Source organism: Scardinius erythrophthalmus (assembly GCF_964197995.2).
Source record: "Scardinius erythrophthalmus genome assembly, chromosome: 19".
NCBI lineage: Eukaryota > Metazoa > Chordata > Actinopteri > Cypriniformes > Leuciscidae > Scardinius > Scardinius erythrophthalmus.
The window spans coordinates 19651884-19705731 of NC_138239.1; the positions used below are offsets into that span (position 1 = coordinate 19651884).

The following is a 53848-nucleotide window of genomic DNA, read 5'->3' on the forward strand; positions in this document are numbered from 1 at the left end:
TGAAAACGCTGTGGGAAAACTCCTTTTCTCGAGAATATTGAAGCCTTTATTTTAAAACGCATTGCTGCAGCACATGCGAGAGCTAGAAGCTCGCGTGAGCGTGCTGATTGGCTTGTGCAAAGCAACTGCACGAACCAATGGCGGATCAGCAGAGGAGCGCGGACCAATCGGGGCGCTTGGCACTCTGCCAGAGTCAAGCGCGCGAAACTGCACGTGACAGAAGAGTATAAATACACAGAGAATCCGCCATTTGACAGGTTTAAATCGACTGAAGCGAAAAGACACCTGCCATAAGAGACAATAGCACGGCAAGGCAACGCAGTACTCGTTCCCTTATCTCTAAGGGAACCGAGGTTACGTAAGTAACCAAGTACGTTCCCTTACGAGAACTAGTCTGGATCCATAGAGCCAGGGCCTAGCTAGAGAGAATTCGTACCTGCGGAGCAGGGACTTTTGGGTTGTAACGTTTCACAGATGTGGACGAAACAGACTAGCCGGTCATCGCACAAATGTGCCAGAAGGAATGTCAAAACTAGCCTGGGTCCGCAGAGCCAGAGCTTAGATAGAGAGAACTCGTGCCTGCAGAGCAGGAACTTCCAGGTTGTAAAATCTCACAAATGTGGACGGGACGGACCATCCGGCCGCCGCACAAATGTCCTCGATAGGAACACCACTTGACCAGGCCCACGAGGAGGCGACGATTAGAGTGAGCTCTAACACCTATGGGACATGTAAGGCCCAGTGAGGTGTAGGCCAGAGCAATGGCATCCACTATCCACCTGGACAGCGTGAGCTTCGTGACGGGAAGACCTTTGGTTCGGCCCCCGAAGCAAACAAAAAGCTGTTCAGACTGTCTGAAAGAGGCTGAACGCTCTAAATAAATCCTCAAAGCTCTGACAGGGCAGAGTGTGAGAACATCACTAAACTCTTCTGAAGTGGGAAGAGCTGACAGAGAAATAACCTGGGCTCTGAACGGAGTTGAGAGCACCTTAGGAATATATCCATGTCTTGGCCTAAGGATGACCTTAGAGTCATTGGGGCCGAATTCCAGACAGGAAGCGCTAGTAGAGAGCGCCTGTAAGTCACTTACTCTCTTGACTGACGCCAGTGCCAACAGCAGGGCGGTTTTCAGGGAGAGAGGTTTTAGGTCGGCTGACTGAAGTGGTTCAAAGGGAGGTCCCTTAAGAGCCCGCAGAACCAAAGAAAGGTCCCATGCTGGGACGGATGGCGGCCGAGGCGGGTTAAGCCTTCTGGCGCCCTTAAGGAAGCGAACTATAAGGTCGCATTTTCCTAAGGAGGCTCCGGCTTCCAATACATGCTGTGCAGCAATGGCTGCTACGTATACCTTGAGAGTGGAGGGGGAGCGACCCGCATCCAGCATCTCCTGGAGAAAGGATAGCACTCTTGGAACTTCACAAGTGTGTGGGTCGAGGTTTCGAGCTAAACACCAGCTGGAAAACACTGACCATTTATGGTGGTAGAGGCGTCTGGTAGACGGAGCTCTAGCCTCCCTGATCGTGTTCAGGACGCCCTCTGGGAGGTCCTGGGGTACCCGTTGAGTGGCCAAGCGTGTAGGGCCCACAAATCGGGACGGGGATGCCATATAGTCCTGCTGGCCTGAGCCAGGAGGTCGCGCCTCACTGGGATTGGCCAAGCTCCTGCAGGTTTGTTCACAAAGCTGATATTTGTGGTTTTAGGCTAAAATAGCAATGCTACAAAACATCAAATATCTGCCAGCTAAAGTATTACCTTTGGCATTGTTGTCATCTCAGCAAGCCAACAGTGAAGTCTCGAAGGCAAAAGATCAAATGAACATCTCACTTGTCAAAGTGAGACATGCAGTAACACCATACAGAATAACCTGAGGAACTTAATTGTCTCCCGCCCTTCGCACCCTGATAAAATATTTGATTGTGTCTTGTGTTTAAAATACTGAGGGTGGGTTACAAAAACTACACCTCAAACTAATTATTTCAACCCACATTTGGGAAAAATATGGACAAACTCAACTATTGGGTCTAAAATGCAATTTAAAAATTTGGTCACACTAGTTAGGGTCCAATTGTTACTATTTACTAACTATTATGACTTTTGCCTCAGTAAACTCTAAATTACTGCTTATTAATAGTCAGTGTCACACTCACAGAAGGGAACAGACAGAGGGTAAGGTGAAAACAGTGTTTATTGAGCAGAGTAATGGGACAACAGCGGCAACCAGACGATGGTGACTTGACGAATATTGAAGGAGACTTAGCTGGTGATGATTGAAGTGGATTCTCTGTGCAGGTGAAGGATGAACACGAGGGCAGGAGGAGATGGACCCAGGAGGAGATGGACAGGAGGAGACGGACAATCTCAGGTGAGTGTTCAGGTAAGAAGTCTGACTGTTTACGTAGCAGTTACACTCATAGTAACGTTGACGAGACCAGACACTGATGTGAGGGTGATGCAGGTTGATATAGGCTGTGTTGATGAGGGAGTGCGATTAAGTGAGTGGGATTAAGGGATGTAGAATATGGTCTGTGGTTTGATTATTATGTGTTTATAATGGGCCTCTTTAAGAGAGAAGGGCTGGGCGGAGTCAAGGAATGACAGGGGAGGCCGGAGGGGAGAAAGTTCAGTCAATAAAAGAATGGCAAGTGAGTTAACACTTTCAATGAGCCAGATCTCTTTTGTTTAATAACGTACTTGGTTACTTACGTAACCTCGGTTCCCTTAGAGATAAGGGAACGAGTACTGCGTTGAAAACGCTGTGGGAAAACTCCTTTTCTCGAGAATATTGAAGCCTTTATTTTAAAACGCATTGCTGCAGCACATGCGAGAGCTAGAAGCTCGCGTGAGCGTGCTGATTGGCTTGTGCAAAGCAACTGCACGAACCAATGGCGGATCAGCAGAGGAGCGCGGACCAATCGGGGCGCTTGGCACTCTGCCAGAGTCAAGCGCGCGAAATCGCACGTGACAGAAGAGTATAAATACACAGAGAATCCGCCATTTGACAGGTTTAAATCGACTGAAGCGAAAAGACACCTGCCATAAGAGACAATAACACGGCAAGGCAACGCAGTACTCGTTCCCTTATCTCTAAGGGAACCGAGGATACGTAAGTAACCAAGTACGTTCCCTTACGAGAACGTTCTCTCGTACTGCGTTGAAAACTCTGTGGGAACACTATTTAAAACGCCGTGCTTGTCGTCTTTGGCCAATCTGACTCACCGAGAGCTCCAGGAAGTATAGAATAGCCTAGGATAAAGAGACTGAATCTTCGGGCCCTTAGATATCCAAACAGATAAAGCTGGGCCAAGGGCCAGTCTTAAGAATCCCACAACTCGAGATGACAACCAGTGTCTGAGTCAAAAAACTAGTCTGGGTCCACAGAGCCAGCGTTAGGTAGAGACTACTCATGCCTATAAGGCAGGTACCATAGAGGTTTAAGATGCGGACGGAACAGACCAGCCGGCCGCCGCATAACGTCCTACATAGGCATTTTCATAACTAGTCTGGATCCATGGCCAGGGCCTAGCTAGAGAGAATTCGTACCTGCGGAGCAGGGACTTTTGGGTTGTAACGTTTCACAGATGTGGACGAAACAGACTAGCCGGTCATCGCACAAATGTGCCAGAAGGAATGTCAAAACTAGCCTGGGTCCGCAGAGCCAGAGCTTAGATAGAGAGAACTCGTGCCTGTAGAGCAGGAACTTCCAGGTTGTAAAATCTCATAAATGTGGACGGGACGGACCATCCGGCCTCCGCACAAATGTCCTCGATAGGAACACCACTTGACCAGGCCCACGAGGAGGCGACGCCTCTCGTGGAGTGAGCTCTAACACCTATGGGACATGTAAGGCCCAGTGAGGTGTAGGCCAGAGCAATGGCATCCACTATCCACCTGGACAGCGTGAGCTTCGTGACGGGAAGACCTTTGGTTCGGCCCCCGAAGCAAACAAAAAGCTGTTCAGACTGTCTGAAAGAGGCTGAACGCTCTAAATAAATCCTCAAAGCTCTGACAGGGCAGAGTGTGAGAACATCACTAAACTCTTCTGAAGTGGGAAGAGCTGACAGAGAAATAATTTGGGCTCTGAACGGAGTTGAGAGCACCTTAGGAATATATCCATGTCTTGGCCTAAGGATGACCTTAGAGTCATTGGGGCCGAATTCCAGACAGGAAGCGCTAGTAGAGAGCGCCTGTAAGTCACTTACTCTCTTGACTGACGCCAGTGCCAACAGCAGGGCGGTTTTCAGGGAGAGAGGTTTTAGGTCGGCTGACTGAAGTGGTTCAAAGGGAGGTCCCTTAAGAGCCCGCAGAACCAAAGAAAGGTCCCATGCTGGGACGGATGGCGGCCGAGGCGGGTTAAGCCTTCTGGCGCCCTTAAGGAAGCGAACTATAAGGTCGCATTTTCCTAAGGAGGCTCCGGCTTCCAATACATGCTGTGCAGCAATGGCTGCTACGTATACCTTGAGAGTGGAGGGGGAGCGACCCGCATCCAGCATCTCCTGGAGAAAGGATAGCACTCTTGGAACTTCACAAGTGTGTGGGTCGAGGTTTCGAGCTAAACACCAGCTGGAAAACACTGACCATTTATGGTGGTAGAGGCGTCTGGTAGACGGAGCTCTAGCCTCCCTGATCGTGTTCAGGACGCCCTCTGGGAGGTCCTGGGGTACCCGTTGAGTGGCCAAGCGTGTAGGGCCCACAAATCGGGACGGGGATGCCATATAGTCCTGCTGGCCTGAGCCAGGAGGTCGCGCCTCACTGGGATTGGCCAAGGGTCTGTCACAGACAGCCGTATAAGCTCCGGGAACCAAGACTGGGTTCGCCATAGAGGAGCTATCAGGAGCACTGCGCATTTCATGTCTCTGATCCGTTCGATGACCTGAGGGAGCATCGAGACCGGAGGAAAAGCATAGAGGGGAAGGCTGGGCCAGTCGTGGGCCAACGCATCCCTGCTCTTGGAAAAGAAGATTGGGCAGTGACGATTGTCTTCTGAGGCGAAGAGATCTACTTCTGCCTTCCCGAAGACCTCCCAAAGTAGGAGAATCGTCTGAGGGTGGAGAGACCATTCCTCTGGGGGAACCCTGCCCCGAGAGAGCATGTCTGCTCCTGTGTTCAACGCGCCCGGCACGTGAGCTGCCCTGAGCGAGCGCAGATTGGTGTGAGCCCATAACAGTACCTGGGTGGCTATGGCAAGCAGGTTGCGGGACCTGAGGCCGCCCTGGCGATTTATGTAAGATACCACTGACATGTTGTCCGTCCGGACCAATACGTGGTGTCCAGCCAGGTATGGGAGGAAGGTTTTCAGGGCCAGAAAAACTGCCCTCATTTCGAGGCAGTTGATGTGTAGGCGTTTCTCCGAGCTCGACCAGAGGCCGGAGGCAGGCCTGCCCTCGTACAGGGCTCCCCAACCTAAGTTGGAAGCGTCTGTTGAAATCACCCTCCTCTTGGAGACCACCCCCATACTCACGCCCTGCTGAAACCAGCTGGCGTTCGTCCAAGGGGCCAGGGCTTGAACACAGCGCTGATCCACCTTGATAATCAATCGGCCTGAGTGCCAGGCGTGGGGTGGCACCCGAGGTGCTAGCCATAGCTGAAGTGGACGCATGCGCAGTAGGCCTAGTTGGAGTACTGATGATGCTGAGGCCATAAGGCCAAGGATCCTCTGAAACGTTCTGAGGGGTGCATGAGACCCCTCCGTGAATGATGCGGCGAGCCGCTGAATCGATAGAGCACGGGTCGGGGAGGGCCATGCTCTCATAAGAACGGAGTCGAAAACTGTCCCCAGGAACATGATACGTTGGCTGGGTGACAGAATACTCTTTGAAAAATTCACCCTGAGCCCTAGACATTCTAGATGGCTGAGGAGCCAGGCTTTGTGAGTATGTGACTCCGCCTCTGACTGAGTCAGAATGAGCCAGTCGTCGAGGTAGTTTAGAATGCGCATTCCCCGCTGTCTCAGGGGGGAGAGAGCTGCATCCATGCACTTCGTGAATGTACGAGGTGCCAGTGCCAGTCCAAACGGTAGAACCGTGTACTGGTATGTCTGCCCCTCGAAGGCGAATCTCAAGAATGGCCTGTGGTGGGGATTCACTTGAATGTGAAAGTAAGCGTCTTTCAGATCTACTGAGAAAAACCAGTCGCCCGGGCGAATTTGCGCCAGTATATGTCTGGTCGTGAGCATCCTGAACGGCCGTGACATGAGAGCCTTGTTCAGATGTCTGAGATCTAAAATGGGCCTCAGGCCGCCGTCTTTCTTCGGAACGAGAAAGTAACAGCTGTAAAAGCCTGACTCGCTTAGAGAAGGGGGAACCCTCTCGAAAGCCCCTTTTGCTAGCAGACTTAATACCTCGGTGCGGAGGACATGACACAGTGTGCTGCTGACCGAGGTTTGAACCACAGCGCGAAAGCGCGGGGGTCTGCGTGCAAACTGAAGCGAGTAGCCGTGCTTTATGATGTTTATCACCCATTCTGAAACTCCTGGGATAGCCTGCCAGGCTAGAGCCCGAAGAGCCAGAGACATCATCATATCTGGAACGCCCAGAGACGGGGGCTCGAACTGATATGAAGTCAGGGGAGAAATTTTGCTCGTTTTGTGCTCTGTGTGGGTCGCTGTTAAAACAGCGTTTGGGTGCAGGGGTGCGTAACACATGACGGGCCCATTGTCTGCATACACAACTACTCCAGCCGCCTGAACTGAAGAGGGAGCTGTGAGAAGCACTCGAGCGATCTTCGGGGCTGGTCCGGCCGTGGCGGGACATAGACCCCTTTTCCTGCCGGTTAGGACGGCTTCTTGGGCTCATGGTCGAGCGTCAGCTTCGGTCGAGGGCCCTGGCGCCTGGGAAATGGGAATCGTTTTGCAGGCTTCAGGCGTCGAGTGGTGTCAGCCGCGGGGAGGGGCTGGAGAACCTGAGACGCGGGCTTTTCCGGTCACGGCGTGCTCTTGGGGCGCCGTTGGACCGAGCTAGAGCGCTTGGGCAGGAAGTGCCTCATAGCACTTGAAGCTTTCTGAGCCTCCGTGAAGCGATCAGCGAAGCCATTTACAGAAGGGCCGAAGAGACCGGATGGAGAGACTGGAGAGTCGAGGAAGGCGGTTTTGTCAGCGTCCCTGATCTCCGTTAAAGTAAGCCACAGGTGGCGCTCTAAGACAACCAGGCTTGACATGTTGCGGCCCAGTGCTTGCACAGTGGTCTTTGTGGCCCTCAGCGCCAAATCTGTAGCACTCCTGAGGTCTTTGAAGGTGTCTGGGTCCGGGCCAGACTCGTCCATAGTGCGGAGGAGCTTAGCTTAAAACACCTGCAGGGTCGCCATAGCGTGGAGTGCAGAGGCGGCTTGGCCGGCGGCAGCATAAGCACGGCTGGCGAGAGCCGAAGTGGTCCTGCACGGCTTAGAGGGGTGCACGGTTTTAGCCCTCCAACTCCCAGCAGTGGGAGGGCATAAGTGTGCAGCGACCGCTTCCTCTAATGGAGGGAGAGAAACATACCCCTTCTCTTCAGCGCCGTCGACAGAGGAGATCGTTGAAGAAGCTGAAGAGCGCGTTCGCGCTGAAAAGGGCGCGCGCCAGCTTTTAGTGAGCTCATCATGAACCTCGGGCATGAAGGGGGCGGCACGTTGACGAGGGGCCTGTTGGCGCCCCGGCAGGTACCATTCGTTGAGGCGGCTTTTGGTAGGCTCAGCTGGGGAAAGCCAGTCGAGTCCCAGTTCTTCGACAGCGCGAGACATGACACGGAAGAGTTCGGCGTCGATACTCGCTCGAGTGTCAGTGGGATCCAGCTGAGAGAGGGGGGCGGGGTCCGCGGAGCCCGACCATTCCTCACTTTCAGATGCCGCCATAGAAACAGCGTCGTCCAGTTCTTCTGCTGACAAACCGAAAGAGACGAGACCTGCCGCTTCAGAAGAGGGGCGTTGGTCGCTCTGGGAGAACAGGACTGGAGATGAAGGCGCGGGCGAAGCGTGCGGGGAGAGACCCGGCGTGCATTCGTCCAGATGAGCGCGTTCAGGAGGCCTCTGTTCGCGCCGCTTCTTCCTACAGGGCTCACGGGGCGCCGAAGATGGAAGGTGGGCGGGAACACTCAGCGAGGCGGCGGAAGATCTGGCACGGAGCGTGGCAACAGGCATTCCGTCACAGTGGAGGCAGCCGCTTTTAGTGAGCGCTGCCTCGGCGTGCTCAGGGCCGAGGCAGGCAACACACCGAGAGTGTGTGTCAGAGAGAGACCCCGCATGAGTCACACACGGTGAGCGGCATTTGAAACAACGCCGCGCGCTGTGAAAACAGCGATTTGCTCTCTTAGAATGCTCTTTTTGAGTTAGAAAAAAAGGATACTCGTCGGATGCCACAGGGAAACGCTCAGCTTGGCAGACGCCGAGATGCGAAGCAGTTCCGCTGGAAGGCTGTTCGACGACGAGCGGCTTCACTCTGGAGAGAATCAGCGACGAGGTGAGTCGAAAGCTGAAGGAGATAAAATCTGTCAAATGGCGGATTCTCTGTGTATTTATACTCTTCTGTCACGTGCGATTTCGCGCGCTTGACTCTGGCAGAGTGCCAAGCGCCCCGATTGGTCCGCGCTCCTCTGCTGATCCGCCATTGGTTCGTGCAGTTGCTTTGCACAAGCCAATCAGCACGCTCACGCGAGCTTCTAGCTCTCGCATGTGCTGCAGCAATGCGTTTTAAAATAAAGGCTTCAATATTCTCGAGAAAAGGAGTTTTCCCACAGCGTTTTCAACGCAGTACGAGAGAACTTTCTCGTAAGGGAACACGACATGGTCATGCAGAATAAGCCATTAATATGTGCTTTATAAATACTAATAAACAGCCTGTAATATGCATGCTAGTAAGCAACTACTTAATAGTGAGAACTGGACCCTGAACTAAAGTGTTACCAAAAATGTAAACCAACAGTTGGGTTTGTCCATATTTGGCCCAAACATGTTTTGAAACAACCTAGCATTTAGAACTAAAAAAAAAAAAAAAAAACAGGCTGCATGCCAACTTTACACACCTTATTTAGCATGGACTGTCTTTAATTATGAAGGTTATATATCATGATGGAGAGTTATTTCGGTTATATTATAAAGACGTTGCGTATGGAAGAAAACCCTCCCATGCCCATGAATACCAGCCTAGCCCTCTTTCATTCCAATGCACAGAGATCATCGCACTCCTTATTAAAGGTCTAATCTGAGAAAATTGAGCCATTATAAACATAACACTGCATTGTTTCCTTGTAAAAGCTAATGCAGTACGTTTTTGTTTAGCCTATCATAAGATTATGTGTATGCAATGCAGAAAAAAGTTCTAAAATAAAATGTTCTCGATGACAGAACGATTATCCAATAATATGTTTATGTTGGCAGTAAATATCTATCATTTTAGTGCTATAAAAATATAGAAAGCAGCCTGCTGGTGTGATTTGTATTTGCCGATTTGTTTCATTTTCTCAATGGCGGTCAATTCTAAGCACAAGAAAAGCTAAAATCGGGTTAGACAGAAAATGCTTTTTCCACAATATGAAAACTTTATTTCATTTAATGTGAAAATTAAATTATATCTCAGTATGGGGATCCTCACAATTCAAGCCAAATACATGACAAGCCTGAGCTTTGACAATTCCTTATTAAAAAACTAACTATCGAGATTTTAAATAACTACAGATGGAACTTTTTGTACACCACGTACAAACCACTGAAATTGGTTGATAAATAGAAACGTTATTTTTGTTTTTATCCAGAAAAAACGCAGCTCACCCATTTACTTGAATTTTTTTTACAGTGCAGTCTTGCCCCCAGCAATATGGCGGACGCGTTGATGTATCGCAGCAACGTTCCAAAGCGGCCTCTATGTATTCATAGATATACATAATCGTGTATATATCTATGTCTATGTATTAAGTCCATGATCGAAGCTGCTAAGAATGAGCTGTTTTAGCTCCATCCTCTGTGCAGGGAGCAGCAGCTTATTTGCATTTAAAAGGACAGACACAAAAACGGTGCGTTTTTGCTCACCCTCAAAAAGTGACAACTTTAACATGCTATATAAAAGAATATGTGTGGTATTTTGAGCTAAAACTTCACACACTCTGGGAACATCAGAGATGTATTTTACATCTTGTGAAAAGGGCATTATACCACCCCTTTAAAATAGCTTGACTGTAACTCTAACGTTTCACCCTTGCTTCATTTATACATGCTAATTAGCTCCGCCTCCACTCACTCACGCCAGCTCATAGATGTTGGGCACATAACGGTAATTAATATGATTAGCCTTTTGCTTGGATATGTTAACAAACAGCTAATAATGTGTTTCTAATGTTAAACTATGTTCCCATTCTCCATCTCAAACAAACGGCTGCCTTCTAACAATCAGTATCCTTAGAAACGCTTTGAACAACTTAGAACGTCAGTGGTGAAAGGCATATAGTTCATCATAATATACATCATAAACCCACTATATTGGTAAATCTACCCGATTTTTCATATCAGCTGAAAAAAATACTGGGATAACCTGGCTTCCGGGAACTCTTCAGAGCCAAGGAGAACAGAGGCTGAGAGATGGTATTGATTTGTTAAATCTTAAAGAGAGGCTTTACTCTAGGTAACATGATGGAAGAGAAAGAGAAGAAAACCTTGACCACATGCTCTCCAGAACAATTATCTGAAAATCACTTGTTTGAAAACAGTCAGGTCGTTTTTCTAATCCTTGCGAATATAAAAAAAAAACTTGTAAGAATATGTGACCTGCCTGAATACCAGACTTCAAATAATTATTTAGTTGATTGTCAGGCACTATAGCCTATTTTATGTTATTTTTGTAGCATATATACTATTCTGTTGAGGTGAGCTAGATATTGTATGCTGTTTAATATAATTTATATAAAAATTTACAATTTTATATATAATTAATCAATTAATACTGGTGAATTAAATGTGAGTGAATGTTAATTTTAATAAGTATTACCCCTGCTCTTCTGATTATGCTGCATGCACTAACAAACACCTCTATTCATTTAATTTATTCTAATTCGCTTTCAATGCATTCTGTCTTTTTGCGGAAAAGAAAATTTCCTTTTTTATGTGTTAATAAATCATGCAGCAATGAGGTATTATGACGGCGTGGATTTATTAGACTTTGCGTTATACCTCTTGGTGTTGAGTTTAAGAGCAGGCCGTGTTCGCATGTCATGTGAGGGTTGAAACTCCAGGGGCCTCATTTATAAACGTTGCGTACGCACAAAAGAAGGCGTACGCCACTCTATGCAATAATTGGTATTTATAAAAAGCAAACTTGACGGAAAAATATGCGGTCCTTCACGCAAGCTCTGACCCAGGCGTACGCACAAAAACGGGTGAAATGAGAAAATGCGACACCGTCGGCAGATGGAAGAAACACGTGAAAGTGTGTGAAACTGTAGATCGTTGTGTAAAAGAAATTGCAATAGGCCTACTGCCTCTCATAAATAACATGACGACTTCACAAATCAAGTCTTACAATTAACAGCCTACACAAACACCCGTTTGATCGATCTGCAGTGTAAAACAAACAAAATCAAATGAAGATTACAACAGAAATGAAAATTAACACATGTTCTGCAATAATATTAGCATGTTATGCAATTCATCCTCATAACACATCTGTAGCTTGTCAGATATGGGGCGCCGTTTGTAAAGCGGCTCACGCTGAAAATAACAGCAACATTTTGTCACATTTAGCTTCAAACTATGTTTAAAAAACTGGTATGAATTTTTGACGGTCACTTTTTAGCACATTTACAACAATATTTGTCAACGTAGAGATATTTTAAATAGTTAAATCTTAATATTAAATGTTACACCTAAATGTTAAATCTAAATCTAAATGTTAAATCTAAATATAAATGTTAAATATAAATGTTAAATCTAAATATTAAATCTAAATCTAAATATTAAATCTAAATGTTAAATCTAAATGTTAAATCTAAATCTAAATGTTAAATCTAAATGTTAAATCTAAATCTAAATGTTAAATCTAAATATTAAATCTAAATCTAAATGTTAAATCTAAATGTTAAATCTAAATCTAAATCTAAATGTTAAATCTAAATGTTAAATCTAAATGTTAAATCTAAATGTTAAATCTAAATCTAAATCTAAATGTTAAATCTAAATGTTAAATCTAAATGTTAAATCTAAATCTAAATGTTAAATCTAAATGTTAAATCTAAATCTAAATCTAAATGTTGAATCTAAATCCGATTACCGCCATTTTGAATTTGCATATTTGTTAAATATTTAGTTTCACCTGAAACATTTAGATTCAACATTTAGATTTAGATTTAGATTTAACATTTAGATTTAGATTTAACATTTAGATTTAGTTTTAACATTTAGATTTTAGATTTAGATTTAACATTTAGATTTAGTTTTAACATGTAGATTTAACATTTAGATTTAACATTTAGATTTAATATTTAGATTTAACATTAAGATTTAGATTTAGATTTAACATTTAGATTTAGATTTAATATTTAGATTTAACATTTAGATTTAGATTTAATATTTAGATTTAACATTTAGATTTAATATTTAGATTTAACATTTAGATTAAGATTTAGATTTAATATTTAGATTTAACATTAAGATTTAGATTTAACATTTAGATTTAACATTTAGATTTAGATTTAACATTTAGATTTAGATTTAGCATTTAGATTTAACATTTAACATTTAGGTGTAACATTTAATATTTAGATTTAACTATTTAAAATATTTCTAAGTTGACAAATATTGTTGTAAATGTGGTAAAAAGTGACCGTCAAAAATTTGTAAACATTGTTTGAAGCTAAATGTGACAAAATGTTGCTGTTATTGTCAGTGTGAGACGCTTTACAAACGGCGCCCCATATCCACCCTGTCATTATGGGGTAAACGCCCCTTTAAGAAACCAACTGATGTACTCAGTGACATCCCCTCCCCCATTTGGTATTTCTTCAGTGGAGGTTAAAACATCTGCAACACACACAGTAAGAATCTACACTTATATTTCCTAATTTTCATCATATTGTGTTTGTAGTTGCGTGTTGTCAAGCTTAACATGTCCACCCTGTCATTGTGAAATATTAGTTAATATAAAAACTTTTCATAAATTCTAAATATACATTTTAAACAGTGCACAGTCAGCTTCAACAGTGAATCACTTTGCTAACTGCTGTACACCATGTGCTCATTAAATACTAACTTTAGCCAAAAAATGTCCACCCTGTCACATGACAGGGTGGACATGGTTCATGACAGTTTGCCATTTGGACATTTGCAACTCCTGAAAATCAGTCTGAGCCAGGCCCCTCCTTCTTCTATATTGGTTAAGGGTTTCTTGAAGGTCCTGTTGTTTTTAAAATGTTCCCCCGTTCTATTTCACTCATTAAAGCATTTTATGTCCACCCTGTCACGCCAAGTTCCACCCTGTCACTTTGTTGTCCACCCTGTCATTTTCAACTTTTATGATGAAAAATATCTAATTATTTTAACAAGTTAACAAAACCTTGTGTGTGGTTTCTTAATAAACAAATGAGGGCAGGTTAGTATTGTTTTAAAGTTTGACTAAATATCTTTGTTGTTAGATTTTATTTAGAATAGAATGTGCAACTATCACATATTTTATTGGGCAATACATATAATAAGCAGTAACTTTATTATTATCAAAATACTTTTAATATTAACTAAAATGTTTTTTTGGGAAAGGGACACACTATCTTTCCACAGATCTACATTTTATAATCACTATGCAATGAAAATTTATTTATTCTACAATGAATTTGTCCATGACAGGGTGGACATATTTTATGGTTTGCTCTTATATTGTCAGCTTGCAGTTAATTTATAAAAAGTGCTGGAGCTTGACCAATATGCATTTCTAACAGCCTAATGTCTCCTTAATACAACACATATAAAGTTAAATGGAAATTCTCAGATTTTTTGGGGGAAATTGTGAAGTCTCAAAGGCACTTTATGGTGATTTTGACCCCTGTGCGTACGCACATCCTGTGTTTCATCCGTACGCCACTTCTGACGCAAATCCTACGCAAAGTTTTATAAATGAGGCCCCTGAACTTTCTTACTTAGACTAGACAGAAGCTGCTGCCTATTTCACCCCCCCCCCCCCCCCCCCAACACAAACAACAATCCACCTTTGTGCAAGAGGATGAGCTTTTCAAAATATAATTTCAGATCCCCTCTCTGATAGCGTGATATGTTTTGAAACCCTTCCCAGGTTTTGGCTCTACTTGCCTCCATGCACATTTGACATGTTGTAGATGCCAGAAAGAGGTACGGGCAGGGCCGGCCCGAGGCATAAGCGAACTAAGCGGCTGCTTGGGGGCCCCTCGCCACCAGGGGGCCCCCCAAGCGAGTTTTTTTTTTTTTTTTTTACATATTAATTAACTTAAACAAAAGACATAAATGAATGAATGGATTAATAATTCAAGACAAGAAAATTCTGATTTCATGATCAGTACTGCCTACAACTGGTGCAGTGACTGCCAGTGTTTGAGTCATGCGCATAACCTTGCGTGCACAGACAATTCGTGCGAAAAGTCACGGTAATGTTAAGCCATGTCACAAAAATTTGATTTGATCAATGATTTATCCTTTAAGTTTAATGATATTCAGAACAGAACAAGGATAAAAAATAACTATAAACAAGCCAAAACGAATTAATTTAAAGCGAAAGTGAAAGCGGCGTTGGGCTCACGTATCTCTCTCATTAGAATCAAAATGTTTAAACATTCGCGATGGATTTGGATGGCAAAATATTCTTTATTATAGGCTTCTTTGTACTTCACCCACGTTCCAATATCGAAGAAAAAAATAATTCTCTTCACATGCGCAAAAATGTGCTTGAAATCCAATCGAGGGAAAAAATCATTCTCTTCACATGCGCAAAAATGTGCTTGGAAACATCACAGTGGAGCGGTGCTTAGGCTGCGCAGCGTTGAATGGTACGAATTAGGCTACTACTGACTATTTAAACAGAGCAGTGTAATTTTTATATGTTAGGTTGACTATTTTTTTTATTATATTTTATTACGGCTATAACGAACAGGATGCGATATCATTGCAATGCTATGTTGTGTGTCTGTGTGTGTGTGTGTGTGTGTGTGTGTGTGTGAGGCGCGGACGCGATCGAACAGTGGAAACATGAAAACATATTCCGTCATGTTCATACAAGTCATCATTTAAACTGCAAAGTGTTGCAAAGCGTTGGAGGATATTTTGCAAATTATAATTTTTTATATGTTTTGTTTTCAGAAGTTTCAAAGAGTTAGTAAAAGAGTAAAGAAAAAGTTAAAACATTTTTATTTAAGTATATCTATTTTTTATTAAGTATTTATTTTGTATTGATACATAACCTCATTGTATTAATTTATAATGTAACATTATAGAGTGACATTGTGTCAATAATCGTCAAGCACAGCACAGGTGACTCCGCGTGTTGGGAGGGGGCCCCCAAATCAAATTCTGCTTAGGGCCCCCAAAAGGCTCGGGCCGGCACTGGGTACGGGGAACATTAGCAGAATAAAGGTGCTAGCGATACAGAAGAGAGCCTGCTTAGCTCTACTAATGAGCTATTAAGAGCAAGATAGGGCTCAAGTCTCTCCCCCCTCAGCCTCTTTTACAGCCAAAACACACTTTGTCTAGTAATGGGTGTATCAGCAGAGTAAGAACACACTGGCGTTAGGAAGTGGCAGGTGGAATCTGTGATTGATGTATGTTTTACCCTATTGCAGTAATATATTTAAAGGTTTATTCATTGCTGAAACAGGGGAATACATTTAGTTTATTATGAATAGTACCTAGACTTTTGTGCCTTTATTTTTATATTAGCACATGTATTTAACAGGAGCAAGTACACTGACCAGCCACAGATTTGTTATGTAGTTTTACAAACTAATTAGTAATTAGAGAAGCATATTGGCCAATATTAGAGATTTTTTTCATTTTATTGATATTGATATTTAGTTGTGCATGCTTATTTTAATGCTCTCTTAAAGTAAAAAAAAAACCTATATTAAATTATGATGCCTAAATTCACTTGCAGCATTTTAAAAAATGTATGTTTTTTTTAAATAATTCAGAAATTTTATGAATGTTGAATTATAGGAGTCTGAATAGTTCCAGATATTCATAACGTCACCCACAGAGACATTTTATGAAACAGGTATTCTATATTTAAAATGAAAGTAGTGATCATAGTTCTGGCTTTTTGCCATCCTTCTTATGCATGCCTGTTTTGTTTCTCCATAATCCACAGGAGGAGGTTTGTAAAATCTTGAAGATCTGATTGCTGTGTAACCCAAATGCTGCATTGCCTAGACTCAAAGGACCTGCTCAAAATGAGTTGTCCCATCTTCAGGTATTGTCATGTCATGCCTTGTTTCTTATTTGTCTATTGATATGTCTCACCATCTGTCTTTTTGTCTCTATCTATGTGTTTTTCCGCCCATCTCCCCTTTGTCCCTCTTCTCTTTCGACGCTGAAGTGTTTTGTTGTCTCTAAATAAATGAGGTGGGTGAGTTTTGCCATTCTGACACTGTGGGCTTTACTTACCATCTGATGGGAGGCTTTACCAGCAGTGACACAATAGAGAGAAACAGAGGAAGAGGAAAAGGCACTCGTATTGTAGGATCCTCACAGCTACTTCATTAAGGAAATATCTGAATAACCTTCACACAGAAATGTAAAATAAAAAATAAAAACATGATGAAAGCTCAAAAATGTCATATCGAAAATATTAGCATTTCACAATGTTATGACTGCTTTTGTTAATGACAGAAATGTCTAAACTGAAGGTCAGTACTTTAATTTCCAACACAAATCATTGAATTGTGAGGCTTTAGACAGTGCAATAGTCAATGTAGTTTGACTTCAGATAATGCTTCCCTTCACATACTTTAAATACTTAATTTATGACTATCAAAAGGATTTTTAGTAATTTGCATGACTATGGGGTCAAACATTTTCTGACATGTTGCTAGGTGCAGTGGACTGTGCACATGCTCAGGACATGTAAGAACTGATGGCTGTCTACTAGGTTTGAGTCCGATCCCATTCTCCTTCTCAGCAGTACACTCTACTTTGCTATAAGCCTTTGTCATATATTGTCTGCCCAGCATCTAGTTATTGGACCAGTATAGAAGTTATGTTGTTCAGCCATGTCGGAAACTTGTATATGAGGGATTCTTGGTTAAGCAAGTTGAAAAGCCTGCACTGTCAAAAAAATGTGTTAGATACCTTTAGCTTGTCAATGGGGCAGTGCCCTCAAAGGTACACCTTTGTGCATTATCTACCCCTAACGTATACATACTAGTACTTTAAAGGTTTGTTCACCCAAAAATTCTGTCATTAATTACTCACCGTTCATCTTCAAAACACAAATGAAGATCTTTTTAAGGAAATCTGAGAGATTTCTGTCTCTCCATTGACAGTCTACGCAACTACCACTTTGACGATTCAAAAAGTTCATAAAGAGATCGTAAAACTAATTCAGGTTAATTGAGTGGTTAAGAAATCAAAAATAGTGCCGGGTTCAGTTACTTTGCTTTGGACAACAGTCAAGATTATAGAAAATATCTGACCGCTAAATTCCACGATTGACCAATCGGAGTCAAATATTCCAGAGAGCTGTGTAATGAAATGACTGAATATTGAGTGGTAATTATTCTTTATTTTTAAGGCTGTCCTTATATATATATATATATATATATATATATATATATATATATATATATATATATATATATATATATATATATATATATATATATATATATATATATATATATTAAAAATATGTATTTTGACAGATGAGAGACAAACACCAAAGAAAATGAAAAAATGTGGTCATAAAGGTAACCTTGTGCCATCCTCTCTTCATAGAGCCTGGTGGAGTGTGCTAGAGCTGAGAATAAATGTACAGCTGGGATGGAATAGTTCAGTCGTATTCCATAAAATGTTCCAGTGTGCTGTCACTATGAGAGAGTAAAGACAAGGTATGGGATTTACTGGGATTGCCGAGTTCACGCGCATAGGTTTAGTTACCTATGATCACGCGCGTGAACTCGGCAATCGACTACTTTGGACTTCAACCGAAAAACAGGATGTAAACAGGTATTTGCGCTGGCTTAAATAACATCATTTTTATACATATCTTTCACATCTACTGCAGTCAGATTCACCCGTGTTCACTCTGAAGGAATCACTCACATTTTCTGTGCACTTGTAATTACACATCAAGGATGTTAAGAGCCTAAAAGCAGGTTTAGTACTTGCCCCATTGAAGTCAACAGGGTGCAAATTTTTAAAATAGAATAACTCGGTGTAGGCAAAATGAGCTCAATGTTAAAATTGACCGGAGTTCTCCTTTATTCAGTGTCACATGATCTTTCAGAAATCATTCTAATATGTTGATTTGAAACCTTGATAAAAGAAAAAGATTCTTAGATGAATAAAAAAGTACAAAAGAACAGCATCTTTTATGACATTATAAATGACCATTTTGATTAATTTAATACATCCTTGCTGAATAAAAGTACTAACTTAAACATTTCGCTAACAAGGTAAGAAAAATAAACAATTAAAGATATAGTCTCTGAAAACAAGTTATAATGTCTCAAAACTCACAACAAAATGACAAAACTCAGATGATGCTCCATCTTAAATTCAAATTCATTGAATGCTGCACTGGTTCTGATTTGGATCATCTAGTGAAAGGTTGTTTGTTTTTCCATCATCACAAATTGCTGTTGGGAAAATAGTTTGCCATTTCCTTTTAATCTAAACATGAAACAAACTTGGACATACGATATTCAAGATCTTTTCAATCAAAGCTTGTTTGATCTTAATTTTCTCTCTCTCACACACACACACACACACACACACACACACACACACACACACACACACACACACACACACACACACACACACACACACACACACATCTTAGGGCTTCCACATTTTTAGGGTTTTTTTATCCTCTTCTGTTTGTTGAAACAAACGTCTTTATCTTCTTTTGTTTTTCTTTAACTTCATCTTTTAAGCATAAAAAAAATAAAATTTTACTAAGCTTACAGTCACATAACTCATTTAGATTACAGCGTTAGTGTTTGTTAATGTGTAATATTAAACATACAAAAACTTGTGTGATATTTGTGTTGCAAAACTTCCCAGACTTCTGTGGTGGATTTCTTCTTTCTATCTCATCTAAAAATAGTTCAGCTTGGTGAATACTCTCAAAAGTTAGAGTTACTCTCAAAAAAAAAAAAAAAAAAGGATCATGATCACGATGAACTGTCATATTTACACCCAGCATCGTCAGTCTGACTTTACAGGAGGTCAGAATTAGTAGTAGTTCCAGTTCCTCCTTGGCCTTGGATTACGAGAATGAATCTCTCAGCACAACTCAGAATATGAGTAATGGAAAACAAATGACTCAACAGCTTTTAGTCAGTGTCCATATTTCATTTAGCAATGTGAAGAATTGTTATACTGCTGTATTCATTTAAATTAAATATGTATTCATTTAAATTAAATCAATTTAATGTCTACATTTTAGACTGAGGAAACAACTTTTACAACTTCACTGATAAAAAAAAAAAAAAAAAAAAAAAAAAACATTCAAGAGCTTGTGTCACCCACAGCAAATCAATCAAATCTGCACAAACAGGAGCTGCTTTGCTCCAGCTTTTCCCCTTGGTGATAAATAAAATATGACTTTTTTTGTCTGGTAACACATTCAAACAAATACTAGCCCCAGGGTATTTTGGACATAGTGCATCAATGTCACTCCTGTTGAGCAAATCATGACAGGCAACGGCAGCGTCCTGAGAGACTCCCATAATTCCGTGCAAACAGTCAGAAACAAAATAGAGGGGTGCTAAACTCAAGAAAAACAGCAACAGCACAACACTAATATACATTGGAGAAAGTGCTGCTCTCAAAGGAATTGATGACAGCCAGGCCTGAGACCTAAGTAAGCACGTCCATCTAGTGGTCAAAAGTGTAACTGAAAATTGCATGAATCTTAGACCAATGATACACTAGTTACATAAAAATTTGGGGTCAGTAAGATTTAAAAAAAAAAAATATAGAAATTAATACTGTCATGCAGAAAGTTTAAAATAAAGTTCAGCTTTGCCACCACAGGTATAAATTGCATCTGAAAATATATTACAGTAGAAAGTTTTTTTATATTGTATTTTTGATATTTCACAATATTTTCCTATCATTTTTTACTGTATTTTTGATCCAGTAAATGCAGCCATGGTGAGCAAAATACTTTTTTTAAAAACATCTTTGAACAGTAGTATACATTTCACTAAGCTTTTTCACCCACATCTCATTTAGATTACAGCTTTAATGTTCATTTATAATGAAAACACAATGATTTCCCAGACCCCTGTGGTGGATTTTCATTCTTTTTCATCTAAAAATAGCTCAGCTCTATTAGTGAAATCATCTGAGTTACAAAAAAATGGATCATGATTATGACGAAGTCTGTCTGATGAGGTCAGAGTTAGTTCCTCCTTTGGCCTCTTTTCCCAAATAACACCAACATTATGAAGCTGCAGACTCGGAGCCTGCAGCTACAGTCCCGCACCCAGAGTCCCGCATTCTCAGACCCCTCGTTTTTCGAGACAGCGCCTCCTGCTGTCCGAAAGATCGTATAACACCCTTATCCAAATGCCATTGAAAACAATAGGATGCAATATTACGGTCTCGTTTTATTTAAAGTTATCCAAATAAATATTTGCTTAATGCATGTTTAATGCATGTGCCAAAAAAAAACGTGTTCTCAGTAGTTATTTTTTTAGCATGGGTGTAATATTATGTGATATTATATTGCTACAATGTTTTTTATTTATTTATTCAAATTTCAATTTTTCTTTCAGTTCAACCTAATGGTCTAATTAACATTATACCATGCTAACATTACAAAACTATATTTTGAATGCGAAGCAAAACTCAAATAAGAACAGACAAAACACCAATAATAAACAATTCTGTACTTTATTTAACGATCACCTAAACATCATCTTGCTGTAAACAGGACAAAGCAAAGAAAAAAGGAAGAAAGAATTGTGTTAGTGACTTCACTTTGTCTTCAATTGCATTAAAAGAACTCCTCATAAGTCGCTTTGGATAAAAGCGTCTGCTAAATGAATAAATGTAAAATGTAATGTAAATGCATAAGGTAAAATAATTACTTTCTGGTAGGCGAATATGTTCCTTCTTTTTTCATTATTTTTGCAATCGCTGTCAAATTCCTCGACGTCACTAAAATAAAAGATGAATGCCGATCATGCAGATGAATGAAAGTAATTTTAATACTTACGTTTTATAAGAACTAATTTAAATAGTCTACATAAATTAGCCTATATAAAGTAAAATAATTACTGGATTAATGGTTGGACTATTCATATGTTGGTGTATCGATGAGCTATAAAGTAGTTTGATTAAAAATGAAATCGAATGAGTATGATTCGCTAAATTAAATTAAATTTGATAGGAGGAGCTGTCTCGAAAAACGAGGGGTCTGAGAATGCGGGACTCTGGGTGCGGGACTGTAGCTGCAGGCTCCATGTCTGCAGCTTCATACTACTCAAATAACATGCTGTAACAGTCATGCTCAGAGTCCGAGAATGAATCTCTCAGCATAACTCAGAATATGTGTAATGAGGGTGGACTGGGTGTTTCTGGAACAGACTCTAAATGGGGTTTCATGACACTTTTGTTAAGTGGGTAAAGATTTTTTACAAAAATCCTAAATCAAGAGTTCGAGTAAATGGTCACTGCTCAGATTTTTTTAATTTAGGTATAGGGGAACTCGTCAGGGAGATGCACTGTCTCCAGTTTTATTTGCTCTTAGTATTGAGCCACTAGCGGAGTTAATAAGGAGCAACCCCAGAATACAAGGGATAACAGATAAAGGAGGGAAGTGTCATAAAATATCGTTATATGCCGATGACGTATTATTATTCATTGAAAACCCTGTTTCATCTATCCCAGCCCTTTTAGAGTGCCTTAGAGACTATGGCTTAGTTTCTGGATATAAGATAAATGCTGAGAAATCAGAAGCAATGATGATTTCAGGACATTGGCCCACTCAGTTAGATAATGAAGTATCTTTTCTATGGTCTAGTGGGGGTTTCAGATACTTGGGGGTTACCCTTACACCCAAGACATCACATTTATACTTGGCTAACTACACACAGCTTTTTGAGACCATAAAAAAAGATTTGGCGAGATGGGAGATACTACCTCTCTCCATGTTTGGAAGGATTGAAACAGTAAAAATGAATATTTTGCCGAGACTTCTCTTCTTATTTCAATCTCTTCCTGTTTTGGTTCCAGTCTCAGCATTTAATAAACTAGAAAAATTGATTTCAAAGTTCATTTGGCAAAATAAAAGACCAAGAATTAGGCTTAAAATACTTATGTCAAATAAGGACAGGGGGGGTTTGAAACTTCCTAATCTTAGATACTATTATTGGGCTGCTCAGCTTAGGGCTATGGCTGCTTGGCTTGGCATTGATAAGGAGGCAGAATGGGTTAATATTGAACAGAATTCACTTCCTGGAGTCTCTTTGACAGTTCTGCCATTCATGGACTTGCATGCACAGAAAAGAGTGAAGAATACAAATGTGTGGATAAAGCATACTGTAAAAATTTGGTCCACAATACAGAAAAAGTTTAGAGGAGTAATCACCTTATCACGTGCAATACCCATTAAAGGTAACCCAGATTTCATTCCTTCTATATGGGATAGTGCCTTTAATAGGTGGGAAGAAAATGGTTTAAAGATAATAAATCAAATTTTTGATGGGGAAACCATAAGATCTTTTTCTCAATTACGTGACAAGTTTACACTGAGATCGAATGATCTCTTTAAATATTTACAATTACGTCATTATATTACAACTCATAAACATTGGGACATAATTAAAAGATCTCCAACAAATGTCGAAAAATATTTTATCAATATTATTGAACACAATCTACCTACTAAAAACCATATAGCACATATCTATGGGAAGTTAATGCAGGATCGATCCGATGACACGTTTCATATCAAAAGGAATTGGGAATTAGAGTTAAATACTGTCATAGAGGATGAGATGTGGACAGATATATGTGCTGGCTGTCATAAGGGTATCAGTAGTCAAATGTGGAAGGAATTTGATTGGAAAATTAAAATGAGATTCTTTAGAGTTCCACTGATGGTTGCCAAATTTGACAGTACTTCGCCTTTATCACAATGCTGGAGAGATTGTGGGATGGTGGGGGACTATGTGCATATATTCTGGGAATGTCCCAAAATACAAGGGTATTGGCAGGGGGTTAAAAGGGAAATCGATAAAGTTTTTGAAAGAGATATTCCAATGCACCCAGAATTTTTTTTGCTTGAAGGTTTCCCTTCAGATCAGTTCAGTAAATCCCATTTGTTTGTATTGCATATATTGTTAATGTCAGCTAAGAAGATAATCACTGTGAACTGGATGAAGGTGCGTGAACCCACTGTGACAGAATGGACACATAGACTGAAACAGATATACATGTTTGAGAAAATGACAGCAGACTTGCAGTTGAAATCGGAAATTTTTCGACGGAAGTGGGCACTAATTGAAAAATTAGTTTGAAGTAAATATTTTATATATATTAATGTTTGAACTATGCAGACAATGCACTGGTATGTGATGTATTATCTGAAGTGCTGTCAAGGACTTCTGTATTTATTTTAACTTGTTGTTGTTGCTGTTGTTTTTTTTGTTGTTTGTTCTTTATTGGTTATTTATATGTAAATGAAAAGTTCAATAAAAACACTGTTCAAAAAAAAAAAAAAAAGAATATGTGTAATGGAAACCAAATCATATAAAATCATAAAATATAAAATCAAATCAAAACCAAATCGTTATCATTCTTAACATTGTTTCATATAACAATGTTAAGAATTAAGTTACTGCTGATGTGTGAATTTGTTCTCATCTTTCATACCCAAAAGCCACAGAGCACAATTTATAGCCTAAAACGCTTTATGAATAATGAAATATAAAAAGTTAAATGTAATATTAAATTTATTAATTTACATATAGCCTACAGTATATAAATTTAATCTCTACATTTTAAACTGAGGAAAAACAACTTTTATAACTTCACTAATATTTGAAAAACATTCAAGAGCTTGTGTCTCCCACAGCAAATCAATCAAATCTGCACAAACAGGAGTTGCTTTACACCTGCTTTTTCCCATCATAAATGTTGAGCTTGACAGCCCCTGGTCATTGTAAAGAATAGATTATTGCATTAACACCCTGTGATCTACAGAAACGAAAATCACAGTTTTGGAACAACATGAGGGTCAGGAATGGATGAACTATACCATAATTAAATGAATCCATTTAGAGTTAAATATACAAAAAACACTCGCTAATTGCTCCTGCTGTCAGCCTTAACTTCTGGCCTCACGCTTTTGATGACTTTGTAACAGGAATTCTCTCCATGTTTCTCTTAAGCACTTTTTTTAGCGTGTTCAAAATGACGTCTTTGTTGTTCAGAATGTTGTAGGTGGAAAGGTTGGCCATCTTCTGGAAATCTTCAGGCTTGTAGGTAAGGTTTTGAGTGGCGAACGGACAGAACATACTGGTGAAGTCAATATCGAAATCTCCTTCCTTCATCTCCGCCTTACCCTCTCTCTTCACTCCTACCACACAAACACACATAATTGCTTTTAGTCATATATATATATATATATATATAAAAATATATATATACACACTTCGTAATATAGTATCTTCATGCAAAAGGAGAATCTCTATCTAAGATTTTTAAAAGAACCATCATTTATGCACTCTTCTGCCGTTCTAAACCTGTATGACTTTCTTTTGAGGAACACACTAGATATTTGAATTTTTTTATTCATACAATAATAGTCAATGTGGTCCAAAGTTGTTTTGGACTCCATTGACTATCATTGTATGGAGAAAAAAACTTTAAAATAGCTACTTTTGGTGAGTAAATAATGACAGAATTTTAATTCTTTGGGTGAATTATCCCTTTAATAATTCAAACTTGTGTTAATGGTAAAATGATGGTAATAGTAAAGGATACAAATGGCAGTACTCACCAGGAGCTTTGAACTGTTTGAATGAGAGATTGACCATGGGAAAGTGAATCACTATGGGAACCTCTGGATTCTCTTTATCTTCAAACACATAAACTTCCCTAATCGGCTCAGACTCCAACTTTTTGTGATCGATCTTCGGAAATGGAATCTTCCGCTCAGCGCAGAACTCCTGAGTTTGCTTAAAGGCCTATCAGACACACACAAACATCAAAAATCACAATTTCCTCATAATTCTTCTCCATGTAATCCATTAAATCTTTCAGGGCTTCTCACCTTGAAGTGGTCCGGGTCCCAAGCGTAGTTCAGGGACAGAATGACGTCCGCATGTCTGTTACACCGTAACACAGGAGGGAATCCTGACTTGAGGACAAAAGCAGAGTCCACCAGGCCCAGTGTGGCGTCTGCTGGTGTCAGAGAGTTCGGGAAGGCGTCTGGGTGCGTGTCTGCAGAAAGTCTACTTTATAATTAGTCCATTCCCAGTTTGATTGAACTTATTGAAAAGGGTAATGGTACAAGGTAGGCTAAACCTAACAACATAAATGATGTTCTGACCCTTCCATGCGGTGAAGTCACAGTTGTCACAGTAGTTCCTATGCAGCTGGAAGCCTCTCAGGAAGTTGAACACTTGGCTAATAATGGGGCGGCAGGTCAAAAAGTTGTTCAGCTTTTTTGCCATGTCAGTCATAGGGCTGACCTGAAGCGTGTCTGACGTTGTAGGGTTGTTGTCTGTGTCTACAGATAAGAGAGAATGATAAGGGGGGGGAACAAAATGTTTAACTGGCTTGTTCTGATTTTGATTTTTGATATTTCACATAGTGGTATGTAGCCTATATTATGTGAAATGTCCAGTTTTAGAACATATTGCCAGATTGTGCTGTATTGTGTGTTGTTTTAATAATGTGCAAAAATTTTACCTTTAGGGGTTTAACTTCAAGGGATACAATTACATATTAAATACAATTAAGCACACTTTTTCACATATCACTAATAAAGCTAAAAGTCAACCAAACTTTTGAGGAGCTACAAAGGGAACATTTGGTCAGGTATTCTCATTGATATTGCATTCCTCTTACCTGTGCGGTTCACTTCATCCCCAATATTGCTAGCCCAGGATGGGATCACTCCAGTCACAATATTCCAAAGCTGAGTCAGACTCAGAGAGAAAACACTGCTCCATATCCCTGCAAACACAGCATATCACACACAGTACAAATAACCTTGAACTTAAAATTGTTTACCATTCATTATCCTTTGGAGTATTTACATCTATTTACCCAATAGAGAGTATATCCCAGTTTCAGGGAGTTTCTTGACCATGTGGCCAAGGTAATATTCACTCCCAAAGTTTTGTGTAGGTATGAAGGCACCATACTTGGTAAATCCAACCTCATATGGGGTGAACTCACACCATTCTGAGAAGAGAGCAAAGAGAAGCATGGACAACATATCTAGTAACAGTAAGCACTTCAGTTGCTATCAATACAAATAATTGATCTCTTAAGGAACAAACATAATTAACTTATTGACAATAAAGGACCAATATCCTGTAGGACTGAAAGTAGCAGGCAAAGTAAACCAGTCAAAGTGAATTCAGTACTTACCAGTCTCTATGATGCTTCCTGTCTTGCCATTCTTCATGTTGAGAGCTGTGTAGATGGGTAGAGGGTTCTGGCCCATTGTTAGTGCCATCTGCTGGTCAGATAGCGTACCCATTTTTTTCTGAGGAAGAAAATAATTTGTTTATTTTATTAAGTTTCTGACAGAGAAATCTGGAATTATTATTTTCAAAATGTATTTTTACATCTGTGCAATGAAGAGTTTTGTGTACCTTCCCTTGGATGAGATACTCTATAGACAGACCAAACATGTCGACAATAGATACGTGGCGTCCTTCTTTCGCTCTCTCTTCCATCTTCTCTTTGTAATGACGTAGCTGCTCAATGGAATATACACTGAACACACTTTTAGAGACCTCCTTCTTTACAGACTCCATAGCCCCATTTAGGTCATTGTTTGACCAGTTAGCGTCATTATAAAGAGAAGCCATAGTCCTATGAGACAAAGAGAGAAAGTTTGATGTTTAATGACATTTAATCCAAAGAAAACTCTGGGTTTTGAAACAAACCCTGATGAGAACCAGAATCACTTAGAGTTGAACAAGTCAAACTGGAGCCTAGTGCTCTTTACACACACCAGGTGGAGCCAGAAACCCCTGTGATGTAGCTGACTGCATCAAGAAGTTGGAGTTTTTGCAGGGCTCTTAGGCCTCCGAATGTGCCAATCATTGCTCTGCTCCCGCCCCCAGAACACACCACAGCCACCAAAGGAACCTGAGAAGTCACATCAATTTTATAAATATACTAATCAAACAAGACTTTTCTGCATTAACAAGACATGCCATAAACAATGAACTATTAAAATGTATATGCAGTCAAACCTTCAACATTTCTCACATTTTCAGAGTTTATTCGCTATAGTTTAGAAAATGTTAATAAAATGTCAAGAACTCTAGTTATCAAATCAAGAACTCTAGTTATCAAATCACTTGATATTTCACTGGTTTTGACCATCCTTCTGTTAGACTGTCTCACAAATGAATCAGGTTATATAGCTGTCAGCTGTTAAATTTAAAGCAGCACTCAGTAGCTTCGGGATTTCTTCGCTGTATTCTCGCTTTTTGCTCGCAGGTTTCTCTCTAGAGCTCCCCCCACAGCTTCAGAATAGATATTTGACAACACTGTTGTAAAAACTCTTTGGTGATTCTCAGACACCAGAGGCTAGATCAACGACATCAAAGCAGATGGGACATTCTTTAAAACGTCTTCTTCATTCGGGTTCGGACAGCGTGAGGGAGGGCAATAATTACAGTATTTTAGCAGATTTCTTTTGGCCGTAAAGCAATTGTTTACATCGCGAGACCTGATATCACGCGATACTTCCTGCCGCGGTGGCCGGCGGCCCGCCGTCTCAAATTTCCAAGTGCGAATTTTCCGCTCACGGGCACCAGGAGGGTGCGAAACGACCACCATTCAACCCAAAATAAGTAATATAACCATTCCAATGACTCCGAAGCTGTTCAGTTAAGGTAAAAAAGTTACTTAGTTCACCTTTAAGTACACAATTAGATAATACCAATTTAGGCCAACCAATTATTACCAACTTAATTTTGTTGGCCTGTGGTGTAGAAAGGTTGCATTAGCAATTAAAGAAGCAAAACATGGCCAGGTCAAAGTGTCTGAATAATTTTTGGTCCCAAATTTGTATAAGTTTTAATGGTAGTCCACAGTATGAATAATTGTTGGGTATAATATGTCACAGTTTACAGTTTGTCACTGGTGTCTGAATTTTTTATTTTTTTTTTACATTTAATTTTGTTTATTAAATCATAATTAATCATTTAATAAATTATAATTATAAAAATTAAAAATGTGATGGGAACAATAGTATGTCAGGTCACTATGCTAGGAAGTGTGAGCCTGTTGAATGTGTTTATACTCATGTCTGTGTTAGTTTTCTTGCCTTGCTGGGCTCAGGTGCAGAGCTGAGATTCAGAGCTTTCTGTAGAGCCTGTGACACGACTTTTCGTCTCTTCACCAGAAAATTATTTTCTTCCATTGGAATATCAAAACCCAGACGCACATCCAGCTTTTCATCAGAGCTTCAGAACACACACACACACATGATTATTCTAAGGGATGAATGGAATCAGATCAAAACTAATAGAGGAAATTTTGGTGGTATACGGTGTCATTTAACAACGATCAATTTCACACTTAAAATAATTCAGTTTTGGTTGATATATTACATGCCAAAATAGTTTCTTTGAAATGGTTCCTGAACAAGTCATTTAAATTGTTTACCGGCCCTCTGCTGTGCTTAGTTGCAGATCCACTTCACCCTGAAAAGAGTTTATTCCTGCAGTTAGTTACTAGCTTTATTGTGGGAAAAAAAAAAAATGTGAAATTTGATTTTATCAGTACTCACATGTCCGACAGGCATGGAGAGTTTAATCTGCTGTTTTGCTGGTAATGGTTTCATGGCGACGGATGACAGAATTCCTACAGTCTTTGAATTTATCCCATCCACTTCTGCCACAGCCTAGACAAAAAACAAACATGCAAACAAACAAACAAGTATCATATACTCTCAGCTGGTCTAGTGATGTGCATGTTTTACTGTAAATCGTTTTAAGAAATCTTCTGTTAAGAATTTAATCGATGACATAGCCTACTTTTGGTGGGATGAGACTAAACTCAGTCTCCAGGTCTCGGTTGATGTAGAAGCATAAATTCTGTGTGCCGCTGGGGTTTTCAGAGCCCGAGATCATACAGTCTTCTTTATATGCACCACGCAGTTTTAACATCATGTTTTTCACCGCTGAGGTAAAAACAAGTACAAAAAAGATGAGACTTTTCAGCAGTCCTAATTATTTAAAATCAAAAACATTTTTTTTTTAAGTTTTTTTGTTTAGAAGACAACCGAGCTTCAGAACACACACATATGATTATGCAACGCATTCTCATCCTAGGGCGTCATATACTGACGCTTTTGACATTTCGTCTAGTGGTTCCCAACCCTGCTCCTGAAGGACCCCCAACACTACACATTTTCTTTGTCTCCCTAATCAAACACACCTGATTCAACTCATCAGCTCATTAACCCATGTGATAATGAGCTGATGAGTTGAATCAGTTGTGTTTGATTAGGGAGACAAAGAAAACATGCAGTGTTGGGGGTCCTTCAGGAGCAGGGTTGGGAACTACATCGAACGCACATGGCACCCTTTAGCGTCAATATACACGCACAGAGCTTTGTTCGGTTATGGGTAGGTTTAGGTCTGGGGTAGTGTTAGGGTTAGACCGCTAGGAGGCGCCTTCTGGCCCATATCTATCTGCGTCTCACATTGACGCTAAAGGGTGCCATGTGCGTTCGATGTAGACGAAATGTCAAAAGCGTCAGTATATGACGCCTTGGGATGAGAATGAATGGAATCAGATCAAAACTAACTGAGGAAATGTTGGTGCCATACAGTGTCATTTAACAACGATCAATTTCACAAATCTTTTATTTTTATTTTTTATGCACAGTCCTTATTGAAGCACCTTTAAAAAAATAATAAGGTCCTATTTATATAAAACAAAAATGTTTTTTTTTTACATTTTCATTTTAAAAGACTTGCGTCTTATACGTATGAAATGGAATTTACTCTTTCTCATGCTTTCAGTGGTTATTATAAAGCCTCATGTATATTTAAAGTCCCCCTAGTCAATAATTGTATCCCTTAAAACTCATATTTGATCATCAAAATTACATATTTAAAAAAATTCCTGTGAAAAAAAATTCTTCATGCCTTAAAGGGGTGGTTGATTATGATTTCACTTTTCTAACTTTAGTTAGTGTGTAATGTTGCTGTTTGAGCATAAACAACATCTGCAAAGTTGCGATGCTCAAAGTTCAAAGCAAAGGGAGATATTTTCTTTTAAAGACATGCTTTTTAAAGGGATACTCCACCGTTTTTTCATATTAAACTTGTTGGGGATTGCCCCACTGAAACTGGTGGATTATATTATTGACCGCTGCAGAACTCTGGTCAGGGAGTCGGAGTCATCAGATAGAGTTTAGCTGTTTATTGCACAAGAGTGACCATATAATACACATAATAGTGTACTTGAGGTAGTTTTGTCATAAACTTTCTCTTGCACATAAACACTGCACATGAATGCGTGCACGCGATATGATCGCTCAACTGGAGTAGCTTAGTGAATAGCCAATTACGCTGAGTCCGTATGTGCTGAGAACGCTGCACTACGTTATTTGCTTACAATGCAACTTAAAATATCACACACGCAACCAACTTAATATTTAAAGGGACAGAATTCACAACAAAACTTTATTCCCTTAAAGGTGGTATCAGTGATTTCAGGCCCAAAAATATTTTTATCACATTCATCTAATTTTTCCTAACGATCCGCTAGCTGCCCGCCCCATAAGCATGCCGTCAAAAAAACGCGTCTCTGTAGGCAGCCTAGGCTCTGAGATCTGCACACAAAAACAAATGGTTTAGCCAAACACTCAAAACCCAAATAAAACCGACAGGGGGAGGGTGTTGTGAGGTTTTGAGTCAGCTTTTTCTTCAGCTCTGACTTCGCGTGCAGCCGTGCACGAGCACAAAGCCTCACAACGCCCTCCCCCTGTCGGTGATTGGTTGGAACACTATTTGTTTTGGTTTTGAGTGTTTGGCTAAACCATTTGTTTTTGTGTGCAGATCTCAGAGCCTAGGCTGCCTACAGAGACGCGTTTTTTTGACGGCATGCTTATGGGGTGGGCAGCTAGCGGATCGTTAGGAAAGATTAGATGAATGTGATAAAAATAGTTTTGGGCCTGAAATCACTGATACCACCTTTAACTAAGACGAGTTGATACATACCTATCTGCACATACCTGCACTCAATCGCTCTGGCGCGCGGCGACACTTTGATAGCACTTAGCTTAGCCTAGTTCATATAGGAACCAAACAGAGATAAAGTTAGAAGCGTCCAAACACCTCCACGTTTTCCCTATTTAAATACAGTTACACAAGTAGTTACACGACCAAGTATGGTGACACAAAATAAAACGTGGCGCTTTTCTAAGCGAGTAAAAAGGATAACTATAATGTTATAATAGAATAACTATAATATATAGCGGAATAGCACTTGAAGTTGGGAGCACTTTGACTCTGCGCAGTAAAAAGTCACTCCTGAAAAATCCTCTCCCTCTCACTTCTGTCATTAGAACCAACGTGACTTTTTACTGCGCAGAGTCGAAGTGCTCCCAACTTCAAGTGCTATTCCGCCATACATTATAGTTATCCTTTTTACCCGCTTAGAAAAGTTCCACGTTTTATTTTGTGTCACCATACGTGGTCGTGTAACTACTCGTGTAATTGTATTTAAGTAGGGAAAACGTGGAGGTGTTTGGTCGCTTCTAACTTCATCTCTGTTTGGTTCCTAATGAATGAGCTAGGCTAAGCTAAGTGCTATCAAAGTTTCGCCGCGCGCCAGAGCGATTGAGTGCACGCACTGAGACGAGAGAGGTATGTATCAACTCGTCTTAGTTAAGGGAATAACATAGTTTAATATAAAAAACGGTGGAGTATTCCTTTAAAACGCATTTGCTGCAGAGAGCAGACCTAAGCGAGGCAGCTTGCGCGCCTATTGGTTGCTCTGCGGCAACTGCTGCAACCTATCAAGAGGCTGCTCGTGACGTAAGCACCAATGAGGGCGCGGGCGGTTAAAAAACTAGGTTAAAAAATCGTCAATGCAAGTGAATGGGAGAAAATAATTATTTTCTGGTCCCTTTGAATTGTGCCATGAATGTGAACATATGTTGTCTAGTGTGTGAATTTTTTATATAATTTTTCATGTTACGAGTGTGACAGTATATGGTATGATTCTTCGGCTAGCAGTTGTGGAAAAGACATAACGAGAAAGACTAATGTCGCCTATGTGACGTCACCCCATAAAGTTGACTTACCCGTGGTTTTCGCCAACCTCAACGATTTTGTCCTCTCCCTGAAAGAAGGCGGTGAAGTGCACCAAAGACAGCCATGTTTAGCGGGATCCGTGAGCTAGAGTCCATGTGCCAGTGGTGGTGACGTTTCAAACGCGTCGAAAGCAGCGAAGAGCTGTAGTCCACAAAGTGCTCTCATACAAAGTTCACTTCTACCCACTAAATTGTAGCATTCTTTACACAAAAATATTATATTAAAAATTCACAGACAACATATGTTCACATTCATGACACAATTCAAACGGGACCAGAAAATAATTATTTTCTCCCATTCACTTGCATTTATGATTTTTCAACCTAGAGGTCCAGTGGGGTTAGCGGAAGGGGCGGGACTTACCAGCTCTATACGATGCTCTTTGGTTCGAGAACCAGATCGTAGCACAAGCACAGCAGGGTTATGCAAAACTCGTTCCCTCATCTAGAGAGAACCGAGGTTATGTTAGTAACTGTTGCGTAAGCTACGGGAACCAAATGTAAAACGCTGTGCGTGCTAAGAATCGTCCACAACATTGTCCCAAGGGCATGTGGCCGGGGCACACATGATAGGTGGGTAATATCAAGGCTGACGAAGAGTGGGCCTAATGAGAATAACAGAAGGCAGCATAGTTGCCTAATGAACGAATAGGAGCTAAACACAGTATAACAGTAAGGATAGACCTCAGTCAGCCTGAACTGTAGAATGACAACTGGACTGAACACAGTCCCCTCTGTACAAGAATGCTAAAGCATAATACGCAGTCTGGTCGGAGCTGAGTCGAGCAGAGCTGCAGATATTTCTTTAGACTGATAACAGTGTAGCCTGTAGGGCAGGAACTTCTAGGTTGTAAAACCTTACAAATGTAGACGGAGAGGCCCAGCCTGCCGCCATACAAATATCTTGAAGTGAGACCCCACTGGACCAGGCCCACGAAGAGGCCATGCCTCTGGTGAGTAAGGACCCCAAAAACCCCTTAGACCCCAGAGGGTTAACTGCATCAGCTCCGGGAACCAAACTTAGTTCCTCCAAAGCGGCGCTACGAGGAGCACAGAGCATTTGTTCTCCCTGATTCGTTTGATTACCTGTGGTAACAACGCAATTGGGGGAAATGCATAGAGCGGCCGGCTGGGCCAGTTGTGGGCCAGCGTGTCCCTGTTCTTTGTAAAAAATATTGGGCAATGAGCGTTGTCTAGCGACGCGAAGAGGTCGACTTCCGCTCTGCCGAAGGTGTCCCACAGTAACTGGACTACTTGAGGGTGAAGGGAACAATCCCCTGGGGGAACGTTGTCCCTGGACAGCACGCGGGCAAAGGTGCGTCGCTACCGCTTCCTCGACGGGCACTGGCCATCCGTGAGCGAGGTGGGAGACTCAAGCAGCGATGCACGCGGGGATTCCACCAGCGTGACTTCGCGAAGAGAATCACCTTCCGGAGGTCTCTGCGAGCGGTGCTTCTTGCGGCGCGGCCCAGACGAGAGAATTGGAGGAGCGGGGTCCACGTCAAAAACGGCTAGTCGAGCCCGCAGGGTCGACATAGTCATTGTGTCGCATTCCAGGCAGCCACCCTGGGAAAGTGCATGTTCCGCATGGTTTCTTCCCAGGCAGGAAGCGCACAGGATGTGGCGGTCCCCGTCGCTGAGCTGGGCTCTACACGAGCCGCACTTGGAAGAACTAAGCAATTGAACCAATGCCACAGCTCTTTTAGACGATAACGTGAGTGTCGCGGCGCGAACACACACGGAAGCGAGTAAAAGGATTTGGGCACCGAATGGCGCAGCAGGAATGGTGGCTGAAGGCGGCGAGAAGACGGCCGGCTTCCTCAGACACTTGTTCTGCGATGCAGATGCTCGTCCCGCTGCAGTGCCTTTTCGACGGCACAGGCTTCTCTCCAGAGATCCAGCGACGTGTATACTTCGCTGAAGAGATGAAAAATCAAAGAGCATCCTATCGGGACCTGGCTTATAAAGGCATAAGCCACACCCATTCTGGCGGGCCATGACGACTGAGGGCGCCCGCGCCCTCATTGGTGCTTACGTCACAAGCAGCCTCTTGATAGGTTGCAGCAGTTGCCGCAGAGCAACCAATAGGTGCGCGAGCTGCCTCGCCTAGGTCTGCTCTCTGCAGCAAATGTGTTTTAAATTAATACAAATTTAAGGATAATTTTTGGCTTCAGTATTCTCGAGAAAAGGGATTTTCCCGTAGCGTAAGCTAGCTTACGCAACACGAGAGTACTCTCGTAAGAGAACATGAGTTTCACCACAAGGGGATATCTGATTGAGGGTCTGATAGCTATAGACTACAGTATATATCCATTTACCATTATTCTTTAGACGATTTTGCACCTTCACATCCAATGCACAGAATGGACCTGCCTAAAAATTAAGAAAAAATTTAAAGTGCTTTCAGATTTTTACTTAGTTTGAACTGATATTTCCAATGTACAGTCTGTTTTGTTCTATAGCAACCTGAACTTGTTCCTCATGATGTTGCTAAAGATTTTTCCATAATGTATGTGTAAAATAAACAGTTATAAAACAATGTCACATGATGTCAGTTTTATCAAATGAATGTAAAGCATATAAGTGTTCTACTGAATGAAATATGTAGGCTACATTTATTTTGCAATATCATGTAAAAATTTTATTAAGTGCAAGTGGGTTTTGCTGCATTTGAGCTATACTGAAATATAAAAATTAGGTTATATTGATAAAATATCATGATCATTTCTAACCTATTCTTTTTTAAAATTAATCAAATCTTACCATCAGCACTCCATTAGAGAAGTATGGTTCAGGCTTCTCAGATCTTTAAAAAGAAAAGGAATAGATAAAATGACTGATTAATTCAGATTGATGTAATAGTAATTTAAATGTATTTTTTTTAATAGGGAGGAAGTGGACAATCACTAACTAGTCTGCATAACCAGTGTAATGGGTAACACTACCATTGATTGGGTAACACTACCACAGATTCTTTTCAACAGATTATTAACATTTTCACTCACCTCTCCGTCATTTCAAACTCTACCCACAGCTCATTCTTTTTCTGGAAAGAAAAGTACATCACAATCATAGGACTATACTCACTCAACATTTGCAGTGTTTAAAGCAATGGACACCAAAGGCCACTTCCCCTTAGAAGACTTTGTAAAATAAAATAAGTTCATCTTCAAAAATATATCTACCTTATCATCTGAAATGAAGCATTTTGTTTGCTTTTTTCCAAGTGTGAGGTTATTGATGTCAAACAGGATGGTGGAGCAGTAGTCATCTTTCGTTAACACATCAGCATCAAAAATATGGAATTCCAGAATGTTCTGAGGAGACAAGAACATAGAGGTGAGGTCATAACGAGGCCCCCAAATAAGATCAAAATTCCGCCTAACCCATTATATCATATCACAGCCTAGCACTTTTACACAAGTTCATATCAAAATATTTTTAAAAAGCAGTTAGTTTGTGTTTAATCCTTTTTTTTCTTATTTCCCAGGGCAATAAAATAAATGTAGCCATTGGCTGGCAATTTAGCAAGTGTCTTGGTAAATATTCTGGTGGTTTAATTATTTGTAAAGAATGACTTCACTGTCAGTGACAGCACCATGTCATTCATCACTGTTATTTTTCAAGAGCAACGAGGGAGGAGAATCTGAGGTTGGAAGAGCAAGTTGCAAGCAACACACCCTTTCAGTTAAGAAAACCCTTAATAAATGTAAGGGATTTATTTATAAGAGTTTCCTTGCAACCGTCAGAAACAGATTTCTTTACCTTGACACCGCTGTGCACTCTGAAATGAAATGTTTCATTCCATTTTGGTGCATTACTGTTATTCACTGTCTTGGTGCGATGGCAGCAGGCACAGGCCGTGGGTAACTTTAAGATGACGTAGCAGTCACATTTAGTCACTAGAGAGAGAGCAAAGTTAGTGCACACAAACACTTGTCAGGTGGAGTATGTACAGTAGTATGCAGCAAATCAAAGTCAGCAAAGGCACACAAACACATAAAACACCCTTCACCTGTTATAAAGCATTTTATTAATATTTCACCACAAGTCACAATGTTTTTGAGGGCTGATGTACTCACAAACGTCATATGACTGATTGAATTTTCCCCGCAACACTGTGACACTCAGGTTCCAGTATGGCATGAACTCTTTCTGTGAGACAGAAGCAAAATGAAACTGGTTTAAATAGACATTATGATTGGAATTTGTAACAGCGAATATATGATTCGTACAGAAGATGTAAGAAATATGCTAATTTATTTCACTCATGTGAACTAAACTCTTGAGGCTAAACATCACAACAAATGAAAATATAAAAATATATGTCAAATAAAAAGACATGTCAGTTTAGTATTGCCTTTAGTATGTAAAAATGTATTCATTATCACAGGAATTGATGTTTTTTGTAAATTGTCATATGGACATTTAATGTTGCATATTATTGTTAAAATTATATTTACGAAAAATGTAAATTTAACAATACCATGGCAAAACATACATTTAATTGCTTGCAAAAAACCACACAAATAAATAAATTAGTTACTATCATGAAGCAAAGAGGGCTTTATTCTTTTCACAAATTATCCAAATAGTTTTGTATAAACATACAAATATCTAGTTTACAAAAGTGCCTAAATGAATTGCCAAACCCAACTCTTTACTCTTTTCTAAAAAGAAGCTGAATGAGTTAACACATTAACTAAAAAAAAGAGATTAATTATTAATTTTCATTCTTAGTTTCTTATTTCCATGAAGCACTCCTAACAACTTGTTACCCCTGTTTGGGATTCACTCACATTCATGTTCACAAAGCTTATTTTTTTGGTTTTAATATTTGTGGTCTAAAATAGCAATGCTACAAAACAAGTATAGGTCAATTTTTAAAAAGTCTAAAGTATTACCTTCAGCATTGTTGTCATCTCAGCAAGCCAACAGTGAAGTCTCGAAGGCAAAAGATCAAATGAACATCTCACTTGTCAAAGTGAGACATACAGTAACACAGAAAAACCTGAGGAACTTGTTTGTCTCCCGCCCTTCGTACCCTGATAAAATATTTGATTGTGTCTTGTGTTTAAACCAGTATTGAGGGTGGGTTACAAAAACTACACCTCAAACTAATTATTTCAACCCACATTTGGGAAAAATATGGACAAACTCAACTATTGGGTTTAAAATGCAATTTAAAAATTTGGTCACACTAGTTAGGGTCCAATTGTTACGATTTACTAACTATTACGACTTTTGCTTCAGTAAACTCCAAATTACTGCTTATTAATAGTTAGTGTCACACTCACAGAAGGGAACAGACAGAGGGTAAGGTGAAAACAGTGTTTATTGAGCAGAGTAATGGGACAACAGCGGCAACCAGACGATGGTGACTTGACGAATATTGATGGAGACTTAGCTGGTGATGACTGAAGTGGATTCTCTGTGCAGGTGAAGGATGAACACACGGACAAGCGACGGACAGGAGACAGACAGGAGACGGATGGCAATGGACAGGAGACAGACAGGAGACAGACAGGTGACGGACAGACGACGGACAGGCGACGGACAGGAGACAGACAGGAGACCGTCAGGCAACGGACAGGCAACGAACAGGAGACGGACTGGAGATGGACGGGAGACGGACAGGAGACGGACAGGCAATGGACAGGAGACGGACAAGAGACGGACAGGCGATGGACAGGAGACGGACAGGCGACGGACAGGAGACGGACAAGAGACGGACAGGCGACGGACAGGAGACGGACAAGAGACGGACAGGCAACGGCCAGGCAACGGCCAGGAGACAGACAGGAGACAGACAGGAGACAGACAGGAGACGGACAGCAACAGACAGGAGACAGACAGGAGACAGACAGGAGACGGACGGCAACAGACAGGAGACAGACAGGAGACCGTCAGGCAACGGACAGGCAACGGACAGGCAACTAACAGGAGACAGACAGGAGACGGACAAGAGACGGACAGGAGACGGACTGGAGACGGACAGGAGACGGATGGCAACGGACAGGAGACAGAAGGCAACGGACAGGAAACGGACAGGCGACAGACAGGAGACGCACATGAGACGGACAGGCGACGGACAGGAGACGGAGAGGAGACGGACAAGAGACGGACAGGCGACGGACAGGAGACGGACAGGAGACGGACAGGAGACAGACGGCAACGGACAGGCGACGGACAGGAGACAGACGGCAACGGACAGGAGACGGACAGGAGACAGACAGGCGACGGACAGGAGACGGACGTAGATGAACGGCAACGGACAGGAGACGGACGGAGACGTACAGGAGACGTACAGGAGACGTACAGGAGACGTACAGGAGACGGACAGGAGACGGACGGAGATGGACAGGCGACGGACAGGAGACGGACAGGCGACGGACAGACGACGGACAGGAGACGGACAGGCGACGGACAGGAGACGGACAGGACAACGGACAGCCGACGGACGATCTCAGGTGAGTGTTCAGGTAAGAAGTCTGACTGTATACGTAGCAGTTATGCTCATAGCAACGTTGACGAGACCAGACACTGATGTGAGGGTGATGCAGGTTGATATAGGCTGTGTTGATGAGGGAGTGCAGGTGCAGGGAATCAGTATCTGGTGAACCCACTGAGCTGAGCTGGTGACTGTGACAGTCAGTAGGTAGTTGTTAAGTTAGGTATTGAGTGGGATTAAGGGATGTAGAATATGGTCTGATAGTGTTTTGATTATTATGTGTTTATTATGGGCCTCTTTAAGAGAGAAGGGCTGGGCGGAGTCAAGGAATGACAGGGGAGGCCGGAGGGGAGAAAGTTCAGTCAATAAAAGAATGGCAAGTGAGTTAACACTTTCAATGGGCCTGATCTCTTTTGTTTAATAACACGACATGGTCATGCAGAATAAGCCATTAATATGTGCTTTATAAATACTAATAAACAGCCTGTAATATGCATGCTAGTAAGCAACTACTTAATAGTGAGAACTGGACCCTAAACTAAAGTGTTACCAAAAATGTAAACCAATGGTTGGGTTTGTCCATATTTTGCCAAAACATGTTTTGAAACAACCTAGCATTTAGAACTGAAAAAAACAGGCTGCATATAGACGTTGCATATGGAAGAAAACTCTCCCATGCCCATGAATACCAGCCTAGCCCTCTTTCATTCCAATGCACTGAGATCATGGCACTCCTTCTGATTAAAGGTCTAATCTGAGAAAATTGAGCCATTATAAACTTAACACTGCATTGTTTCCTTGAAAAACTAATGCAGTACGTTTTTGTTTAGCCTATCATAAGATTATGTGTATGCAATGCAGAAAAAAGTTCTAAAATAAAATGTTATTGATGACAGAACGATTATCCAATAATATGTTTATGTTGGCTACTTTAATCATACATGACTCAGCATGTCTATATTCACATCAGAACCAGAGCACGCATTTGTTTAGTTTTGTATTGTAAATCTAACACTTTCAATTATTGGTCTCCAATGTTATCTGCAACAAGTAAAGGCTCAGGGAAGAAGGATGCGAGAACTGGAGAACATTCAACGTAAAATTTTATTTCAGATTTCTTTATTGGATTTTTCTGTATGGAACATTAAATCAACAGATAACAACACCGATTTTATCAAATTATCATTCCACACTGTTAATACACCAGTAAGAACCTCCCTCAAATCAGCAACCTACAACTTCCAATAAGGAAAAGAAAAGAAAAACAACAACAACACAATATTGATATCTTAACAAACAAAACACTTTAAAAAAAAAAAAATAAGAAAAAAAAAATGTAATGGGTAGCTCAGCTTGCAGCTTAAGTGTCTTGGGATTTAGCCAGCAAATAATTTAAAAGGTCCTTAAGGAACCAGTGACTGACAGTCTGTTTTTTTCCAATCTATGATCTATGGCAAAGGTGTCCCTCAAACTTATAAATATTTTAGTCCAGTGATCAAATAATTTAGGGCATTCCCACAACATATGAATGAGATCTGCTGGTGATTGCTTGCACCTATTACATGAATCGATGCTAGATGGGTATATTTTAGCAAGTTTAGCATTAGTATAGTAAACCCTATGTAGAATCTTACACTTTAAGTCTTGCGCATATAGATGATGTGTGAGTGAGATCAAGAATACGCTCCCAGTGTTCATCAGAGAACTCAAATCCCAAGTCCCCGTCCCACGCACCCCTGGCCCTACTTGCAAAGCCTTGATTAATATTGTGAATCAGATTATAAATGATTCAGAAAGTGAGGGAATAGTTTTTGAACAAAGTGCCTGACTTGAAAGAAACTAAATAAGTGTGAATTAGCTAGGTCAAATCTCATGGAAAGGTTTTTAAAGGATGAGAAAACTTCATAGAGATCATCAATGGTCTTTATGACTTTATCAAACCATATTTCAACGTAAGATTTGAATTTGAACAAAACGAAAGTAAAGCTTTCACTTTACTTTCAGCCTCACAGACAGCTGCCGCATATAAACATAATAAAACACAACATAAATCGCCCAGGCCTGGTCCTCTGTCGTCTTGCACTGTCGCCACTCCTCCTTTTGTCCTTCCAGAGCTCCTCTGTGAGACTCGAGACCGGTGTGCCACCCAGGGATGGGCAGTATTTCAGATAAATGTATTTAAAATACATTTGAAATACAAAATACTATTTTGTATTTTAAAGATTTTGGAAAAACTTGAATGTATTTTGTATTTAAATACATTTAAGATGAGTATTTTTGTATTTTCAAAATACATAAAATACTTTTTGTGAGTCAACCTCTTTACCAGGGTAGGCCTACTGATTTCGTGCATCAACTAGTTCAGACACGACCCAACCCCAACCCCAACATTCATGCATGTGAGCTGCAGTACAACTCAGCATTGGATCAGCTATTTTTCTGGAATTAGGTGAGGATGTCATGATCATTTCTACTTGTGAATACTCAAACTCAGTCTACGATGTTATAAAGTGTGAATCGATGGAACCTTTTCTAAATCATTTAGATAGGTAGGCCTATCGGGGTAAGCAAATTTATCCGTGCAGCTTTAGTAGGCATGAATTAGAAGCACTGATGAATGATACGCCACACAAATCTTCAGCTTTTAGTTTTATTGTTCATAAAAAAAAAAAAAACTTTGGGTAAAGAGTGTCAAATGAATCTAAATGAATTCTAATTTTAAATTAAACGTATAGAAACAAATAAATGTAAAAATGACTATACTTAAAAAGCATTGGACTACCTGCAAAAAACAGAAGAAGCCTCAAAACATTTTGAAATTCAGTTTATGCTTTGCTATCAAAACTGATATTGATAACTGTCAAACATGATATATATTGTTACTGTGAAGTAAAATTAAGATTTTGGTCACATCGCCCATCCATATTCTTTGCTAGATAGCAGAAAAGGTTCCCACAGTTTTACCTACAGTATTTTTTAATAGTGTTTTTAATAGAGAAAGAAAGAAAGAAAGAAAGAAAGAAAGAAAGAAAGAAAGAAAGAAAGAAAGAAAGAAAGAAAGAAAGAAAGAAAGAAAGAAAGAAAGAAAGAAAGAAAGAAAGAAAGAAAGAAAGAAAGAAAGAAAGAAAGAAAGAAAGTAAGAAAGGGCATAGATGAGGTAAGTAATTAAAAGTCAGTATAGGCCTATGTTCTTGTAGGCGTTCCCTTTCCAACAGTTTTGTTTGTACAGTTGACATTCGTTCATGCCCTGCAAAGCCGACTTCTAATCCAGGGAAGAGTCTAGGATGTTTTTTATCCTATAGTGTTGTACTGAAACTCTTTAGTGATGTCATAGACATGCAGTGAATAGATATGGCACACCCCAACGACACTCTAGTAAAACAATAGGGAATTACAGCAAAAAAGGGCATAAACTATCCAGTAAATGAGTCATATTGGCCAAAAGACCTTGGCACATATTTTGTGTGTGGAACACCTTAATATGTCTCTTCACTAACTCAGTATTGTTAAAATCCTGAGTGCTCAGTCAGTTCTGTGATTAGCCAATTAGAAATGAATCATTTTGTACACTTCAGATTGCTGGGTTGGCTGGCATGTGTTGGGACAGAGGGATGCACATACAGTAATTTGTAAGTATATAATTGATTTTGTAAGTATATCATTGCAAACTCTTGCAGATCACCGTGCCTTATTCTTTCTTTTATGTGATCTTGGTTTTGGTTTAGATGCTGAACTGGTCTTTCCTACTGCCGCCTCCTTCACCTGTATTTCTCCGTTTCGGTTTAGTGCTCGGTTTAACGCATTCAAAATGACATCTTTGTTGTTTTGGATGTTGTAGGAAGTGAGGTTGATAAGCTTCTGGAAGTCCTCCGGTGTGTAAGTCAGGTTTTGAGTGAGATATGGAGAGGAGGTGCTGTTAAACTCAACATCAACGGCTCCCTCCTTCAGCTCCTTCTCGCCTTCTCTCTTCACTCCTACACCACACATATACAGATCATTTTACATTATCATTATTTGAGCATTTGAGCTGATGTATGCTCCTGAAAGATGGCAATGTTTAATCACAATAAACTGCAATCCAACCAGTAATACATAGAATATCAACTAAAACCTAGATTTGTTTTTCCTGAAGAAAATACTGTACGAGGTAGCAAAAGAATATTGTTAAAGTTTTACTGTAGGTAAGCTTTGGATTTTAGAGATGCTTTGCCGTTAATGACAGTCTGTGCATTGTAAAAGTATAAATGGGTTAATAAATGCAAAGAAGACAAGACCAATCACAACTCAGTATGCAAATAGTGTAAGAAAGAACAATTAGGTATGCAAATATTATACTGTTGTCATCATCAGTTACAAATTGAATGCATTCTAGCAATATAAGTAAATTGAAGATTTTTAAACTTGAAGCTTTAATTTCTCTTAAAAGTCACTGCCATTCACTGAGAACATTCTATTCATTAAAGAATCCTAGGGGAAAAAATTATTACGGTTTTCATAAAAATACTAAGCAGCACAACTGTTTTCAACATTTGATAATAAGAAGAAATGTTTCTTGGGCAACAAATCAGAATATTAGAACAATTTCTGAAGGATCACGTGACACTGAAGACTTTAGTAGACACTGCTTTTAGCTATTATGCCAGCCGCAGCTGGAACCAGCTTCCAGAGGAGATCAGATGTGCTCCTACATTAGTCACATTCAAATCCAGACTCAAAACACATCTGTTTAACTTTGCATTTAATGAATGAGCACTGTGTCACTGTTTGTCCGACTGTTTATACTGTGTCTTATTTTAGTCTTTATTCTAAACTGTTTTAATTATTTTTAGTTCTTTCTCGTTTCTTTATTTTAAACTGTTCTTTATTCTAAACTGTTTTAATTATTTTTAGTTCTTTCTCGTTTCTTTATTTTAAACTGTTCTTTATTCTAAACTGTTTTAATTATTTTTAGTTCTTTCTTGTTTCTTTATTTTAAACTGTTTTGTATATTCTTATTTCTTCGGATTATTTTTAATAGTATGTAAAGCACTTTGAATTACCATTGTGTATGAAATGTGCTATATAAATAAACTTGCCTTGCCTTGCCTTGCCTTTAGTAATGATGCTGAAAATGCTAAAATTACATTTTAAAATATATTAAATAAAAAATGTAAAGTGTAAACATTTTTACCGACCCCAAGCTCTTGAAGTGTATTGATAACATGTTTGGTCTAAAAAAATGATGTATAACCAGAATATTTGAGGAACATAAATACAGTTCTGCCTTACATGCACTGTAATTTCTATTAAGAATATGGCATTGGGGTTGGCCTATTAGTTGGTAGTGCTTACCAGGAGCTTTGAACTTTTTGAATGAGACATTGACCATGGGAAAGTGAAGCACTATGGGAGCTTCTGGATTGTCTTGATCCTCAAACACATAAACTTCCTTCAGCGGCTCTGACTCCACTTTCTTGAAATCGATCTTCGGAAATGGAATCTTGCGATCGGTGCAGTACTCCTGAGTTTGCTTTATGACCTACTGGACACAAACAATGCATAAATATTTTTCAAAGTTTCTTAAGTTCCTGACATATGCATTTCAACCAAATCTTAAATAATCTTCCTGGTCTCCCTCACCTTAAACTGATCCAGTTCCCAGGAGTAGTTTAGAGACAGAATAACGTCCGCATGTCTGTGAGAGCGAACCACAGGAGGGAATCCTGAATTTAAGGCTAATCCAGCATCTACTAAACTCAGCACAGGATCAGTTGGTGTCAGAGTGTTAGGAAAGGCATCTGGGTGTGTGTCTGTAGACAGTGAGAATATTATGGAAGACTGCAAACACTATCAGCTGTTCATAAGTAAAAGGCCCTGATTATATTTCATGCAATAACAGACATCAATTACATAAACATGAAATAAGATAAGATATAGTAGAATAAAAGTAATAAAAAAAAATTTGAAATCCCATCAAAACTGATTAACTACAAAAGAGGGGGTGAAAAACATGAAATCCCACTTGATCAGTGATCAATGGAATAAGTAGAGCTCTAGACCTTTCCATGAGATGAAGCCCGTGTTCTCATTGTAGTTCCTGTGCAGGTTGAAGCCTCTAAGGAAGTTGTACATCTGGCTGACAATGGGGCGGCTGGTCATAAAGCCACACAGAATTTTAGCAAAGTCAGTCACGGGGCTGATCAGGTATGTGCCAAGAGCTGTTGGTTTACTATCAGTCTCTTTACAGAAGAGGACAAGAAGACAATTATGTCATGTCAATGTATAATCATAAAATACTTTTTACCACAAATGTTTAAAAATGTGGGGTCTATAACATTATTTTTCTATTATGTTCACCAAGTCTGCATTTATTTTATCAAAAATACAGTAAAAAACAATAACATTGTGAAATAGTTTTACAATATACAACATTGTATTTTAAAATGTAAAATATTCCTGTGAATTTATTCCTGAATTTTCAGCATCATTGCTCCAAGTCTTCAGTGTCACATGATCCTTCAGAAATCATTCTAATATGCTGATTTGGTGCTCAAGAAAAAAATTGTATTATAATCATTAATCAGTGTTGGAAACAGTTTCACAAATTCCTTTGCCTATTTAATCTTCAAGCTTATAAGGTAAGGCGTATTTGGCTTGCTGTCCGCAGTGGAGGGGCTCGAGGAAGCAGCTTCAACTCAAGATATACCCCCCAGTGGGACTACTAATGCTTTGATGATGAGTATGGTAGCAAGATGCCTAAATTAAGTTGGTGGAGTTGGGGAGGTGGAGCGATGCCAAAACAGCTGATGCCAGAGCAAGGTGAGCGGCTGCTTATATGCTCTGGCAGTTAATTGAAAGATTAGATGGGTTCACTCCTCCCAAAATTACGTTGTGAACTTCACTTAAAAAAACAGTATTTACTTTTGTGGATTTTTAGGATTCTTTGATGGACAAAAAAAGAGGACTCGATAAAAAAGGAATCAAGTATAAATGTATTTACATGTACTGTCACTTTTGATCACTTTAATGCATCCTTCTAGTATTCTAGTAAAAATATCTTAATGACCCCAAACTTTTGAAAGCTAGTCTAATTTGCATTATGTACTTTGGGTTTATCACAAACTCTCACCTGTATTACTCACTCCTCCTCCAAACCAAGGGGTCCAGGAGGGAGCGACTCCTGTGGCAAGACGCCAGATCTCAGTCAGATTTATAGAGAAAATGCTGCTCCACATTCCTTAATAAACACACACAGATTTTGGACTTATTAATGGTGACTGGATCCAGTTTACGTTGTTTGCTTACAGCACAGGATCAGGGCCAGTATCCCCCTAGTGGCAATAACACATGCCACTTTCTCTTTCTCTTCCTTATGGCATTCAGTTCTATTTCCTGTCTTCATTATGTCCAAAAACACACATGCACTCACCCACAAGAAAGGACAACCTAGTTTCAGGGAGTTTCTTGACCATGTGACCAAGATAATATCCACTCCCGAAGTTCTGTGCAGGTATAAAGGCACCATATTTGGGAATCCCAACCTCATATGGGGTGAACTCACACCATTCTAAATAGAGAACAGAAATAAACATGGGATTATTAATCTGCTATAAGCACTTTAGTCGCAACACTATCAAGCTACAAGCTATTTGTTTATTATCTCCTTTCTTAACCAAACAGTGAACCTATTATAAAAAATGTGCTGTAAGTCTTTGGATAAGAAAATCATTTGCATGCGTTTATATCTTTGAAAGCTGTTGCTGAATAGGCTTGTATAGCCATCGATAGATCACTTCACAGGAAGCTGAGAGGGAAATTTACCCAACAGTCATTGCGGATCATCACTCCAGTACATAAAGAAGTTTGAATAAAATAAAGGTGGTGAAAAGCAGGTATGGGTTGTACTCTACTGTTCAAGGGTATAAAGTGCGTGAGATGCACCTCTCACCATTATATAGTATAAACGACACGTATAACCAGATTACGTTTATTTTCATATTAAACATTGCAACAGCCAATTATCAATCAATTTAGCCTTTTTATATGACAATTAACATTATTTAAATTTAAAATAACATTTATATAAATACACATGGATGTATTGTATTATACTGTATACACAAGTTTATTACACAAACATATGGTAATTTATATTATATAATATGCGCGACTCAAGTGTTATCTATGTTTGACGACGTTAAAGGCTGTTCCGAATGAATGCGTTTTATTAAGTGAAGGGAACTTCAACACCAGACTTTTGACTATAAGAATCAGATACAAAGTCACAGTTGACGGTAGCCATTGACTTCCATAGTTTTGTTTTTTTAATATGGAAGTCAGTGGGTGCCATCACCTGTCTGGTAACCAACATTCTTCAAAATATCTTCTTTTTAGTTCAACAGAAGATAGAAACTCATACAGGTTTGGAATGACATGAGAGTGAGTAAATGATGACAGAATTTTCATTTTCGGAGTCTCCTGGTATTCGCTTCTGCGTTTCCTACACATGTAAACTTGGTACACGACTAACTAGTGTGACCATAGCAGGCAGCATCAGCATCCTATCCAAATGATGTTCAGAAATTTTCAGAAAAAAATTTCAGATATTCAGAAAAGAGATTTGTTTGACACAATTAACACAGCTGTATTACAAAATTGTTGCCCGTGGGATGTTTATTTCCTTATGTCTTAATCTGAGAATAGAAGCTGAATGGCCATTATCTTTTACATACCTGCATCTACTATACTTTCTGTCTTGCCATTCTTCAGGTTGACAGCTGTGAAGATTGGTAGAGGGTTCTGGCCATCAGACACTGTCCTCTGCATTTCAGATAGGGTACCCATGCGTTTCTATAAAAGGAAAGTATATTATATATAGTGTACCAAATGTTAATACTGAGCCAAAACTGACAGCAAACACCTGCTTCTTTTTACCTTGCCTTGGAAAAGATACTCTAAAGCCAGACCCCACATATCGATGAGAGACACGAGGTGTCCTTCTTTCACTCGCTCTTCCACCTTTTCTTTGTATTCCCGTAGCTGCTCCAGGGAAAACATACTGAACACCTTTTTAGAGATTTCCTTCTTTACAGACTCCATAGATTTATCAAGGCCTCCCTTTGACCAGTTAGGGTCTTCATAAAGAGAGGTTAAAGCCCTGAAATACAGAGATTGCACAAAAGATCTTTAACCATATGACACTGTGGCAGTGGTATACAGTCATTCAGATCACAGAGGTGACCCATCAACTAATTTTGTTCTGAAATTACGGTAATTATATAACTTGAGGCTATGTTTCCAGTCTGTCTGATTCATCCTACACACTAAACTTGTACTCTTGATCTGACTGGCTGACTTCCAGGAGAAATGGCTTGCTGTGTTTTTCTCAGTCTAGATACTGTACAAAGTCATGTTTAAAAACACATTGAGGCTCCTCGATCTCACCAAGTGGCACCCGAAACGCCTGTGATGTAGCTGACTGCATCAAGAAGTTGGATCTTCTGGAGACCTTGAAGGCTACCGTACGTGCATGTTAAGGCTCTGCTCCCGCCCCCAGAACACACCACAGCCATCAAAGGGACCTGAGGAGTTACATCAAACATAGATCTGAAATCAAAATTCTATTTTTGTGTACACTGTAGTAAAACATCACAATCTCTTCAGTTCTTTGCTGAGTGTCTGGATTTTTTGTGCTTGCATCTATAGTACCTTGCTGGGCTCAGGTGCAGAGCTGCGATTCAGAGCTTTCTGTAGAGCTTGTGACACGACTTTTCTTCTCTTCACCAGAAAATTCTTTTCCTCCTCTGGGATATCAAAATCCAGACGCACATCCAGCTGTTCATCAGAGCTTCAGAGCAAAACACAAAAATATCCTTACTCTAAGATTAGGATGGATTTGAAATGAAAGCTGATAAATAGTATTGAAGCTTACAATGTTTTGTTTTATACTTCCAAATAACAATTGACTATTAAACTATTACTGAGGATAGGTGTGAATAAATTCACGGTTACCGATCATCTGTTTTCAGTTGCAGATCAACTTTATTCTTTGAAAAAAAAGAAAGAAAAGTCCACTTAGATAAATGCACAGAATATGAATACAAATACAGTATTGTTTAATTATTATATGATATTATATTATGATAAAATATGGAAAGCAATTTAAAATACTCATTTAAGTTACTATGTTATCAATAAACCATTTTTGGAAAGCCACATTCAGATTTAATTAATTAACCAATAACCTACACGCAAAGTTTATTTTTTACAGTACTCACCTCTCCTAGAGGCAAAGAGACAGTAAGCTGGTGTTTGGCTGGTGGTGGTTTTAAAGGGAAAGTAGTCAATCCAGTGTCTTCAATGTGTGGAACAGCAGCATCAACTACTACTGTCCCAGCCTGGAGAAAAGTATGTTTAAAGAAACATTTAAAACCTTGTTGATGCACACTTTATGTTTTAGGTGCTTTATAAATCTACAACCCCACATGTGAGGCACGCATATACATACTGTTTCTTATGGCACCAAATATCGAGAATGAATGTGTAGTTTTTCCAGTAATTTTCAATTAACAATGTGAGTCAGGAATGCCTCTTACACATCAGTGACCTACATTTTCTGGTCTGACAACAGTCTCAGAGGTCAGATTAAGTTCAGTTTCCAGGTCTCGGTTGATGTAGTAACGTAATGTTTTCAGGAAGTCGGAGCTTTCCTCAGAATTTGAGATCACAAAATCCTCTTTGTACGCTCCTTTAAGTTTTAACACCATGTTCTGCGTTTCTGGAACACAAAGAGAATAGGCAAAAATCACCTAAATCTGTGATTTATCACACTTTCTTGTGTTTATTTTGAAAACAAAATGAACGTAAAGAATAGAGTATTAACACTTTTTCTATTACATCTATTTCTGAGTATTGAATTCCGGTGTGTTTTCAGTAGCCATCTGTTATCTATGCAATTTTGGATGAAAATGTCTATATTTACCTTCAGACTTATTGAGAAGCTTGTCTATCTCCACATTCAGCTCACAAAAAGGACCTGTCTGATTTCATGAGAAAGCATAAAGGCCATCTGATTAATGTTATCTAGTATTTTTTTCATTTTTTTTTTTAATGCAGTGGTAAGAGTAAACATAGCCTTTAGCCCCTCTTATAGTTCAGAACTCATATAAGTGATTCTTATACACCTTGCAAAACAAAAAATCCTCCCTTCCCTTTCAGATTTCACAGAATAGTGTCTACTTTTAAATATTCTGACTTTAACCCATGATACAGATAAGAAAGCTGTAGTAAAGGTTCGTACCACCAGTACTCCATTAGATACACATGGCCTTGGTGTCTCAGAGCTGCAATACATATACACACACAAAACAGACATTCATATTTATGTGTATGGACATGCACATGCATCTGTAAAACATGTTCTGACTAGCACCTATTTTTGCAAATGTTAATGAGAAAGGCAATCTCCCCCACCTCTGAGTGACCTCAAACTCTACCCACAGTTCATCCTTGGTCTGAGAAAGAAAAGTATAATAGTCCCAAATTCACAATCAAATATCAAGTGCTCTGTCAAGTGTACGTTTTATTATGCTGTAATGTCAGTTTAGATCTCAAAATAGCACTGACCGTATCATTTAAAATAAAGCATTTGGTCTCCTTTTTCCCGGGTGTAAGGTTATTGATGTCAAAAAAGATAGTGGCACACTGGTCATCTCTCATAAATGGGTCTTCATCATAGATCAAGATCTCCAGAATGTTCTGTGTAGGAGAACAGAAGAAAGAACTGAAAGTGTACTGTAACATTTTTTGGTTCATTCCACACATTTTTAGTTCTTACAACACATCCTACTGGAGATAAACAGTGAAAGCTAGAAATAGGAGACAGTATAAGAAAACAATCTTAGATCAGACAAATATTTTAGTGGTTTACCTTTACATTGCTGTAGACCCTGAAATTAAACGTTTCGTTCCATTCAGGATTGTCGTTATTTGGGATACTCTTGGTGCGATTTGTACGGGCCGATGCTGTGGGTAATTTCAGGATGACATAGCAGTCAGATGCAGAAACTAAAGAAAGGTGGGGTTGGAAAAGTCGGCAGTAAGAAATAAACCTTGATCCATTTATACAGTACTTAATAATAATGAAGAGAGATTTCTGTTGTGTTAGTTGTCAGATTGTAGGGCTAAAGTCCCAGAAATGCCTTTAAAAATCTGTTAGGTGGGCAAAGGATTATTCTGTATACTGACATAGAATTTGAGACTGGAAAAAATTATTGTACCATATATATTACATTAAAAGAGAATGCTCTATGATTAACAGGCACATCAAGTCAGAGCAAGTCCACACGAAAACACAGGTTTAGACATGTTTGCTGTAAGCTTTACACGTCTGCTAAATGTGTAAATGAATATATTTGGCTGCTGTTAATAGGACAGATTGTCTCACAGTAGTCAAAGGACCGATGAATCTTCGCATGTAAAACTTTGACAGACAGATTCCAGTATGGCTTGACTTCTCTCTGTTGAAAGAAACAGAAAATTAAGTAGTTGAGAAATAATGCCATTTGATTACAAAAGTGTTTGAACAACACAATGATCCCAAGCTGTTTACTCACATAGATGGTTAAAATGAAGTCAAGCATTACAACTCCCTCAATTCAAGTAAGTAAAGTCAACAACACTACTGTTTGTTGCAAACAGTTTCTTATTACAAAGATCTAAATTACAAGTCAAGTCTTTTAAAGAAATTCAGAGGAAAGACTAGCTAACCTTAAGCATTGTTGAGGAGATCTGGATCCAGCTGCTTTGCAAACACAAATGAGAGTGCATGCACAGTAAGAGCCAAATGTAGTACAGCACAGCTTGAAAAGCTAGTTTTCCTGCTTATCTATACATCGTACTGTATTTCAAAAACTAGACCTTACCTCAAGCTAACAAGACCTGCATACCAAAGACAGGTTTTCACAAAACATAAATATTGATAAGACATGTCATGACAGTGTGAACTGACAAAAATATATGAAGTAACAGGAGAGCATATATTCACCTCAATGAGAATTCAACATCAAATTCCTCTACACTGTATGGCTGTCATCTCTTTGTCGAGTCTGAGTCTTATTTTTAACCTTATGTAAGTGGTCATATTGCAATCTTTTGTCCCCTCTTCTGTTGTATTTCTAAAATGATTTGATTATAAGTTGCATTATTTCAGTCTTCAGTATCTAGATTGGTATTCACTTGCTGACTTATTTTTCTATGGATTTTAAGTACTCACCCAGGTAAATGGATGCAAGGTTGCCTTAGAAGAATATCGTCAGCGAGTCTGCCTATAAATCGTGAAGTTGCTTCAGTGCTTTCCCTCTTTCAAGCATGTATCACGAGGTACGAGGTCATGGCTGTCAATCTATTCAGCAAAATCTTTTTCTGAGTCATTAAAATGAACACCCCACTTCCCTGAAAGAGTTTATTTAGCATAAATAGATTTAAATGAAAAGAGAGAATGAGAATGGAAAAACACAATTATACCTATTATATTGTTCATTCAGCATTTGATAGTAATTGAAAAAATACAAAAACTTAGTAATGCCTAGGCTAATTAACTTTAACTTTAATCAGAACTTCCTTATCCTATAAAAGGCTATTATATAAATGACATACTGTAACAGAGTCAATATGTTATTATTGATATGTTGCCAGCATTGTCATTGTTGTCTGCATGTGCTAAATCTGCCCAAGGTGTCCAAGTCAGTGGGTGTGGTAAGAATATGTTTCATATTTAGTAACATATAAAAGGAGTGTTGTCTCAGTCAACTGACTCCACCAGTTGAGCAATGTATAGCCTAATTCTTGTCTTTTTTTAGAACAGGGTCTAAAAGGTGTATCTCTACTCCACCTGCATTTTGACTAAATTTCTTCCATTGTCAAGCTAGTCCTGTGGTGTGACACCACTGTCCTTCATATAAAACTACTGTCTAAACTTTTTGTCTGATTCTTTTATAATTATTCTACATTTCATGACTTCTTCAGAGATTACATGGAATATCAGTGTGTCTAAAATTACAAAACAATTATTTGTGAACTACACATCCTACATGTTTTCTACTAAAATGTCAGATTAGATATGTGATCCTGTTATTTTGGTGTCAATTTACATACATTTATTACCATAAAAACACAGATTTTAACCTATTCATAATCATCCACCAAAATGTTGAGAAAGTTTTCTCTACAAATGCCTCATTGCATGACCACTGATCTGTAGCCAGTGGCCACAGTTACACACAGAACAAAACACTGGTTTGTTTGACTGTATGAGGACATCATTGACTTCCATTAATTTTATGAGGTTAATGGTTATTTCTGTCTTAACCCTCGCAGAACAACGTCATTACATACGATTTTTCCCGATTTATGAGCATTTAACTAGTGAGGGTACATTTGTCCTCACAATGTGTTCATTATGATTTTTCAGTATATTAATTGGCCCTCACAAATAGGTCTTTACCCAAACCTGTACACAACGGCTTACTGTAAACCGACAATTTATTCAGTTCAGTTTATTAATCACAATATGTATTGACCAAAACAATGGTTTGCTGGCTCTTTTTTTTTTTTTTTTTTTTTGCGCGCGCGCGTTTCATAAACATTTAAATTTAGCTGACAAGTCTAACGGCTAATAGACTGACAGGCTCCAATATTGTGTTCACTCAGTGTTAAGTGAACTGTATATATTTTTTACTGAGCGAAAAGATGGAAAT

General features: G+C 39.6%; 1 protein-coding gene across 1 annotated transcript; it reads right to left on the bottom strand.

Moving 5' to 3' along the window:
- Window positions 1-24073: 24073 nt before the first annotated feature.
- On the bottom strand, window positions 24074-51956 carry LOC308679941 (uncharacterized protein). Its single transcript, XM_081347817.1, has 40 exons — window positions 51861-51956; window positions 51538-51610; window positions 51022-51158; window positions 50718-50849; window positions 50565-50605; window positions 50392-50434; window positions 50074-50131; window positions 49703-49869; window positions 49370-49483; window positions 49104-49138; window positions 48801-48939; window positions 48537-48673; window positions 48027-48249; window positions 47825-47942; window positions 46522-46659; window positions 46212-46329; window positions 45152-45321; window positions 44733-44902; window positions 44445-44631; window positions 42796-43087; window positions 38734-39304; window positions 36745-36817; window positions 36428-36564; window positions 35848-35979; window positions 35668-35708; window positions 35426-35468; window positions 34090-34579; window positions 29370-29515; window positions 29123-29236; window positions 28999-29036; window positions 28658-28796; window positions 27332-27468; window positions 26967-27189; window positions 26740-26857; window positions 26413-26550; window positions 26212-26319; window positions 25691-25870; window positions 25412-25581; window positions 25139-25325; window positions 24074-24715 (listed from the first exon to the last, which is right to left on the bottom strand). Exons 1-40 carry the CDS (start codon window positions 51918-51920, stop codon window positions 24477-24479), a joined length of 5976 nt encoding a protein of 1991 aa, XP_081203943.1. The 5' UTR covers window positions 51921-51956; the 3' UTR covers window positions 24074-24476.
- Between the last annotated feature and the right edge of the window lie 1892 nt (window positions 51957-53848).

What these genes read in the sequence shown, in the direction of transcription:
- LOC308679941 (XM_081347817.1), bottom strand. Translation starts at nt 51,920, where the DNA reads ATGCACTCTCATTTGTGTTTGCAAAGCAGCTGGATCCAGATCTCCTCA. An exon ending in GAGTTTGAGGTCACTCAGAG is followed by an intron (nt 50,435 to 50,564) that starts GTGGGGGAGATT and finishes TATGTATTGCAG; the next exon opens with CTCTGAGACACCAAGGCCAT. An exon ending in AGAAAGTATAGTAGATGCAG is followed by an intron (nt 46,660 to 47,824) that starts GTATGTAAAAGA and finishes TTCTCTATTTAG; the next exon opens with AATGGTGTGAGTTCACCCCA.